This window comes from Lissotriton helveticus (assembly GCF_964261635.1).
Source record: "Lissotriton helveticus chromosome 1_1 unlocalized genomic scaffold, aLisHel1.1 SUPER_1_unloc_85, whole genome shotgun sequence".
In the NCBI taxonomy this organism is placed as follows: Eukaryota; Metazoa; Chordata; class Amphibia; order Caudata; family Salamandridae; genus Lissotriton; species Lissotriton helveticus.
In genome coordinates this window covers 661753-732696 of record NW_027611731.1, presented here as the reverse complement: position 1 = coordinate 732696, position 70944 = coordinate 661753, and positions in this window count along the sequence as shown.

The following is a 70944-nucleotide window of genomic DNA, read 5'->3' as shown; positions in this document are numbered from 1 at the left end:
ACCCCTTGCTTAGATATAGTATACCTATGTCTAAACCTATATCTGGACACATGTAAACCTGTGAGCCACCCCTATAGTCAGGCCTCACCAATCCTGGAGGCTGGGTGCATGGTTTTATGTGAGATGGAGCTCTAGCATGAGCTGAGCCTGTCTGCAGCCGTCGGGAACAAATCCCTAAGCTGTTTCAGGATAATGCCATACCATATACTATTAAGTGCCTTATAATCCTCGCGGTTATTTAGCAACTTTGGTTTGGCTTTATCAAAACATGTCGTGTAAGGTGTCATACGCTTTGGAATACCATCCCCTCGCCAGTTCTGGCGACGGGGATGGCATTCCACCCCTCTAGAGGGGTAAGACATGTTACTTCACTTTAATGCGGTTGATTTCTCCAAAGGCCTTAAGATCCACAAAATGGATGCCTCTGCCACAGACAAATGTCTGGACCCCTGGAGCTGACCGAAACTCAGTCAAGGGGGTCCTGGACAAAGGGTTTCCTGTCACAGGAGGGTGTCACCGCCCTCCAGACAGGAGATAGTGTATTGTAGCAGGGAGGTTTGAAAGAAACCAGACACTGCCTGGGGCGCACAAGGCTGCCCCTTGCATAATCCGGCCAAACCGGTTCTGGGGCACTCCAGCCCTCGTGCCAGGGCAGCCTGGATCAAAGGAAGGGGGTGTATCCACCCACTTCCTGGGTCCCACCCATAGGAGGGGACCTAGCAGGTAATCACGCCCACCAGATTCGAATAAGAGTGGGAGCAGTGCCAATGCACATCAGATTTCCTGGAAGAAACATTTGAAACGATATTCTGGACCCTTCGCCCTCCATCTCAACGTGGAAGCCCGAAGAATCTCCCTTGTGGTCAAGGAGTGACCACCCTGCAGCAGCAGGCACCATCCAGCCCTCGACGTCTACTTAGTTGCAGTTCCCGCCGGAACTCGAGCGACTGAGATCGACGAGATCAAGCCTGCCCAGCTTCTAACAGCCCGATCCACAGTCCCTGCAAAGCTGAGACCCGTGGAGGCGACCGGAAGCGTGGGGCACGCCATCTTGAAGTGACCACGAGACGCTGACCGTGCAGCCCACGAGTGACCCTCGAAGCTGTGCACCGGGGTTTGAGAAGCCCCCACCCTGAGCTACTCCTGAGCCGAAGTTCAGCCCTCCACACTCGACGAGTGCTGCGTGGGGCCCTTTGGCACGATTTGGCTCAACGCGTTGGCCCGGTCACTTGCCAGCTGGCTTGTGGTCCCTGTGCCGACGAACTACCTAAGAAGACTCGTGAATCTGGTTGCTCCAGATCCACACCAGCTCCCCTGAAAAGGAGCCCCGACTCTGACCTTCCTGGTCCGAGTGAGAAGCAATCTTCCGATCCTGCGTGGATTGCTCTTACCAAGGCTTGTTTGCTCCAAACTTGAAGCCGACTGCACCGACGGTGAGAGCCTGCGTGGGACAGATCGTGACCTGCTCCTGGACGTCGCAGATGCCCCAGAGCCCACGTGACAGCGGAGAGAAGCTCCTCGACGACCACCTGATTGCGCCCAACATTGCCTGGTTCCGTCCTGGTTCCGCCCTGGTCACTGCTGAGTGACCCAGACTCTGTCCCCTCTGCTTTCAGGTACTCTACAACTTGAGTCCACCCTTGGACTCCACCGGACACTTCATCTTTAACCGGCCTGCAGCCCTTTCAGCTTCAAGCACCAAGAGCCTGCGTGTCAAAACCCGACGCCACTTCGACCCTGTGCACCCACTTCCTGTGGGTGAGGTAACTTTGCTCCGCCGGTGTTCCCACACTGGTGCACACCTCTAGGGTCTGTGTGTTAAGTTTTGTTCCTCTAGGTTCAGCGGAAGTGTCCTTAAACTTTAACTCTTTGACTTTTACGCACCATTGGTTAACATTGGTGCATGCGTGCGCTTTCCGCACATCTCCCGAATCCCGAGGGCCATTCCTGACTTCAGCATTGCTTGTCCTGACTGCTCCCAGCGATTCCCTAGGCCCTAAGCCTAACCACTGCTCGAGTGGCCTCTCTTATACCACTTGTTTAGTATATGGTTTGAGTGGCCACCCGCCCTCATCCATAATTGTGCAACTTGTATGTTTAAACAGTGCTTTTGATTTAACGCTTGTGCCCCTTATTCATACAGAATACTGGGGATTGTTTTTAGTAATAAACACATATATTTTTATAATATATACTTGTGTGGTGTCCTTTCATTTGGTATTACAGGATTGTATGTGGTAAAACAGCTCGCTTAACACGACCTCTTAAGTTAAGCCTTTAGGCTGCTTAGTCCATGCTACCCCTAGGATAGCTTGTCTAATAAGGTTGACTTACAACCAGACACCATAAGGGATTGTTTGGTCAGGTAGTAGGTGGTTCCAGAATTGGAAACATCCCCTACCAGGCCAACTTCTCACACTCACCCAGCAGTCTCCTACATGTGCTGCTGAGGAGAGTGTAAATAAGGTTGGGTTTATTAGAGAGCACCTCGTGCTTACCCAGCAGTCTCCTACATGTGCTGCTGAGGAGAGTGTAAAAGACTTTGGGTTTATTAGAGGGTGCCTCACGTTCACCCATCAGTCTCCTACATGTGCTGCTGCGGAGAGTGTAAAAGACTTTGGGTTTATTAGAGAGTGCCTCACGTTCACCCATCAGTCTCCTACATGTGCTGCTGAGGAGAGTGTAAATGAGGTTGGGTTTATTAGAGAGCGCCTCACGCTCACCCAGCAGTCTCCTACATGTGCTGCTGAGGAGAGTGTAAATGAGGTTGGGTTTATTAGAGAGCGCCTCACGATCACCCATCAGTCTCCTACATGTGCTGCTGAGGAGAGTGTTAATGAGGTTGGGTTTATTAGAGAGCGCCTCACGCTCACCCAGCAGTCTCGTACATGTGCTGCTGAGGAGAGTGTAAATGAGATTTTGTTCATTAGAGCGCCTCACGCTCACCCATCAGTCTCCTACATGTGCTGCTGAGGAGAGTGTAAATGAGGTTGGGTTTATTAGAGAGCGCCTCATGCTCACCCAGCAGTCTCCTACATGTGCTGCTGGAGCGTGTAAATGAGGTTGAGTTTATTAGAGAGCACCTCACGCTCACCCAGCAGTCTCCTACATGTGCTGCTGCGGAGAGTGTAAAAGACTTTGGGTTTATTAGAGAGTGCCTCACGTTCACCCATCAGTCTCCTACATGTGCTGCTGAGGAGAGTGTAAATGAGGTTGGGTTTATTAGAGAGCACCTCACGCTTACCCAGCAGTCTCCTACATGTGCTGCTGAGGAGAGTGTAAATGAGGTTGGGTTTATTAGAGAGCGCCTCACGCTTACCCAGCAGTCTCATACATGTGCTGCTGAGGAGAGTGTAAATGAGGTTGGTTTATTAGAGAGCACCTCACGCTTACCCAGCAGTCTCCTACATGTGCTGCTGAGGAGAGTGTTAATGAGGTTGGGTTTATTAGAGAGCGCCTCACGCTCACCCAGCAGTCTCGTACATGTGCTGCTGAGGAGAGTGTAAATGAGGTTGGGTTCATTAGAGCACCTCACGCTTACCCAGCAGTCTCCTACATGTGCTGCTGAGGTGAGTGTAAAAGACTTTGGGTTTATTAGAGGGTGCCTCACGTTCACCCATCAGTCTCCTACATGTGCTGCTGCGGAGAGTGTAAAAGACTTTGGGTTTATTAGAGAGTGCCTCACGTTCACCCATCAGTCTCCTACATGTGCTGCTGCGGAGAGTGTAAAAGAGTTCGGGTTTATTAGAGAGCACCTCGTGCTTACCCAGGAGTCTCCTACATGTGCTGCTGAGGAGAGTGTAAATGAGGTTGGGTTTCTTAGAGAGCGCCTCACGCTCACCCAGCAGTCTCCTACATGTGCTGCTGAGGAGAGTGTAAATGAGGTTGGGTTTATTAGAGAGCGCCTCACGATCACCCATCAGTCTCCTACATGTGCTGCTGAGGAGAGTGTTAATGAGGTTGGGTTTATTAGAGAGCGCCTCACGCTCACCCAGCAGTCTCCTACATGTGCTGCTGAGGAGAGTGTAAATGAGATTGGGTTCATTAGAGCGCCTCACGCTCACCCATCAGTCTCCTACATGTGCTGCTGAGGAGAGTGTAAATGAGGTTGGGTTTATTAGAGAGCGCCTCACGCTCACCCAGCAGTCTCCTACATGTGCTGCTGGAGCGTGTAAATGAGGTTGAGTTTATTAGAGAGTGCCTCACGCTTACCCAGCAGTCTTCTACATGTGCTGCTGAGGAGAGTCTAAAAGACTTTGGGTTTATTAGAGAGTGCCTCACGCTTACCCAGCAGTCTCCTACATGTGCTGCTGAGGAGAGTGTAAATGAGGTTGGGTTTATTAGAGAGCGCCTCACACTCACCCAGCAGTCTCCTACATGTGCTGCTGAAGAGAGTGTAAATGAGGTTGGGTTTATTAGAGATCACCTCATGCTTACCCAGGAGTCTCCTACATGTGCTGCTGAGGAAAGTGTAAATGAGGTTGGGTTTATTAGAGAGCGCCTCACGTTCACCCAGCAGTCTCCTACATGTGCTGCTGAGGAGAGTGTAAATGAGGTTGGGTTTATTAGAGAGCGCCTCACACTTACCCAGGAGTCTCCTACATGTGCTGCTGAGAAGAGTGTAAATGAGGTTGGGTTTATTAGAGAGCACCTCACGCTTACCCAGCAGTCTTCTACATGTGCTGCTGAGGAGAGTGTAAATGAGGTTGGGTTTATTAGAGAGCGCCTCACGCTTACCCAGGAGTCTCCTACATGTGCTGCTGAGGAGAGTGTAAATGAGGTTGGGTTTATTAGAGAGCACCTCATGCTTACCCAGCAGTCTCCTACATGTGCTGCTGAGGAGAGTGTAAATGAGGTTGCTTTATTAGAGAGCGCCCCACGCTTACCCAGCAGCCTCCTACATGTGCTGCTGAGGAGAGTGTAAATGAGGTTGGGTTTATTAGAGAGCGCCTCACCCTTACCCAGCAGTCTCCTACATGTGCTGCTGAGGAGAGTGTAAATGAGGTTGGGTTTATTAGAGAGTGTCTCACGCTTACCCAGCAGCCTCCTACATGTGCTGCTGAGGAGAGTGTAACTGAGGTTGGGTTTATTAGAGAGTGCCTCACGCTCACCCATCAGTCTTCTACATGTGCTGCTGAGGAGAGTGTAAAAGACTTTGGGTTTATTAGAGGGTGCCTCACGTTCACCCATCAGTCTCCTACATGTGCTGCTGAGAAGAGTGTAAATGAGGTTGGGTTTATTAGAGAACGCCTCACGCTCACCCAGCAGTCTCCTACATGTGCTGCTGAGGAGAGTGTAAATAAGGTTGGGTTAATTAGAGAGCACCTCACGCTCACCCAGCAGTCTCCTACATGTGCTGCTGAGGAGAGTGTAAAAGACTTTGGGTTTATTAGAGGGTGCCTCACGTTCACCCATCAGTCTCCTACATGTGCTGCTGCGGAGAGTGTAAAAGACTTTGGGTTTATTAGAGAGTGCCTCACGTTCACCCATCAGTCTCCTACATGTGCTGCTGAGGAGAGTGTAAATGAGGTTGGGTTTATTAGAGAGCGCCTCACGATCACCCATCAGTCTCCTACATGTGCTGCTGAGGAGAGTGTTAATGAGGTTGGGTTTATTAGAGAGCGCCTCACGCTCACCCAGCAGTCTCGTACATGTGCTGCTGAGGAGAGTGTAAATGAGATTGGGTTCATTAGAGCGCCTCACGCTCACCCATCAGTCTCCTACATGTGCTGCTGAGGAGAGTGTAAATGAGGTTGGGTTTATTAGAGAGCGCCTCACGCTCACCCAGCAGTCTCCTACATGTGCTGCTGGAGCGTGTAAATGAGGTTGAGTTTATTAGAGAGCACCTCACGCTCACCCAGCAGTCTCCTACATGTGCTGCTGCGGAGAGTGTAAAAGACTTTGGGTTTATTAGAGAGTGCCTCACGTTCACCCATCAGTCTCCTACATGTGCTGCTGAGGAGAGTGTAAATGAGGTTTGGTTTATTAGAGAGCACCTCACGCTTACCCAGCAGTCTCCTACATGTGCTGCTGAGGAGAGTGTAAATCAGGTTGGGTTTATTAGAGAGCGCCTCACGCTTACCCAGCAGTCTCCTACATGTGCTGCTGAGGAGAGTGTAAATGAGGTTGGTTTATTAGAGAGCACCTCACGCTTACCCAGCAGTCTCCTACATGTGCTGCTGAGGAGAGTGTAAATGAGGTTGGGTTTATTAGAGAGCGCCTCACGCTCACCCAGCAGTCTCCTACATGTGCTGCTGAGGAGAGTGTAAAAGAGTTCGGGTTTATTAGAGAGCACCTCACGCTTACCCAGCAGTCTTCTACATGTGCTGCTGAGGAGTGTGTAAAAGAGTTCTGGTTTATTAGAGAGCACCTCACGCTTACCCAGCAGTCTTCTACATGTGCTGCTGAGGAGAGTGTAAAAGAGTTCGGGTTTATTAGAGAGCACCTCACGCTTACCCAGCAGTCTCCTACATGTGCTGCTGAGGAGAGTGTATATGAGGTTGGGTTTATTAGAGAGCACCTCACGCTTACCCAGCAGTCTCCTACATGTGCTGCTGAGGAGAGTGTAAATGAGGTTGGGTTTATTAGAGAGCACCTCACGCTTACCCAGCAGTCTCCTACATGTGCTGCTGAGGAGAGTGTAAAAGACTTTGGGTTTATTAGAGGGTGCCTCACGTTCACCCATCAGTCTCCTACATGTGCTGCTGTGGAGAGTGTAAAAGACTTTGGGTTTATTAGAGAGTTCCTCACGTTCACCCATCAGTCTCCTACATGTGCTGCTGAGGAGAGTGTAAAAGAGTTCGGGTTTATTAGAGAGCACCTCACGCTTACCCAGGAGTCTCCTACATGTGCTGCTGAGGAGAGTGTAAATGAGGTTGGGTTTATTAGAGAGCGCCTCACGCTCACCCAGCAGTCTCCTACATGTGCTGCTGAGGAGAGTGTAAATGAGATTGGGTTCATTAGAGCGCCTCACGCTCACCCATCAGTCTCCTACATGTGCTGCTGAGGAGAGTGTAAATGAGGTTGGGTTTATTAGAGAGCGCCTCACGCTCACCCAGCAGTCTCCTACATGTGCTGCTGGAGCGTGTAAATGAGGTTGAGTTTATTAGAGAGCGCCTCACGCTTACCCAGCAGTCTTCTACAAGTGCTGCTGAGGAGAGTCTAAAAGACTTTGGGTTTATTAGAGAGTGCCTCACGCTTACCCAGCAGTCTCCTACATGTGCTGCTGAGGAGAGTGTAAATGAGGTTGGGTTTATTAGAGAGCGCCTCACACTCACCCAGCAGTCTCCTACATGTGCTGCTGAGGAGAGTGTAAATGAGGTTGGGTTTATTAGAGAGCGCCTCACGCTCACCCATCAGTCTCCTACATTGACTGCTGAGGAGAGTGTAAAAGACTTTGGGTTTATTAGAGAGCGCCTCACGTTCACCCATCAGTCTCCTACATGTGCTGCTGAGGAGAGTGTAAATGAGGTTGGGTTTATTAGAGAGCGCCTCACGTTCACCCATCAGTCTCCTACATGTGTTGCTGAGGAGAGTTTAAATGAGGTTGGGATTATTAGAGAGTGCCTCACACTCACCCAGCAGTCTACTACATGTGCTGCTGGAGCGTGTAAATGAGGTTGAGTTTATTAGAGAGTGCCTCACGCTTACCCAGCAGTCTTCTACATGTGCTGCTGAGGAGAGTCTAAAAGACTTTGGGTTTATTAGAGAGTGCCTCACGCTTACCCAGCAGTCTCCTACATGTGCTGCTGAGGAGAGTGTAAATGAGGTTGGGTTTATTAGAGAGCGCCTCACACTCACCCAGCAGTCTCCTACATGTGCTGCTGAGGAGAGTGTAAATGAGGTTGGGTTTATTAGAGATCACCTCATGCTTACCCAGGAGTCTCCTACATGTGCTGCTGAGGAGAGTGTAAATGAGGTTGGGTTTATTAGAGAGTGCTCACGTTCACCCAGCAGTCTCCTACATGTGCTGCTGAGGAGAGTGTAAATGAGGTTGGGTTTATTAGAGAGCGCCTCACACTTACCCAGGAGTCTCCTACATGTGCTGCTGAGAAGAGTGTAAATGAGGTTGGGTTTATTAGAGAGCACCTCACGCTTACCCAGCAGTCTTCTACATGTGCTGCTGAGGAGAGTGTAAATGAGGTTGGGTTTATTAGAGAGCGCCTCACGCTTACCCAGGAGTCTCCTACATGTGCTGCTGAGGAGAGTGTAAATGAGGTTGGGTTTATTAGAGAGCACCTCACGCTTACACAGCAGTCTCCTACATGTGCTGCTGAGGAGAGTGTAAATGAGGTTGGGCTTATTAGAGAGCACCTCACGCTTACCCAGCAGTGTTTTACATGTGCTGCTGAGGAGAGTGTAAAAGAGTTTGGGTTTATTAGAGAGCACCTCCCGCTTACCCAGCAGTCTCCTACATGTGCTGCTGAGGAGAGTGTAAATGAGGTTGGGTTTATTAGAGAGCACCTCACGCTTACGCAGCAGTCTCCTACATGTGCTGCTGAGGAGAGTGTAAATGAGGTTGCTTTATTAGAGAGCGCCACACGCTTACCCAGCAGCCTCCTACATGTGCTGCTGAGGAGAGTGTAAATGAGGTTGGGTTTATTAGAGAGCGCCTCACCCTTACCCAGCAGTCTCCTACATGTGCTGCTGAGGAGAGTGTAAATGAGGTTGGGTTTATTAGAGAGTGTCTCACGCTTACCCAGCAGTCTCCTACATGTGCTGCTGAGGAGAGTGTAACTGAGGTTGGGTTTATTAGAGAGTGCCTCACGCTCACCCATCAGTCTTCTACATGTGCTGCTGAGGAGAGTGTAAAAGACTTTGGGTTTATTAGAGGGTGCCTCACGTTCACCCATCAGTCTCCTACATGTGCTGCTGCGGAGAGTGTAAAAGACTTTGGGTTTATTAGAGAGTGCCTCACGTTCACCCATCAGTCTCCTACATGTGCTGCTGAGGAGAGTGTAAATGAGGTTGGGTTTATTAGAGAGCGCCTCACGCTCACCCAGCAGTCTCCTACATGTGCTGCTGAGGAGAGTGTAAATGAGGTTGGGTTTATTAGAGAGCACCTCACGATAACCCATCAGTCTCCTACATGTGCTGCTGAGGAGAGTGTTAATGAGGTTGGGTTTATTAGAGAGCGCCTCACGCTCACCCAGCAGTCTCGTACATGTGCTGCTGAGGAGAGTGTAAATGAGATTGGGTTCATTAGAGCGCCTCACGCTCACCCATCAGTCTCCTACATGTGCTGCTGAGGAGAGTGTAAATGAGGTTGGGTTTATTAGAGAGCGCCTCACGCTCACCCAGCAGTCTCCTACATGTGCTGCTGGAGCGTGTAAATGAGGTTGAGTTTATTAGAGAGCACCTCACGCTCACCCAGCAGTCTCCTACATGTGCTGCTGCGGAGAGTGGAAAACACTTTGGGTTTATTAGAGAGTGCCTCACGTTCACCCATCAGTCTCCTACATGTGCTGCTGAGGAGAGTGTAAATGAGGTTGGGTTTATTAGAGAGCACCTCACGCTTACCCAGCAGTCTCCTACATGTGCTGCTGAGGAGAGTGTAAATGAGGTTGGGTTTATTAGAGAGCGCCTCACGCTTACCCAGCAGTCTCCTACATGTGCTGCTGAGGAGAGTGTAAATGAGGTTGGTTTATTAGAGAGCACCTCACGCTTACCTAGCAGTCTCCTACATGTGCTGCTGAGGAGAGTGTAAATGAGGTTGGGTTTATTAGAGAGCGCCTCACGCTCACCCAGCAGTCTCCTACATGTGCTGCTGAGGAGAGTGTAAAAGAGTTCGGGTTTATTAGAGAGCACCTCACGCTTACCCAGCAGTCTGCTACATGTGCTGCTGAGGAGTGTGTAAAAGAGTTCGGGTTTATTAGAGAGCACCTCACGCTTACCCAGCAGTCTTCTACATGTGCTGCTGAGGAGAGTGTAAAAGAGTTCGGGTTTATTAGAGAGCACCTCACGCTTACCCAGCAGTCTCCTACATGTGCTGCTGAGGAGAGTGTATATGAGGTTGGGTTTATTAGAGAGCACCTCACGCTTACCCAGCAGTCTCCTACATGTGCTGCTGAGGAGAGTGTAAATGAGGTTGGGTTTATTAGAGAGCACCTCACGCTTACCCAGCAGTCTCCTACATGTGCTGCTGAGGAGAGTGTAAAAGACTTTGGGTTTATTAGAGGGTGCTTCACGTTCACCCATCAGTCTCCTACATGTGCTGCTGCGGAGAGTGTAAAAGACTTTGGGTTTATTAGAGAGTGCCTCACGTTCACCCATCAGTCTCCTACATGTGCTGCTGCGGAGAGTGTAAAAGAGTTCGGGTTTATTAGAGAGCACCTCACGCTTACCCAGGAGTCTCCTACATGTGCTGCTGAGGAGAGTGTAAATGAGATTGGGTTCATTAGAGCGCCTCACGCTCACCCATCAGTCTCCTACATGTGCTGCTGAGGAGAGTGTAAATGAGGTTGGGTTTATTAGAGAGCGCCTCACGCTCACCCAGCAGTCTCCTACATGTGCTGCTGGAGCGTGTAAATGAGGTTGAGTTTATTAGAGAGCACCTCACGCTCACCCAGCAGTCTCCTACATGTGCTGCTGTGGAGAGTGTAAAAGACTTTGGGTTTATTAGAGAGTGCCTCACGTTCACCCATCAGTCTCCTACATGTGCTGCTGAAGAGAGTGTAAATGAGGTTGGGTTTATTAGAGAGCACCTCACGCTTACCCAGCAGTCTCCTACATGTGCTGCTGAGGAGAGTGTAAATGAGGTTGGTTTATTAGAGAGCACCTCACGCTTACCCAGCAGTCTCCTACATGTGCTGCTGAGGAGAGTGTAAATGAGGTTGGGTTTATTAGAGAGCGCCTCACGCTCACCCAGCAGTCTCCTACATGTGCTGCTGAGGAGAGTGTAAAAGAGTTCGGGTTTATTAGAGAGCACCTCACGCTTACCCAGCAGTCTTCTACATGTGCTGCTGAGGAGTGTGTAAAAGAGTTCGGGTTTATTAGAGAGCACCTCACGCTTACCCAGCAGTCTTCTACATGTGCTGCTGAGGAGAGTGTAAAAGAGTTCGGGTTTATTAGAGAGCACCTCACGCTTACCCAGCAGTCTCCTACATGTGCTGCTGAGGAGAGTGTATATGAGGTTGGGTTTATTAGAGAGCACCTCACGCTTACCCAGCAGTCTCCTACATGTGCTGCTGAGGAGAGTGTAAATGAGGTTGGGTTTATTAGAGAGCACCTCACGCTTACCCAGCAGTCTCCTACATGTGCTGCTGAGGAGAGTGTAAATGAGGTTGGGTTTATTAGAGAGCACCTCACGCTTACCCAGCAGTCTCCTACATGTGCTGCTGAGGAGAGTGTAAAAGACTTTGGGTTTATTAGAGGGTGCCTCACGTTCACCCATCAGTCTCCTACATGTGCTGCTGCGGAGAGTGTAAAAGACTTTGGGTTTATTAGAGAGTGCCTCACGTTCACCCATCAGTCTCCTACATGTGCTGCTGCGGAGAGTGTAAAAGAGTTCGGGTTTATTAGAGATCACCTCGTGCTTACCCAGGAGTCTCCTACATGTGCTGCTGAGGAGAGTGTAAATGAGGTTGGGTTTATTAGAGAGCGCCTCACGCTCACCCAGCAGTCTCCTACATGTGCTGCTGAGGAGAGTGTAAATGAGGTTGGGTTTATTAGAGAGCGCCTCACGATCACCCATCAGTCTCCTACATGTGCTGCTGAGGAGAGTGTTAATGAGGTTGGGTTTATTAGAGAGCGCCTCACGCTCACCCAGCAGTCTCCTACATGTGCTGCTGAGGAGAGTGTAAATGAGATTGGGTTCATTAGAGCGCCTCACGCTCACCCATCAGTCTCCTACATGTGCTGCTGAGGAGAGTGTAAATGAGGTTGGGTTTATTAAAGAGCGCCTCACGCTCACCCAGCAGTCTCCTACATGTGCTGCTGGAGCGTGTAAATGAGGTTGAGTTTATTAGAGTGCCTCACGCTTACCCAGCAGTCTTCTACATGTGCTGCTGAGGAGAGTCTAAAAGACTTTGGGTTTATTAGAGAGTGCCTCACGCTTACCCAGCAGTCTCCTACATGTGCTGCTGAGGAGAGTGTAAATGAGGTTGGGTTTATTAGAGAGCGCCTCACACTCACCCAGCAGTCTCCTACATGTGCTGCTGAGGAGAGTGTAAATGAGGTTGGGTTTATTAGAGATCACCTCATGCTTACCCAGGAGTCTCCTACATGTGCTGCTGAGAAGAGTGTAAATGAGGTTGGGTTTATTAGAGAGCACCTCACGCTTACCCAGCAGTCTTCTACATGTGCTGCTGAGGAGAGTGTAAATGAGGTTGGGTTTATAAGAGAGCGCCTCACGCTTACCCAGGAGTCTCCTACATGTGCTGCTGAGGAGAGTGTAAATGAGGTTGGGTTTATTAGAGAGCACCTCACGCTTACACAGCAGTCTCCTACATGTGCTGCTGAGGAGAGTGTAAATGAGGTTGGGCTTATTAGAGAGCACCTCACGCTTACCCAGCAGTGTTCTACATGTGCTGCTGAGGAGAGTGTAAAAGAGTTTGGGTTTATTAGAGAGCACCTCCCGCTTACCCAGCAGTCTCCTACATGTGCTGCTGAGGAGAGTGTAAATGAGGTTGGGTTTATTAGAGAGCACCTCACGCTTACCCAGCAGTCTCCTACATGTGCTGCTGAGGAGAGTGTAAATGAGGTTGCTTTATTAGAGAGCGCCCCACGCTTACCCAGCAGCCTCCTACATGTGCTGCTGAGGAGAGTGTCAATGAGGTTGGGTTTATTAGAGAGCGCCTCACCCTTACCCAGCAGTCTCCTACATGTGCTGCTGAGGAAAGTGTAAATGAGGTTGGGTTTATTAGAGAGTGTCTCACGCTTACCCAGCAGTCTCCTACATGTGCTGCTGAGGAGAGTGTAACTGAGGTTGGGTTTATTAGAGAGTGCCTCACGCTCACCCATCAGTCTTCTACATGTGCTGCTGAGGAGAGTGTAAAAGACTTTGGGTTTATTAGAGGGTGCCTCACGTTCACCCATCAGTCTCCTACATGTGCTGCTGCGGAGAGTGTAAAAGACTTTGGGTTTATTAGAGAGTGCCTCACGTTCACCCATCAGTCTCCTACATGTGCTGCTGAGGAGAGTGTAAATGAGGTTGGGTTTATTAGAGAGCGCCTCACGCTCACCCAGCAGTCTCCTACATGTGCTGCTGAGGAGAGTGTAAATGAGGTTGGGTTTATTAGAGAGCACCTCACGATCACCCATCAGTCTCCTACATGTGCTGCTGAGGAGAGTGTTAATGAGGTTGGGTTTATTAGAGAGCGCCTCACGCTCACCCAGCAGTCTCGTACATGTGCTGCTGAGGAGAGTGTAAATGAGATTGGGTTCATTAGAGCGCCTCACGCTCACCCATCAGTCTCCTACATGTGCTGCTGAGGAGAGTGTAAATGAGGTTGGGTTTATTAGAGAGCGCCTCACGCTCACCCAGCAGTCTCCTACATGTGCTGCTGGAGCGTGTAAATGATGTTGAGTTTATTAGAGAGCACCTCACGCTCACCCAGCAGTCTCCTACATGTGCTGCTGCGGAGAGTGTAAAAGACTTTGGGTTTATTAGAGAGTGCCTCACGTTCACCCATCAGTCTCCTACATGTGCTGCTGAGGAGAGTGTAAATGAGGTTGGGTTTATTAGAGAGCGCCTCACGCTTACCCAGCAGTCTCCTACATGTGCTGCTGAGGAGAGTGTAAATGAGGTTGGTTTATTAGAGAGCACCTCACGCTTACCTAGCAGTCTCCTACATGTGCTGCTGAGGAGAGTGTAAATGAGGTTGGGTTTATTAGAGATCGCCTCACGCTCACCCAGCAGTCTCCTACATGTGCTGCTGAGGAGAGTGTAAAAGAGTTCGGGTTTATTAGAGAGCACCTCACGCTTACCCAGCAGTCTTCTACATGTGCTGCTGAGGAGTGTGTAAAAGAGTTCGGGTTTATTAGAGAGCACCTCACGCTTACCCAGCAGTCTTCTACATGTGCTGCTGAGGAGAGTGTAAAAGAGTTCGGGTTTATTAGAGAGCACCTCACGCTTACCCAGCGGTCTCCTACATGTGCTGCTGAGGAGAGTGTATATGAGGTTGGGTTTATTAGAGAGCACCTCACGCTTACCCAGCAGTCTCCTACATGTGCTGCTGAGGAGAGTGTAAATGAGGTTGGGTTTATTAGAGAGCACCTCACGCTTACCCAGCAGTCTCCTACATGTGCTGCTGAGGAGAGTGTAAAAGACTTTGGGTTTATTAGAGGGTGCTTCACGTTCACCCATCAGTCTCCTACATGTGCTGCTGCGGAGAGTGTAAAAGACTTTGGGTTTATTAGAGAGTGCCTCACGTTCACCCATCAGTCTCCTACATGTGCTGCTGCGGAGAGTGTAAAAGAGTTCGGGTTTATTAGAGAGCACCTCACGCTTACCCAGGAGTCTCCTACATGTGCTGCTGAGGAGAGTGTAAATGAGATTGGGTTCATTAGAGCGCCTCACGCTCACCCATCAGTCTCCTACATGTGCTGCTGAGGAGAGTGTAAATGAGGTTGGGTTTATTAGAGAGCGCCTCACGCTCACCCAGCAGTCTCCTACATGTGCTGCTGGAGCGTGTAAATGAGGTTGAGTTTATTAGAGAGCACCTCACGCTCACCCAGCAGTCTCCTACATGTGCTGCTGTGGAGAGTGTAAAAGACTTTGGGTTTATTAGAGAGTGCCTCACGTTCACCCATCAGTCTCCTACATGTGCTGCTGAGGAGAGTGTAAATGAGGTTGGGTTTATTAGAGAGCACCTCACGCTTACCCAGCAGTCTCCTACATGTGCTGCTGAGGAGAGTGTAAATGAGGTTGGTTTATTAGAGAGCACCTCACGCTTACCCAGGAGTCTCCTACATGTGCTGCTGAGGAGAGTGTAAATGAGGTTGGGTTTATTAGAGAGCGCCTCACGCTCACCCAGCAGTCTCCTACATGTGCTGCTGAGTTGAGTGTAAAAGAGTTCGGGTTTATTAGAGAGCACCTCACGCTTACCCAGCAGTCTTCTACATGTGCTGCTGAGGAGTGTGTAAAAGAGTTCAGGTTTATTAGAGAGCACCTCACGCTTACCCAGCAGTCTTCTACATGTGCTGCTGAGGAGAGTGTAAAAGAGTTCGGGTTTATTAGAGAGCACCTCACGCTTACCCAGCAGTCTCCTACATGTGCTGCTGAGGAGAGTGTATATGAGGTTGGGTTTATTAGAGAGCACCTCACGCTTACCCAGCAGTCTCCTACATGTGCTGCTGAGGAGAGTGTAAATGAGGTTGGGTTTATTAGAGAGCACCTCACGCTTACCCAGCAGTCTCCTACATGTGCTGCTGAGGAGAGTGTAAATGAGGTTGGGTTTATTAGAGAGCACCTCACGCTTACCCAGCAGTCTCCTACATGTGCTGCTGAGGAGAGTGTAAAAGACTTTGGGTTTATTAGAGGGTGCCTCACGTTCACCCATCAGTCTCCTACATGTGCTGCTGCGGAGAGTGTAAAAGAGTTTGGGTTTATTAGAGAGCACCTCCCGCTTACCCAGCAGTCTCCTACATGTGCTGCTGAGGAGAGTGTAAATGAGGTTGGTTTATTAGAGAGCACCTCACGCTTACCTAGCAGTCTCCTACATGTGCTGCTGAGGAGAGTGTAAATGAGGTTGGGTTTATTAGAGATCGCCTCACGCTCACCCAGCAGTCTCCTACATGTGCTGCTGAGGAGAGTGTAAAAGAGTTCGGGTTTATTAGAGAGCACCTCACGCTTACCCAGCAGTCTTCTACATGTGCTGCTGAGGAGTGTGTAAAAGAGTTCGGGTTTATTAGAGAGCACCTCACGCTTACCCAGCAGTCTTCTACATGTGCTGCTGAGGAGAGTGTAAAAGAGTTCGGGTTTATTAGAGAGCACCTCACGCTTACCCAGCGGTCTCCTACATGTGCTGCTGAGGAGAGTGTATATGAGGTTGGGTTTATTAGAGAGCACCTCACGCTTACCCAGCAGTCTCCTACATGTGCTGCTGAGGAGAGTGTAAATGAGGTTGGGTTTATTAGAGAGCACCTCACGCTTACCCAGCAGTCTCCTACATGTGCTGCTGAGGAGAGTGTAAAAGACTTTGGGTTTATTAGAGGGTGCTTCACGTTCACCCATCAGTCTCCTACATGTGCTGCTGCGGAGAGTGTAAAAGACTTTGGGTTTATTAGAGAGTGCCTCACGTTCACCCATCAGTCTCCTACATGTGCTGCTGCGGAGAGTGTAAAAGAGTTCGGGTTTATTAGAGAGCACCTCACGCTTACCCAGGAGTCTCCTACATGTGCTGCTGAGGAGAGTGTAAATGAGATTGGGTTCATTAGAGCGCCTCACGCTCACCCATCAGTCTCCTACATGTGCTGCTGAGGAGAGTGTAAATGAGGTTGGGTTTATTAGAGAGCGCCTCACGCTCACCCAGCAGTCTCCTACATGTGCTGCTGGAGCGTGTAAATGAGGTTGAGTTTATTAGAGAGCACCTCACGCTCACCCAGCAGTCTCCTACATGTGCTGCTGTGGAGAGTGTAAAAGACTTTGGGTTTATTAGAGAGTGCCTCACGTTCACCCATCAGTCTCCTACATGTGCTGCTGAGGAGAGTGTAAATGAGGTTGGGTTTATTAGAGAGCACCTCACGCTTACCCAGCAGTCTCCTACATGTGCTGCTGAGGAGAGTGTAAATGAGGTTGGTTTATTAGAGAGCACCTCACGCTTACCCAGGAGTCTCCTACATGTGCTGCTGAGGAGAGTGTAAATGAGGTTGGGTTTATTAGAGAGCGCCTCACGCTCACCCAGCAGTCTCCTACATGTGCTGCTGAGTTGAGTGTAAAAGAGTTCGGGTTTATTAGAGAGCACCTCACGCTTACCCAGCAGTCTTCTACATGTGCTGCTGAGGAGTGTGTAAAAGAGTTCAGGTTTATTAGAGAGCACCTCACGCTTACCCAGCAGTCTTCTACATGTGCTGCTGAGGAGAGTGTAAAAGAGTTCGGGTTTATTAGAGAGCACCTCACGCTTACCCAGCAGTCTCCTACATGTGCTGCTGAGGAGAGTGTATATGAGGTTGGGTTTATTAGAGAGCACCTCACGCTTACCCAGCAGTCTCCTACATGTGCTGCTGAGGAGAGTGTAAATGAGGTTGGGTTTATTAGAGAGCACCTCACGCTTACCCAGCAGTCTCCTACATGTGCTGCTGAGGAGAGTGTAAATGAGGTTGGGTTTATTAGAGAGCACCTCACGCTTACCCAGCAGTCTCCTACATGTGCTGCTGAGGAGAGTGTAAAAGACTTTGGGTTTATTAGAGGGTGCCTCACGTTCACCCATCAGTCTCCTACATGTGCTGCTGCGGAGAGTGTAAAAGAGTTTGGGTTTATTAGAGAGCACCTCCCGCTTACCCAGCAGTCTCCTACATGTGCTGCTGAGGAGAGTGTAAATGAGGTTGGGTTTATTAGAGAGCACCTCACGCTTACCCAGCAGTCTCCTACATGTGCTGCTGAGGAGAGTGTAAATGAGGTTGCTTTATTAGAGAGCGCCTCACCCTTACCCAGCAGTCTCCTACATGTGCTGCTGAGGAGAGTGTAAACGAGGTTGGGTTTATTAGAGAGTGTCTCACGCTTACCCAGCAGTCTCCTACATGTGCTGCTGAGGAGAGTGTAACTGAGGTTGGGTTTATTAGAGAGTGCCTCACGCTCACCCATCAGTCTTCTACATGTGCTGCTGAGGAGAGTGTAAAAGACTTTGGGTTTATTAGAGGGTGCCTCACGTTCACCCATCAGTCTCCTACATGTGCTGCTGCGGAGAGTGTAAAAGACTTTGGGTTTATTAGAGAGTGCCTCACGTTCACCCATCAGTCTCCTACATGTGCTGCTGAGGAGAGTGTAAATGAGGTTGGGTTTATTAGAGAGCGCCTCACGCTCACCCAGCAGTCTCCTACATGTGCTGCTGAGGAGAGTGTAAATGAGGTTGGGTTTATTAGAGAGCACCTCACGATCACCCATCAGTCTCCTACATGTGCTGCTGAGGAGAGTGTTAATGAGGTTGGGTTTATTAGAGAGCGCCTCACGCTCACCCAGCAGTCTCGTACATGTGCTGCTGAGGAGAGTGTAAATGAGATTGGGTTCATTAGAGCGCCTCACGCTCACCCATCAGTCTCCTACATGTGCTGCTGAGGAGAGTGTAAATGAGGTTGGGTTTATTAGAGAGCGCCTCACGCTCACCCAGCAGTCTCCTACATGTGCTGCTGGAGCGTGTAAATGAGGTTGAGTTTATTAGAGAGCACCTCACGCTCACCCAGCAGTCTCCTACATGTGCTGCTGCGGAGAGTGTAAAAGACTTTGGGTTTATTAGAGAGTGCCTCACGTTCACCCATCAGTCTCCTACATGTGCTGCTGAGGAGAGTGTAAATGAGGTTGGGTTTATTAGAGAGCGCCTCACGCTTACCCAGCAGTCTCCTACATGTGCTGCTGAGGAGAGTGTAAATGAGGTTGGTTTATTAGAGAGCACCTCACGCTTACCTAGCAGTCTCCTACATGTGCTGCTGAGGAGAGTGTAAATGAGGTTGGGTTTATTAGAGAGCGCCTCACGCTCACCCAGCAGTCTCCTACATGTGCTGCTGAGGAGAGTGTAAAAGAGTTTGGGTTTATTAGAGAGCACCTCACGCTTACCCAGCAGTCTTCTACATGTGCTGCTGAGGAGTGTGTAAAAGAGTTTGGGTTTATTAGAGAGCACCTCACGCTTACCCAGCAGTCTTCTACATGTGCTGCTGAGGAGAGTGTAAAAGAGTTCGGGTTTATTAGAGAGCACCTCACGCTTACCCAGCAGTCTCCTACATGTGCTGCTGAGGAGAGTGTATATGAGGTTGGGTTTATTAGAGAGCACCTCACGCTTACCCAGCAGTCTCCTACATGTGCTGCTGAGGAGAGTGTAAATGAGGTTGGGTTTATTAGAGAGCACCTCACGCTTACCCAGCAGTCTCCTACATGTGCTGCTGAGGAGAGTGTAAAAGACTTTGGGTTTATTAGAGGGTGCTTCACGTTCACCCATCAGTCTCCTACATGTGCTGCTGCGGAGAGTGTAAAAGACTTTGGGTTTATTAGAGAGTGCCTCACGTTCACCCATCAGTCTCCTACATGTGCTGCTGCGGAGAGTGTAAAAGAGTTCGGGTTTATTAGAGAGCACCTCACGCTTACCCAGGAGTCTCCTACATGTGCTGCTGAGGAGAGTGTAAATGAGATTGGGTTCATTAGAGCGCCTCACGCTCACCCATCAGTCTCCTACATGTGCTGCTGAGGAGAGTGTAAATGAGGTTGGGTTTATTAGAGAGCGCCTCACGCTCACCCAGCAGTCTCCTACATGTGCTGCTGGAGCGTGTAAATGAGGTTGAGTTTATTAGAGAGCACCTCACGCTCACCCAGCAGTCTCCTACATGTGCTGCTGTGGAGAGTGTAAAAGACTTTGGGTTTATTAGAGAGTGCCTCACGTTCACCCATCAGTCTCCTACATGTGCTGCTGAGGAGAGTGTAAATGAGGTTGGGTTTATTAGAGAGCACCTCACGCTTACCCAGCAGTCTCCTACATGTGCTGCTGAGGAGAGTGTAAATGAGGTTGGTTTATTAGAGAGCACCTCACGCTTACCCAGCAGTCTCCTACATGTGCTGCTGAGGAGAGTGTAAATGAGGTTGGGTTTATTAGAGAGCGCCTCACGCTCACCCAGCAGTCTCCTACATGTGCTGCTGAGGAGAGTGTAAAAGAGTTCGGGTTTATTAGAGAGCACCTCACGCTTACCCAGCAGTCTTCTACATGTGCTGCTGAGGAGTGTGTAAAAGAGTTCGGGTTTATTAGAGAGCACCTCACGCTTACCCAGCAGTCTTCTACATGTGCTGCTGAGGAGAGTGTAAAAGAGTTCGGGTTTATTAGAGAGCACCTCACGCTTACCCAGCAGTCTCCTACATGTGCTGCTGAGGAGAGTGTATATGAGGTTGGGTTTATTAGAGAGCACCTCACGCTTACCCAGCAGTCTCCTACATGTGCTGCTGAGGAGAGTGTAAATGAGGTTGGGTTTATTAGAGAGCACCTCACGCTTACCCAGCAGTCTCCTACATGTGCTGCTGAGGAGAGTGTAAATGAGGTTGGGTTTATTAGAGAGCACCTCACGCTTACCCAGCAGTCTCCTACATGTGCTGCTGAGGAGAGTGTAAAAGACTTTGGGTTTATTAGAGGGTGCCTCACGTTCACCCATCAGTCTCCTACATGTGCTTCTGCGGAGAGTGTAAAAGACTTTGGGTTTATTAGAGAGTGCCTCACGTTCACCCATCAGTCTCCTACATGTGCTGCTGCGGAGAGTGTAAAAGAGTTCGGGTTTATTAGAGAGCACCTCGTGCTTACCCAGGAGTCTCCTACATGTGCTGCTGAGGAGAGTGTAAATGAGGTTGGGTTTATTAGAGAGCGCCTCACGCTCACCCAGCAGTCTCCTACATGTGCTGCTGAGGAGAGTGTAAATGAGGTTGGGTTTATTAGAGAGCGCCTCACGATCACCCATCAGTCTCCTACATGTGCTGCTGAGGAGAGTGTTAATGAGGTTGGGTTTATTAGAGAGCGCCTCACGCTCACCCAGCAGTCTCCTACATGTGCTGCTGAGGAGAGTGTAAATGAGATTGGGTTCATTAGAGCGCCTCACGCTCACCCATCAGTCTCCTACATGTGCTGCTGAGGAGAGTGTAAATGAGGTTGGGTTTATTAAAGAGCGCCTCACGCTCACCCAGCAGTCTCCTACATGTGCTGCTGGAGCGTGTAAATGAGGTTGAGTTTATTAGAGTGCCTCACGCTTACCCAGCAGTCTTCTACATGTGCTGCTGAGGAGAGTCTAAAAGACTTTGGGTTTATTAGAGAGTGCCTCACGCTTACCCAGCAGTCTCCTACATGTGCTGCTGAGGAGAGTGTAAATGAGGTTGGGTTTATTAGAGAGCGCCTCACACTCACCCAGCAGTCTCCTACATGTGCTGCTGAGGAGAGTGTAAATGAGGTTGGGTTTATTAGAGATCACCTCATGCTTACCCAGGAGTCTCCTACATGTGCTGCTGAGGAGAGTGTAAATGAGGTTGGGTTTATTAGAGAGCGCCTCACGTTCACCCAGCAGTCTCCTACATGTGCTGCTGAGGAGAGTGTAAATGAGGTTGGGTTTATTAGAGAGCGCCTCACACTTACCCAGGAGTCTCCTACATGTGCTGCTGAGAAGAGTGTAAATGAGGTTGGGTTTATTAGAGAGCACCTCACGCTTACCCAGCAGTCTTCTACATGTGCTGCTGAGGAGAGTGTAAATGAGGTTGGGTTTATTAGAGAGCGCCTCACGCTTACCCAGGAGTCTCCTACATGTGCTGCTGAGGAGAGTGTAAATGAGGTTGGGTTTATTAGAGAGCACCTCACGCTTACACAGCAGTCTCCTACATGTGCTGCTGAGGAGAGTGTAAATGAGGTTGGGCTTATTAGAGAGCACCTCACGCTTACCCAGCAGTGTTCTACATGTGCTGCTGAGGAGAGTGTAAAAGAGTTTGGGTTTATTAGAGAGCACCTCCCGCTTACCCAGCAGTCTCCTACATGTGCTGCTGAGGAGAGTGTAAATGAGGTTGGGTTTATTAGAGAGCACCTCACGCTTACCCAGCAGTCTCCTACATGTGCTGCTGAGGAGAGTGTAAATGAGGTTGCTTTATTAGAGAGCGCCCCACGCTTACCCAGCAGCCTCCTACATGTGCTGCTGAGGAGAGTGTAAATGAGGTTGGGTTTATTAGAGAGCGCCTCACCCTTACCCAGCAGTCTCCTACATGTGCTGCTGAGGAGAGTGTAAATGAGGTTGGGTTTATTAGAGAGTGTCTCACGCTTACCCAGCAGTCTCCTACATGTGCTGCTGAGGAGAGTGTAACTGAGGTTGGGTTTATTAGAGAGTGCCTCACGCTCACCCATCAGTCTTCTACATGTGCTGCTGAGGAGAGTGTAAAAGACTTTGGGTTTATTAGAGGGTGCCTCACGTTCACCCATCAGTCTCCTACATGTGCTGCTGAGAAGAGTGTAAATGAGGTTAGCTTTATTAGAAAACGCCTCACGCTCACCCAGCAGTCTCCTACATGTGCTGCTGAGGAGAGTGTAAATAAGGTTGGGTTTATTAGAGAGCACCTCACGCTCACCCAGCAGTCTCCTACATGTGCTGCTGAGGAGAGTGTAAAAGACTTTGGGTTTATTAGAGGGTGCCTCACGTTCACCCATCAGTCTCCTACATGTGCTGCTGCGGAGAGTGTAAAAGACTTTGGGTTTATTAGAGAGTGCCTCACGTTCACCCATCAGTCTCCTACATGTGCTGCTGAGGAGAGTGTAAATGAGGTTGGGTTTATTAGAGAGCGCCTCACGCTCACCCAGCAGTCTCCTACATGTGCTGCTGAGGAGAGTGTAAATGAGGTTGGGTTTATTAGAGAGCGCCTCACGATCACCCATCAGTCTCCTACATGTGCTGCTGAGGAGAGTGTTAATGAGGTTGGGTTTATTAGAGAGCGCCTCACGCTCACCCAGCAGTCTCGTACATGTGCTGCTGAGGAGAGTGTAAATGAGATTTTGTTCATTAGAGCGCCTCACGCTCACCCATCAGTCTCCTACATGTGCTGCTGAGGAGAGTGTAAATGAGGTTGGGTTTATTAGAGAGCGCCTCACGCTCACCCAGCAGTCTCCTACATGTGCTGCTGGAGCGTGTAAATGAGGTTGAGTTTATTAGAGAGCACCTCACGCTCACCCAGCAGTCTCCTACATGTGCTGCTGTGGAGAGTGTAAAAGACTTTGGGTTTATTAGAGAGTGCCTCACGTTCACCCATCAGTCTCCTACATGTGCTGCTGAGGAGAGTGTAAATGAGGTTGGGTTTATTAGAGAGCACCTCACGCTTACCCAGCAGTCTCCTACATGTGCTGCTGAGGAGAGTGTAAATGAGGTTGGTTTATTAGAGAGCACCTCACGCTTACCCAGCAGTCTCCTACATGTGCTGCTGAGGAGAGTGTAAATGAGGTTGGGTTTATTAGAGAGCGCCTCACGCTCACCCAGCAGTCTCCTACATGTGCTGCTGAGGAGAGTGTAAAAGAGTTCGGGTTTATTAGAGAGCACCTCACGCTTACCCAGCAGTCTTCTACATGTGCTGCTGAGGAGTGTGTAAAAGAGTTCGGGTTTATTAGAGAGCACCTCACGCTTACCCAGCAGTCTTCTACATGTGCTGCTGAGGAGAGTGTAAAAGAGTTCGGGTTTATTAGAGAGCACCTCACGCTTACCCAGCAGTCTCCTACATGTGCTGCTGAGGAGAGTGTATATGAGGTTGGGTTTATTAGAGAGCACCTCACGCTTACCCAGCAGTCTCCTACATGTGCTGCTGAGGAGAGTGTAAATGAGGTTGGGTTTATTAGAGAGCACCTCACGCTTACCCAGCAGTCTCCTACATGTGCTGCTGAGGAGAGTGTAAATGAGGTTGGGTTTATTAGAGAGCACCTCACGCTTACCCAGCAGTCTCCTACATGTGCTGCTGAGGAGAGTGTAAAAGACTTTGGGTTTATTAGAGGGTGCCTCACGTTCACCCATCAGTCTCCTACATGTGCTTCTGCGGAGAGTGTAAAAGACTTTGGGTTTATTAGAGAGTGCCTCACGTTCACCCATCAGTCTCCTACATGTGCTGCTGCGGAGAGTGTAAAAGAGTTCGGGTTTATTAGAGAGCACCTCGTGCTTACCCAGGAGTCTCCTACATGTGCTGCTGAGGAGAGTGTAAATGAGGTTGGGTTTATTAGAGAGCGCCTCACGCTCACCCAGCAGTCTCCTACATGTGCTGCTGAGGAGAGTGTAAATGAGGTTGGGTTTATTAGAGAGCGCCTCACGATCACCCATCAGTCTCCTACATGTGCTGCTGAGGAGAGTGTTAATGAGGTTGGGTTTATTAGAGAGCGCCTCACGCTCACCCAGCAGTCTCCTACATGTGCTGCTGAGGAGAGTGTAAATGAGATTGGGTTCATTAGAGCGCCTCACGCTCACCCATCAGTCTCCTACATGTGCTGCTGAGGAGAGTGTAAATGAGGTTGGGTTTATTAAAGAGCGCCTCACGCTCACCCAGCAGTCTCCTACATGTGCTGCTGGAGCGTGTAAATGAGGTTGAGTTTATTAGAGTGCCTCACGCTTACCCAGCAGTCTTCTACATGTGCTGCTGAGGAGAGTCTAAAAGACTTTGGGTTTATTAGAGAGTGCCTCACGCTTACCCAGCAGTCTCCTACATGTGCTGCTGAGGAGAGTGTAAATGAGGTTGGGTTTATTAGAGAGCGCCTCACACTCACCCAGCAGTCTCCTACATGTGCTGCTGAGGAGAGTGTAAATGAGGTTGGGTTTATTAGAGATCACCTCATGCTTACCCAGGAGTCTCCTACATGTGCTGCTGAGGAGAGTGTAAATGAGGTTGGGTTTATTAGAGAGCGCCTCACGTTCACCCAGCAGTCTCCTACATGTGCTGCTGAGGAGAGTGTAAATGAGGTTGGGTTTATTAGAGAGCGCCTCACACTTACCCAGGAGTCTCCTACATGTGCTGCTGAGAAGAGTGTAAATGAGGTTGGGTTTATTAGAGAGCACCTCACGCTTACCCAGCAGTCTTCTACATGTGCTGCTGAGGAGAGTGTAAATGAGGTTGGGTTTATTAGAGAGCGCCTCACGCTTACCCAGGAGTCTCCTACATGTGCTGCTGAGGAGAGTGTAAATGAGGTTGGGTTTATTAGAGAGCACCTCACGCTTACACAGCAGTCTCCTACATGTGCTGCTGAGGAGAGTGTAAATGAGGTTGGGCTTATTAGAGAGCACCTCACGCTTACCCAGCAGTGTTCTACATGTGCTGCTGAGGAGAGTGTAAAAGAGTTTGGGTTTATTAGAGAGCACCTCCCGCTTACCCAGCAGTCTCCTACATGTGCTGCTGAGGAGAGTGTAAATGAGGTTGGGTTTATTAGAGAGCACCTCACGCTTACCCAGCAGTCTCCTACATGTGCTGCTGAGGAGAGTGTAAATGAGGTTGCTTTATTAGAGAGCGCCCCACGCTTACCCAGCAGCCTCCTACATGTGCTGCTGAGGAGAGTGTAAATGAGGTTGGGTTTATTAGAGAGCGCCTCACCCTTACCCAGCAGTCTCCTACATGTGCTGCTGAGGAGAGTGTAAATGAGGTTGGGTTTATTAGAGAGTGTCTCACGCTTACCCAGCAGTCTCCTACATGTGCTGCTGAGGAGAGTGTAACTGAGGTTGGGTTTATTAGAGAGTGCCTCACGCTCACCCATCAGTCTTCTACATGTGCTGCTGAGGAGAGTGTAAAAGACTTTGGGTTTATTAGAGGGTGCCTCACGTTCACCCATCAGTCTCCTACATGTGCTGCTGAGAAGAGTGTAAATGAGGTTAGCTTTATTAGAAAACGCCTCACGCTCACCCAGCAGTCTCCTACATGTGCTGCTGAGGAGAGTGTAAATAAGGTTGGGTTTATTAGAGAGCACCTCACGCTCACCCAGCAGTCTCCTACATGTGCTGCTGAGGAGAGTGTAAAAGACTTTGGGTTTATTAGAGGGTGCCTCACGTTCACCCATCAGTCTCCTACATGTGCTGCTGCGGAGAGTGTAAAAGACTTTGGGTTTATTAGAGAGTGCCTCACGTTCACCCATCAGTCTCCTACATGTGCTGCTGAGGAGAGTGTAAATGAGGTTGGGTTTATTAGAGAGCGCCTCACGCTCACCCAGCAGTCTCCTACATGTGCTGCTGAGGAGAGTGTAAATGAGGTTGGGTTTATTAGAGAGCGCCTCACGATCACCCATCAGTCTCCTACATGTGCTGCTGAGGAGAGTGTTAATGAGGTTGGGTTTATTAGAGAGCGCCTCACGCTCACCCAGCAGTCTCGTACATGTGCTGCTGAGGAGAGTGTAAATGAGATTTTGTTCATTAGAGCGCCTCACGCTCACCCATCAGTCTCCTACATGTGCTGCTGAGGAGAGTGTAAATGAGGTTGGGTTTATTAGAGAGCGCCTCACGCTCACCCAGCAGTCTCCTACATGTGCTGCTGGAGCGTGTAAATGAGGTTGAGTTTATTAGAGAGCACCTCACGCTCACCCAGCAGTCTCCTACATGTGCTGCTGCGGAGAGTGTAAAAGACTTTGGGTTTATTAGAGAGTGCCTCACGTTCACCCATCAGTCTCCTACATGTGCTGCTGAGGAGAGTGTAAATGAGGTTGGGTTTATTAGAGAGCACCTCACGCTTACCCAGCAGTCTCCTACATGTGCTGCTGAGGAGAGTGTAAATGAGGTTGGGTTTATTAGAGAGCGCCTCACGCTTACCCAGCAGTCTCCTACATGTGCTGCTGAGGAGAGTGTAAATGAGGTTGGTTTATTAGGGAGCACCTCACGCTTACCCAGCAGTCTCCTACATGTGCTGCTGAGGAGAGTGTTAATGAGGTTGGGTTTATTAGAGAGCGCCTCACGCTCACCCAGCAGTCTCGTACATGTGCTGCTGAGGAGAGTGTAAATGAGATTGGGTTCATTAGAGCACCTCACGCTTACCCAGCAGTCTCCTACATGTGCTGCTGAGGAGAGTGTAAAAGACTTTGGGTTTATTAGAGGGTGCCTCACGTTCACCCATCAGTCTCCTACATGTGCTGCTGCGGAGAGTGTAAAAGACTTTGGGTTTATTAGAGAGTGCCTCACGTTCACCCATCAGTCTCCTACATGTGCTGCTGCGGAGAGTGTAAAAGAGTTCGGGTTTATTAGAGAGCACCTCGTGCTTACCCAGGAGTCTCCTACATGTGCTGCTGAGGAGAGTGTAAATGAGGTTGGGTTTCTTAGAGAGCGCCTCACGCTCACCCAGCAGTCTCCTACATGTGCTGCTGAGGAGAGTGTAAATGAGGTTGGGTTTATTAGAGAGCGCCTCACGATCACCCATCAGTCTCCTACATGTGCTGCTGAGGAGAGTGTTAATGAGGTTGGGTTTATTAGAGAGCGCCTCATGCTCACCCAGCAGTCTCCTACATGTGCTGCTGAGGAGAGTGTAAATGAGATTGGGTTCATTAGAGCGCCTCACGCTCACCCATCAGTCTCCTACATGTGCTGCTGAGGAGAGTGTAAATGAGGTTGGGTTTATTAGAGAGCGCCTCACGCTCACCCAGCAGTCTCCTACATGTGCTGCTGGAGCGTGTAAATGAGGTTGAGTTTATTAGAGAGTGCCTCACGCTTACCCAGCAGTCTTCTACATGTGCTGCTGAGGAGAGTCTAAAAGACTTTGGGTTTATTAGAGAGTGCCTCACGCTTACCCAGCAGTCTCCTACATGTGCTGCTGAGGAGAGTGTAAATGAGGTTGGGTTTATTAGAGAGCGCCTCACACTCACCCATCAGTCTCCTACATGTGCTGCTGCGGAGAGTGTAAAAGACTTTGGGTTTATTAGAGAGTGCCTCACGTTCACCCATCAGTCTCCTACATGTGCTGCTGTGGAGAGTGTAAAAGAGTTCGGGTTTATTAGAGAGCACCTCGTGCTTACCCAGGAGTCTCCTACATGTGCTGCTGAGGAGAGTGTAAATGAGGTTGGGTTTCTTAGAGAGCGCCTCACGCTCACCCAGCAGTCTCCTACATGTGCTGCTGAGGAGAGTGTAAATGAGGTTGGGTTTATTAGAGAGCGCCTCACGATCACCCATCAGTCTCCTACATGTGCTGCTGAGGAGAGTGTTAATGAGGTTGGGTTTATTAGAGAGCGCCTCACGCTCACCCAGCAGTCTCCTACATGTGCTGCTGAGGAGAGTGTAAATGAGATTGGGTTCATTAGAGCGCCTCACGCTCACCCATCAGTCTCCTACATGTGCTGCTGAGGAGAGTGTAAATGAGGTTGGGTTTATTAGAGAGCGCCTCACGCTCACCCAGCAGTCTCCTACATGTGCTGCTGGAGCGTGTAAATGAGGTTGAGTTTATTAGAGAGTGCCTCACGCTTACCCAGCAGTCTTCTACATGTGCTGCTGAGGAGAGTCTAAAAGACTTTGGGTTTATTAGAGAGTGCCTCACGCTTACCCAGCAGTCTCCTACATGTGCTGCTGAGGAGAGTGTAAATGAGGTTGGGTTTATTAGAGAGCGCCTCACACTCACCCAGCAGTCTCCTACATGTGCTGCTGAAGAGAGTGTAAATGAGGTTGGGTTTATTAGAGATCACCTCATGCTTACCCAGAAGTCTCCTACATGTGCTGCTGAGGAAAGTGTAAATGAGGTTGGGTTTATTAGAGAGCGCCTCACGTTCACCCAGCAGTCTCCTACATGTGCTGCTGAGGAGAGTGTAAATGAGGTTGGGTTTATTAGAGAGCGCCTCACACTTACCCAGGAGTCTCCTACATGTGCTGCTGAGAAGAGTGTAAATGAGGTTGGGTTTATTAGAGAGCACCTCACGCTTACCCAGCAGTCTTCTACATGTGCTGCTGAGGAGAGTGTAAATGAGGTTGGGTTTATTAGAGAGCGCCTCACGCTTACCCAGGAGTCTCCTACATGTGCTGCTGAGGAGAGTGTAAATGAGGTTGGGTTTATTAGAGAGCACCTCACGCTTACCCAGCAGTCTCCTACATGTGCTGCTGAGGAGAGTGTAAATGAGGTTGCTTTATTAGAGAGCGCCCCACGCTTACCCAGCAGCCTCCTACATGTGCTGCTGAGGAGAGTGTAAATGAGGTTGGGTTTATTAGAGAGCGCCTCACCCTTACCCAGCAGTCTCCTACATGTGCTGCTGAGGAGAGTGTAAATGAGGTTGGGTTTATTAGAGAGTGTCTCACGCTTACCCAGCAGCCTCCTACATGTGCTGCTGAGGAGAGTGTAACTGAGGTTGGGTTTATTAGAGAGTGCCTCACGCTCACCCATCAGTCTTCTACATGTGCTGCTGAGGAGAGTGTAAAAGACTTTGGGTTTATTAGAGGGTGCCTCACGTTCACCCATCAGTCTCCTACATGTGCTGCTGAGAAGAGTGTAAATGAGGTTGGGTTTATTAGAGAACGCCTCACGCTCACCCAGCAGTCTCCTACATGTGCTGCTGAGGAGAGTGTAAATAAGGTTGGGTTTATTAGAGAGCACCTCACGCTCACCCAGCAGTCTCCTACATGTGCTGCTGAGGAGAGTGTAAAAGACTTTGGGTTTATTAGAGGGTGCCTCACGTTCACCCATCAGTCTCCTACATGTGCTGCTGCGGAGAGTGTAAAAGACTTTGGGTTTATTAGAGAGTGCCTCACGTTCACCCATCAGTCTCCTACATGTGCTGCTGAGGAGAGTGTAAATGAGGTTGGGTTTATTAGAGAGCACCTCACGCTCACCCAGCAGTCTCCTACATGTGCTGCTGAGGAGAGTGTAAATGAGGTTGGGTTTATTAGAGAGCGCCTCACGATCACCCATCAGTCTCCTACATGTGCTGCTGAGGAGAGTGTTAATGAGGTTGGGTTTATTAGAGAGCGCCTCACGCTCACCCAGCAGTCTCGTACATGTGCTGCTGAGGAGAGTGTAAATGAGATTGGGTTCATTAGAGCGCCTCACGCTCACCCATCAGTCTCCTACATGTGCTGCTGAGGAGAGTGTAAATGAGGTTGGGTTTATTAGAGAGCGCCTCACGCTCACCCAGCAGTCTCCTACATGTGCTGCTGGAGCGTGTAAATGAGGTTGAGTTTATTAGAGAGCACCTCACGCTCACCCAGCAGTCTCCTACATGTGCTGCTGCGGAGAGTGTAAAAGACTTTGGGTTTATTAGAGAGTGCCTCACGTTCACCCATCAGTCTCCTACATGTGCTGCTGAGGAGAGTGTAAATGAGGTTTGGTTTATTAGAGAGCACCTCACGCTTACCCAGCAGTCTCCTACATGTGCTGCTGAGGAGAGTGTAAATCAGGTTGGGTTTATTAGAGAGCGCCTCACGCTTACCCAGCAGTCTCCTACATGTGCTGCTGAGGAGAGTGTAAATGAGGTTGGTTTATTAGAGAGCACCTCACGCTTACCCAGCAGTCTCCTACATGTGCTGCTGAGGAGAGTGTAAATGAGGTTGGGTTTATTAGAGAGCGCCTCACGCTCACCCAGCAGTCTCCTACATGTGCTGCTGAGGAGAGTGTAAAAGAGTTCGGGTTTATTAGAGAGCACCTCACGCTTACCCAGCAGTCTTCTACATGTGCTGCTGAGGAGTGTGTAAAAGAGTTCTGGTTTATTAGAGAGCACCTCACGCTTACCCAGCAGTCTTCTACATGTGCTGCTGAGGAGTGTGTAAAAGAGTTCGGGTTTATTAGAGAGCACCTCACGCTTACCCAGCAGTCTTCTACATGTGCTGCTGAGGAGAGTGTAAAAGAGTTCGGGTTTATTAGAGAGCACCTCACGCTTACCCAGCAGTCTCCTACATGTGCTGCTGAGGAGAGTGTATATGAGGTTGGGTTTATTAGAGAGCACCTCACGCTTACCCAGCAGTCTCCTACATGTGCTGCTGAGGAGAGTGTAAATGAGGTTGGGTTTATTAGAGAGCACCTCACGCTTACCCAGCAGTCTCCTACATGTGCTGCTGAGGAGAGTGTAAAAGACTTTGGGTTTATTAGAGGGTGCTTCACGTTCACCCATCAGTCTCCTACATGTGCTGCTGCGGAGAGTGTAAAAGACTTTGGGTTTATTAGAGAGTGCCTCACGTTCACCCATCAGTCTCCTACATGTGCTGCTGCGGAGAGTGTAAAAGAGTTCGGGTTTATTAGAGAGCACCTCACGCTTACCCAGGAGTCTCCTACATGTGCTGCTGAGGAGAGTGTAAATGAGATTGGGTTCATTAGAGCGCCTCACGCTCACCCATCAGTCTCCTACATGTGCTGCTGAGGAGAGTGTAAATGAGGTTGGGTTTATTAGAGAGCGCCTCACGCTCACCCAGCAGTCTCCTACATGTGCTGCTGGAGCGTGTAAATGAGGTTGAGTTTATTAGAGAGCACCTCACGCTCACCCAGCAGTCTCCTACATGTGCTGCTGTGGAGAGTGTAAAAGACTTTGGGTTTAGTAGAGAGTGCCTCACGTTCACCCATCAGTCTCCTACATGTGCTGCTGAGGAGAGTGTAAATGAGGTTGGGTTTATTAGAGAGCACCTCACGCTTACCCAGCAGTCTCCTACATGTGCTGCTGAGGAGAGTGTAAATGAGGTTGGTTTATTAGAGAGCACCTCACGCTTACCCAGCAGTCTCCTACATGTGCTGCTGAGGAGAGTGTAAATGAGGTTGGGTTTATTAGAGAGCGCCTCACGCTCACCCAGCAGTCTCCTACATGTGCTGCTGAGGAGAGTGTAAAAGAGTTCGGGTTTATTAGAGAGCACCTCACGCTTACCCAGCAGTCTTCTACATGTGCTGCTGAGGAGTGTGTAAAAGAGTTCGGGTTTATTAGAGAGCACCTCACGCTTACCCAGCAGTCTTCTACATGTGCTGCTGAGGAGAGTGTAAAAGAGTTCGGGTTTATTAGAGAGCACCTCACGCTTACCCAGCAGTCTCCTACATGTGCTGCTGAGGAGAGTGTATATGAGGTTGGGTTTATTAGAGAGCACCTCACGCTTACCCAGCAGTCTCCTACATGTGCTGCTGAGGAGAGTGTAAATGAGGTTGGGTTTATTAGAGAGCACCTCACGCTTACCCAGCAGTCTCCTACATGTGCTGCTGAGGAGAGTGTAAATGAGGTTGGGTTTATTAGAGAGCACCTCACGCTTACCCAGCAGTCTCCTACATGTGCTGCTGAGGAGAGTGTAAAAGACTTTGGGTTTATTAGAGGGTGCCTCACGTTCACCCATCAGTCTCCTACATGTGCTGCTGCGGAGAGTGTAAAAGACTTTGGGTTTATTAGAGAGTGCCTCACGTTCACCCATCAGTCTCCTACATGTGCTGCTGCGGAGAGTGTAAAAGAGTTCGGGTTTATTAGAGAGCACCTCGTGCTTACCCAGGAGTCTCCTACATGTGCTGCTGAGGAGAGTGTAAATGAGGTTGGGTTTATTAGAGAGCGCCTCACGCTCACCCAGCAGTCTCCTACATGTGCTGCTGAGGAGAGTGTAAATGAGGTTGGGTTTATTAGAGAGCGCCTCACGATCACCCATCAGTCTCCTACATGTGCTGCTGAGGAGAGTGTTAATGAGGTTGGGTTTATTAGAGAGCGCCTCACGCTCACCCAGCAGTCTCCTACATGTGCTGCTGAGGAGAGTGTAAATGAGATTGGGTTCATTAGAGCGCCTCACGCTCACCCATCAGTCTCCTACATGTGCTGCTGAGGAGAGTGTAAATGAGGTTGGGTTTATTAAAGAGCGCCTCACGCTCACCCAGCAGTCTCCTACATGTGCTGCTGGAGCGTGTAAATGAGGTTGAGTTTATTAGAGTGCCTCACGCTTACCCAGCAGTCTTCTACATGTGCTGCTGAGGAGAGTCTAAAAGACTTTGGGTTTATTAGAGAGTGCCTCACGCTTACCCAGCAGTCTCCTACATGTGCTGCTGAGGAGAGTGTAAATGAGGTTGGGTTTATTAGAGAGCGCCTCACACTCACCCAGCAGTCTCCTACATGTGCTGCTGAGGAGAGTGTAAATGAGGTTGGGTTTATTAGAGATCACCTCATGCTTACCCAGGAGTCTCCTACATGTGCTGCTGAGGAGAGTGTAAATGAGGTTGGGTTTATTAGAGAGCGCCTCACGTTCACCCAGCAGTCTCCTACATGTGCTGCTGAGGAGAGTGTAAATGAGGTTGGGTTTATTAGAGAGCGCCTCACACTTACCCAGGAGTCTCCTACATGTGCTGCTGAGAAGAGTGTAAATGAGGTTGGGTTTATTAGAGAGCACCTCACGCTTACCCAGCAGTCTTCTACATGTGCTGCTGAGGAGAGTGTAAATGAGGTTGGGTTTATTAGAGAGCGCCTCACGCTTACCCAGGAGTCTCCTACATGTGCTGCTGAGGAGAGTGTAAATGAGGTTGGGTTTATTAGAGAGCACCTCACGCTTACACAGCAGTCTCCTACATGTGCTGCTGAGGAGAGTGTAAATGAGGTTGGGCTTATTAGAGAGCACCTCACGCTTACCCAGCAGTGTTCTACATGTGCTGCTGAGGAGAGTGTAAAAGAGTTTGGGTTTATTAGAGAGCACCTCCCGCTTACCCAGCAGTCTCCTACATGTGCTGCTGAGGAGAGTGTAAATGAGGTTGGGTTTATTAGAGAGCACCTCACGCTTACCCAGCAGTCTCCTACATGTGCTGCTGAGGAGAGTGTAAATGAGGTTTCTTTATTAGAGAGCGCCCCACGCTTACCCAGCAGCCTCCTACATGTGCTGCTGAGGAGAGTGTAAATGAGGTTGGGTTTATTAGAGAGCGCCTCACCCTTACCCAGCAGTCTCCTACATGTGCTGCTGAGGAGAGTGTAAATGAGGTTGGGTTTATTAGAGAGTGTCTCACGCTTACCCAGCAGTCTCCTACATGTGCTGCTGAGGAGAGTGTAACTGAGGTTGGGTTTATTAGAGAGTGCCTCACGCTCACCCATCAGTCTTCTACATGTGCTGCTGAGGAGAGTGTAAAAGACTTTGGGTTTATTAGAGGGTGCCTCACGTTCACCCATCAGTCTCCTACATGTGCTGCTGAGAAGAGTGTAAATGAGGTTGGCTTTATTAGAGAACGCCTCACGCTCACCCAGCAGTCTCCTACATGTGCTGCTGAGGAGAGTGTAAATAAGGTTGGGTTTATTAGAGAGCACCTCACGCTCACCCAGCAGTCTCCTACATGTGCTGCTGAGGAGAGTGTAAAATACTTTGGGTTTATTAGAGGGTGCCTCACGTTCACCCATCAGTCTCCTACATGTGCTGCTGCGGAGAGTGTAAAAGACTTTGGGTTTATTAGAGAGTGCCTCACGTTCACCCATCAGTCTCCTACATGTGCTGCTGAGGAGAGTGTAAATGAGGTTGGGTTTATTAGAGAGCGCCTCACGCTCACCCAGCAGTCTCCTACATGTGCTGCTGAGGAGAGTGTAAATGAGGTTGGGTTTATTAGAGAGCGCCTCACGATCACCCATCAGTCTCCTACATGTGCTGCTGAGGAGAGTGTTAATGAGGTTGGGTTTATTAGAGAGCGCCTCACGCTCACCCAGCAGTCTCGTACATGTGCTGCTGAGGAGAGTGTAAATGAGATTTTGTTCATTAGAGCGCCTCACGCTCACCCATCAGTCTCCTACATGTGCTGCTGAGGAGAGTGTAAATGAGGTTGGGTTTATTAGAGAGCGCCTCACGCTCACCCAGCAGTCTCCTACATGTGCTGCTGGAGCGTGTAAATGAGGTTGAGTTTATTAGAGAGCACCTCACGCTCACCCAGCAGTCTCCTACATGTGCTGCTGCGGAGAGTGTAAAAGACTTTGGGTTTATTAGAGAGTGCCTCACGTTCACCCATCAGTCTCCTACATGTGCTGCTGAGGAGAGTGTAAATGAGGTTGGGTTTATTAGAGAGCACCTCACGCTTACCCAGCAGTCTCCTACATGTGCTGCTGAGGAGAGTGTAAATGAGGTTGGGTTTATTAGAGAGCGCCTCACGCTTACCCAGCAGTCTCCTACATGTGCTGCTGAGGAGAGTGTAAATGAGGTTGGTTTATTAGGGAGCACCTCACGCTTACCCAGCAGTCTCCTACATGTGCTGCTGAGGAGAGTGTTAATGAGGTTGGGTTTATTAGAGAGCGCCTCACGCTCACCCAGCAGTCTCGAACATGTGCTGCTGAGGAGAGTGTAAATGAGATTGGGTTCATTAGAGCACCTCACGCTTACCCAGCAGTCTCCTACATGTGCTGCTGAGGAGAGTGTAAAAGACTTTGGGTTTATTAGAGGGTGCCTCACGTTCACCCATCAGTCTCCTACATGTGCTGCTGCGGAGAGTGTAAAAGACTTTGGGTTTATTAGAGAGTGCCTCACGTTCACCCATCAGTCTCCTACATGTGCTGCTGCGGAGAGTGTAAAAGAGTTCGGGTTTATTAGAGAGCACCTCGTGCTTACCCAGGAGTCTCCTACATGTGCTGCTGAGGAGAGTGTAAATGAGGTTGGGTTTCTTAGAGAGCGCCTCACGCTCACCCAGCAGTCTCCTACATGTGCTGCTGAGGAGAGTGTAAATGAGGTTGGGTTTATTAGAGAGCGCCTCACGATCACCCATCAGTCTCCTACATGTGCTGCTGAGGAGAGTGTTAATGAGGTTGGGTTTATTAGAGAGCGCCTCACGCTCACCCAGCAGTCTCCTACATGTGCTGCTGAGGAGAGTGTAAATGAGATTGGGTTCATTAGAGCGCCTCACGCTCACCCATCAGTCTCCTACATGTGCTGCTGAGGAGAGTGTAAATGAGGTTGGGTTTATTAGAGAGCGCCTCACGCTCACCCAGCAGTCTCCTACATGTGCTGCTGGAGCGTGTAAATGAGGTTGAGTTTATTAGAGAGTGCCTCACGCTTACCCAGCAGTCTTCTACATGTGCTGCTGAGGAGAGTCTAAAAGACTTTGGGTTTATTAGAGAGTGCCTCACGCTTACCCAGCAGTCTCCTACATGTGCTGCTGAGGAGAGTGTAAATGAGGTTGGGTTTATTAGAGAGCGCCTCACACTCACCCAGCAGTCTCCTACATGTGCTGCTGAAGAGAGTGTAAATGAGGTTGGGTTTATTAGAGATCACCTCATGCTTACCCAGAAGTCTCCTACATGTGCTGCTGAGGAAAGTGTAAATGAGGTTGGGTTTATTAGAGAGCGCCTCACGTTCACCCAGCAGTCTCCTACATGTGCTGCTGAGGAGAGTGTAAATGAGGTTGGGTTTATTAGAGAGCGCCTCACACTTACCCAGGAGTCTCCTACATGTGCTGCTGAGAAGAGTGTAAATGAGGTTGGGTTTATTAGAGAGCACCTCACGCTTACCCAGCAGTCTTCTACATGTGCTGCTGAGGAGAGTGTAAATGAGGTTGGGTTTATTAGAGAGCGCCTCACGCTTACCCAGGAGTCTCCTATATGTGCTGCTGAGGAGAGTGTAAATGAGGTTGGGTTTATTAGAGAGCACCTCACGCTTACCCAGCAGTCTCCTACATGTGCTGCTGAGGAGAGTGTAAATGAGGTTGCTTTATTAGAGAGCGCCCCACGCTTACCCAGCAGCCTCCTACATGTGCTGCTGAGGAGAGTGTAAATGAGGTTGGGTTTATTAGAGAGCGCCTCACCCTTACCCAGCAGTCTCCTACATGTGCTGCTGAGGAGAGTGTAAATGAGGTTGGGTTTATTAGAGAGTGTCTCACGCTTACCCAGCAGCCTCCTACATGTGCTGCTGAGGAGAGTGTAACTGAGGTTGGGTTTATTAGAGAGTGCCTCACGCTCACCCATCAGTCTTCTACATGTGCTGCTGAGGAGAGTGTAAAAGACTTTGGGTTTATTAGAGGGTGCCTCACGTTCACCCATCAGTCTCCTACATGTGCTGCTGAGAAGAGTGTAAATGAGGTTGGGTTTATTAGAGAACGCCTCACGCTCACCCAGCAGTCTCCTACATGTGCTGCTGAGGAGAGTGTAAATAAGGTTGGGTTTATTAGAGAGCACCTCACGCTCACCCAGCAGTCTCCTACATGTGCTGCTGAGGAGAGTGTAAAAGACTTTGGGTTTATTAGAGGGTGCCTCACGTTCACCCATCAGTCTCCTACATGTGCTGCTGCGGAGAGTGTAAAAGACTTTGGGTTTATTAGAGAGTGCCTCACGTTCACCCATCAGTCTCCTACATGTGCTGCTGAGGAGAGTGTAAATGAGGTTGGGTTTATTAGAGAGCACCTCACGCTCACCCAGCAGTCTCCTACATGTGCTGCTGAGGAGAGTGTAAATGAGGTTGGGTTTATTAGAGAGCGCCTCACGATCACCCATCAGTCTCCTACATGTGCTGCTGAGGAGAGTGTTAATGAGGTTGGGTTTATTAGAGAGCGCCTCACGCTCACCCAGCAGTCTCGTACATGTGCTGCTGAGGAGAGTGTAAATGAGATTGGGTTCATTAGAGCGCCTCACGCTCACCCATCAGTCTCCTACATGTGCTGCTGAGGAGAGTGTAAATGAGGTTGGGTTTATTAGAGAGCGCCTCACGCTCACCCAGCAGTCTCCTACATGTGCTGCTGGAGCGTGTAAATGAGGTTGAGTTTATTAGAGAGCACCTCACGCTCACCCAGCAGTCTCCTACATGTGCTGCTGCGGAGAGTGTAAAAGACTTTGGGTTTATTAGAGAGTGCCTCACGTTCACCCATCAGTCTCCTACATGTGCTGCTGAGGAGAGTGTAAATGAGGTTTGGTTTATTAGAGAGCACCTCACGCTTACCCAGCAGTCTCCTACATGTGCTGCTGAGGAGAGTGTAAATCAGGTTGGGTTTATTAGAGAGCGCCTCACGCTTACCCAGCAGTCTCCTACATGTGCTGCTGAGGAGAGTGTAAATGAGGTTGGTTTATTAGAGAGCACCTCACGCTTACCCAGCAGTCTCCTACATGTGCTGCTGAGGAGAGTGTAAATGAGGTTGGGTTTATTAGAGAGCGCCTCACGCTCACCCAGCAGTCTCCTACATGTGCTGCTGAGGAGAGTGTAAAAGAGTTCGGGTTTATTAGAGAGCACCTCACGCTTACCCAGCAGTCTTCTACATGTGCTGCTGAGCAGTGTGTAAAAGAGTTCTGGTTTATTAGAGAGCACCTCACGCTTACCCAGCAGTCTTCTACATGTGCTGCTGAGGAGAGTGTAAAAGAGTTCGGGTTTATTAGAGAGCACCTCACGCTTACCCAGCAGTCTCCTACATGTGCTGCTGAGGAGAGTGTATATGAGGTTGGGTTTATTAGAGAGCACCTCACGCTTACCCAGCAGTCTCCTACATGTGCTGCTGAGGAGAGTGTAAATGAGGTTGGGTTTATTAGAGAGCACCTCACGCTTACCCAGCAGTCTCCTACATGTGCTGCTGAGGAGAGTGTAAAAGACTTTGGGTTTATTAGAGGGTGCCTCACGTTCACCCATCAGTCTCCTACATGTGCTGCTGTGGAGAGTGTAAAAGACTTTGGGTTTATTAGAGAGTGCCTCACGTTCACCCATCAGTCTCCTACATGTGCTGCTGCGGAGAGTGTAAAAGAGTTCGGGTTTATTAGAGAGCACCTCGTGCTTACCCAGGAGTCTCCTACATGTGCTGCTGAGGAGAGTGTAAATGAGGTTGAGTTTATTAGAGAACGCCTCACGCTCACCCAGCAGTCTCCTACATGTGCTGCTGAGGAGAGTGTAAATAAGGTTGGGTTTATTAGAGAGCACCTCACGCTCACCCAGCAGTCTCCTACATGTGCTGCTGAGGAGAGTGTAAAAGACTTTGGGTTTATTAGAGGGTGCCTCACGTTCACCCATCAGTCTCCTACATGTGCTGCTGAGGAGAGTGTAAATGAGGTTGGGTTTATTAGAGAGTGTCTCACGCTTACCCAGCAGTCTCCTACATGTGCTGCTGCGGAGAGTGTAAAAGAGTTCGGGTTTATTAGAGAGCACCTCACGCTTACCCAGGAGTCTCCTACATGTGCTGCTGAGGAGAGTGTAAATGAGGTTGGGTTTATTAGAGAGCGCCTCACGCTCACCCAGCAGTCTCCTACATGTGCTGCTGAGGAGAGTGTAAATGAGATTGGGTTCATTAGAGCGCCTCACGCTCACCCATCAGTCTCCTACATGTGCTGCTGAGGAGAGTGTAAATGAGGTTGGGTTTATTAGAGAGCGCCTCACGCTCACCCAGCAGTCTCCTACATGTGCTGCTGGAGCGTGTAAATGAGGTTGAGTTTATTAGAGAGCGCCTCACGCTTACCCAGCAGTCTTCTACATGTGCTGCTGAGGAGAGTCTAAAAGACTTTGGGTTTATTAGAGAGTGCCTCACGCTTACCCAGCAGTCTCCTACATGTGCTGCTGAGGAGAGTGTAAATGAGGTTGGGTTTATTAGAGAGCGCCTCACACTCACCCAGCAGTCTCCTACATGTGCTGCTGAGGAGAGTGTAAATGAGGTTGGGTTTATTAGAGAGCGCCTCACGCTCACCCATCAGTCTCCTACATTGACTGCTGAGGAGAGTGTAAAAGACTTTGGGTTTATTAGAGAGCGCCTCACGTTCACCCATCAGTCTCCTACATGTGCTGCTGAGGAGAGTGTAAATGAGGTTGGGTTTATTAGAGAGCGCCTCACGTTCACCCATCAGTCTCCTACATGTGTTGCTGAGGAGAGTTTAAATGAGGTTGGGATTATTAGAGAGTGCCTCACACTCACCCAGCAGTCTACTACATGTGCTGCTGGAGCGTGTAAATGAGGTTGAGTTTATTAGAGAGTGCCTCACGCTTACCCAGCAGTCTTCTACATGTGCTGCTGAGGAGAGTCTAAAAGACTTTGGGTTTATTAGAGAGTGCCTCACGCTTACCCAGCAGTCTCCTACATGTGCTGCTGAGGAGAGTGTAAATGAGGTTGGGTTTATTAGAGAGCGCCTCACACTCACCCAGCAGTCTCCTACATGTGCTGCTGAGGAGAGTGTAAATGAGGTTGGGTTTATTAGAGATCACCTCATGCTTACCCAGGAGTCTCCTACATGTGCTGCTGAGGAGAGTGTAAATGAGGTTGGGTTTATTAGAGAGTGCTCACGTTCATCCAGCAGTCTCCTACATGTGCTGCTGAGGAGAATGTAAATGAGGTTGGGTTTATTAGAGAGCGCCTCACACTTACCCAGGAGTCTCCTACATGTGCTGCTGAGAAGAGTGTAAATGAGGTTGGGTTTATTAGAGAGCACCTCACGCTTACCCAGCAGTCTTCTACATGTGCTGCTGAGGAGAGTGTAAATGAGGTTGGGTTTATTAGAGAGCGCCTCACGCTTACCCAGGAGTCTCCTACATGTGCTGCTGAGGAGAGTGTAAATGAGGTTGGGTTTATTAGAGAGCACCTCACGCTTACACAGCAGTCTCCTACATGTGCTGCTGAGGAGAGTGTAAATGAGGTTGGGCTTATTAGAGAGCACCTCACGCTTACCCAGCAGTGTTCTACATGTGCTGCTGAGGAGAGTGTAAAAGAGTTTGGGTTTATTAGAGAGCACCTCCCGCTTACCCAGCAGTCTCCTACATGTGCTGCTGAGGAGAGTGTAAATGAGGTTGGGTTTATTAGAGAGCACCTCACGCTTACCCAGCAGTCTCCTACATGTGCTGCTGAGGAGAGTGTAAATGAGGTTGCTTTATTAGAGAGCGCCCCACGCTTACCCAGCAGCCTCCTACATGTGCTGCTGAGGAGAGTGTAAATGAGGTTGGGTTTATTAGAGAGCGCCTCACCCTTACCCAGCAGTCTCCTACATGTGCTGCTGAGGAGAGTGTAAATGAGGTTGGGTTTATTAGAGAGTGTCTCACGCTTACCCAGCAGTCTCCTACATGTGCTGCTGAGGAGAGTGTAACTGAGGTTGGGTTTATTAGAGAGTGCCTCACGCTCACCCATCAGTCTTCTACATGTGCTGCTGAGGAGAGTGTAAAAGACTTTGGGTTTATTAGAGGGTGCCTCACGTTCACCCATCAGTCTCCTACATGTGCTGCTGCGGAGAGTGTAAAAGACTTTGGGTTTATTAGAGAGTGCCTCACGTTCACCCATCAGTCTCCTACATGTGCTGCTGAGGAGAGTGTAAATGAGGTTGGGTTTATTAGAGAGCGCCTCACGCTCACCCAGCAGTCTCCTACATGTGCTGCTGAGGAGAGTGTAAATGAGGTTGGGTTTATTAGAGAGCACCTCACGATCACCCATCAGTCTCCTACATGTGCTGCTGAGGAGAGTGTTAATGAGGTTGGGTTTATTAGAGAGCGCCTCACGCTCACCCAGCAGTCTCGTACATGTGCTGCTGAGGAGAGTGTAAATGAGGTTGGGTTTATTAGAGAGCGCCTCACACTTACCCAGGAGTCTCCTACATGTGCTGCTGAGAAGAGTGTAAATGAGGTTGGGTTTATTAGAGAGCACCTCACGCTTACCCAGCAGTCTTCTACATGTGCTGCTGAGGAGAGTGTAAATGAGGTTGGGTTTATTAGAGAGCGCCTCACGCTTACCCAGGAGTCTCCTACATGTGCTGCTGAGGAGAGTGTAAATGAGGTTGGGTTTATTAGAGAGCACCTCACGCTTACACAGCAGTCTCCTACATGTGCTGCTGAGGAGAGTGTAAATGAGGTTGGGCTTATTAGAGAGCACCTCACGCTTACCCAGCAGTGTTCTACATGTGCTGCTGAGGAGAGTGTAAAAGAGTTTGGGTTTATTAGAGAGCACCTCCCGCTTACCCAGCAGTCTCCTACATGTGCTGCTGAGGAGAGTGTAAATGAGGTTGGGTTTATTAGAGAGCACCTCACGCTTACCCAGCAGTCTCCTACATGTGCTGCTGAGGAGAGTGTAAATGAGGTTGCTTTATTAGAGAGCGCCCCACGCTTACCCAGCAGCCTCCTACATGTGCTGCTGAGGAGAGTGTAAATGAGGTTGGGTTTATTAGAGAGCGCCTCACCCTTACCCAGCAGTCTCCTACATGTGCTGCTGAGGAGAGTGTAAATGAGGTTGGGTTTATTAGAGAGTGTCTCACGCTTACCCAGCAGTCTCCTACATGTGCTGCTGAGGAGAGTGTAACTGAGGTTGGGTTTATTAGAGAGTGCCTCACGCTCACCCATCAGTCTTCTACATGTGCTGCTGAGGAGAGTGTAAAAGACTTTGGGTTTATTAGAGGGTGCCTCACGTTCACCCATCAGTCTCCTACATGTGCTGCTGCGGAGAGTGTAAAAGACTTTGGGTTTATTAGAGAGTGCCTCACGTTCACCCATCAGTCTCCTACATGTGCTGCTGAGGAGAGTGTAAATGAGGTTGGGTTTATTAGAGAGCGCCTCACGCTCACCCAGCAGTCTCCTACATGTGCTGCTGAGGAGAGTGTAAATGAGGTTGGGTTTATTAGAGAGCACCTCACGATCACCCATCAGTCTCCTACATGTGCTGCTGAGGAGAGTGTTAATGAGGTTGGGTTTATTAGAGAGCGCCTCACGCTCACCCAGCAGTCTCGTACATGTGCTGCTGAGGAGAGTGTAAATGAGATTGGGTTCATTAGAGCGCCTCACGCTCACCCATCAGTCTCCTACATGTGCTGCTGAGGAGAGTGTAAATGAGGTTGGGTTTATTAGAGAGCGCCTCACGCTCACCCAGCAGTCTCCTACATGTGCTGCTGGAGCGTGTAAATGAGGTTGAGTTTATTAGAGAGCACCTCACGCTAACCCAGCAGTCTCCTACATGTGCTGCTGCGGAGAGTGTAAAACACTTTGGGTTTATTAGAGAGTGCCTCACGTTCACCCATCAGTCTCCTACATGTGCTGCTGAGGAGAGTGTAAATGAGGTTGGGTTTATTAGAGAGCACCTCACGCTTACCCAGCAGTCTCCTACATGTGCTGCTGAGGAGAGTGTAAATGAGGTTGGGTTTATTAGAGAGCGCCTCACGCTTACCCAGCAGTCTCCTACATGTGCTGCTGAGGAGAGTGTAAATGAGGTTGGTTTATTAGAGAGCACCTCACGCTTACCTAGCAGTCTCCTACATGTGCTGCTGAGGAGAGTGTAAATGAGGTTGGGTTTATTAGAGAGCGCCTCACGCTCACCCAGCAGTCTCCTACATGTGCTGCTGAGGAGAGTGTAAAAGAGTTCGGGTTTATTAGAGAGCACCTCACGCTTACCCAGCAGTCTTCTACATGTGCTGCTGAGGAGTGTGTAAAAGAGTTCGGGTTTATTAGAGAGCACCTCACGCTTACCCAGCAGTCTTCTACATGTGCTGCTGAGGAGAGTGTAAAAGAGTTCGGGTTTATTAGAGAGCACCTCACGCTTACCCAGCAGTCTCCTACATGTGCTGCTGAGGAGAGTGTATATGAGGTTGGGTTTATTAGAGAGCACCTCACGCTTACCCAGCAGTCTCCTACATGTGCTGCTGAGGAGAGTGTAAATGAGGTTGGGTTTATTAGAGAGCACCTCACGCTTACCCAGCAGTCTCCTACATGTGCTGCTGAGGAGAGTGTAAAAGACTTTGGGTTTATTAGAGGGTGCTTCACGTTCACCCATCAGTCTCCAACATGTGCTGCTGCGGAGAGTGTAAAAGACTTTGGGTTTATTAGAGAGTGCCTCACGTTCACCCATCAGTCTCCTACATGTGCTGCTGCGGAGAGTGTAAAAGAGTTCGGGTTTATTAGAGAGCACCTCACGCTTACCCAGGAGTCTCCTACATGTGCTGCTGAGGAGAGTGTAAATGAGATTGGGTTCATTAGAGCGCCTCACGCTCACCCATCAGTCTCCTACATGTGCTGCTGAGGAGAGTGTAAATGAGGTTGGGTTTATTAGAGAGCGCCTCACGCTCACCCAGCAGTCTCCTACATGTGCTGCTGGAGCGTGTAAATGAGGATGAGTTTATTAGAGAGCACCTCACGCTCACCCAGCAGTCTCCTACATGTGCTGCTGTGGAGAGTGTAAAAGACTTTGGGTTTATTAGAGAGTGCCTCACGTTCACCCATCAGTCTCCTACATGTGCTGCTGAGGAGAGTGTAAATGAGGTTGGGTTTATTAGAGAGCACCTCACGCTTACCCAGCAGTCTCCTACATGTGCTGCTGAGGAGAGTGTAAATGAGGTTGGTTTATTAGAGAGCACCTCACGCTTACCCAGCAGTCTCCTACATGTGCTGCTGAGGAGAGTGTAAATGAGGTTGGGTTTATTAGAGAGCGCCTCACGCTCACCCAGCAGTCTCCTACATGTGCTGCTGAGGAGAGTGTAAAAGAGTTCGGGTTTATTAGAGAGCACCTCACGCTTACCCAGCAGTCTTCTACATGTGCTGCTGAGGAGTGTGTAAAAGAGTTCGGGTTTATTAGAGAGCACCTCACGCTTACCCAGCAGTCTTCTACATGTGCTATTGAGGAGAGTGTAAAAGAGTTTGGGTTTATTAGAGAGCACCTCACGCTTACCCAGCAGTCTCCTACATGTGCTGCTGAGGAGAGTGTATATGAGGTTGGGTTTATTAGAGAGCACCTCACGCTTACCCAGCAGTCTCCTACATGTGCTGCTGAGGAGAGTGTAAATGAGGGTGGGTTTATTAGAGAGCACCTCACGCTTACCCAGCAGTCTCCTACATGTGCTGCTGAGGAGAGTGTAAATGAGGTTGGGTTTATTAGAGAGCACCTCACGCTTACCCAGCAGTCTCCTACATGTGCTGCTGAGGAGAGTGTAAAAGACTTTGGGTTTATTAGAGGGTGCCTCACGTTCACCCATCAGTCTCCTACATGTGCTGCTGCGGAGAGTGTAAAAGACTTTGGGTTTATTAGAGAGTGCCTCACGTTCACCCATCAGTCTCCTACATGTGCTGCTGCGGAGAGTGTAAAAGAGTTCGGGTTTATTAGAGAGCACCTCGTGCTTACCCAGGAGTCTCCTACATGTGCTGCTGAGGAGAGTGTAAATGAGGTTGGGTTTATTAGAGAGCGCCTCACGCTCACCCAGCAGTCTCCTACATGTGCTGCTGAGGAGAGTGTAAATGAGGTCGGGTTTATTAGAGAGCGCCTCACGATCACCCATCAGTCTCCTACATGTGCTGCTGAGGAGAGTGTTAATGAGGTTGGGTTTATTAGAGAGCGCCTCACGCTCACCCAGCAGTCTCCTACATGTGCTGCTGAGGAGAGTGTAAATGAGATTGGGTTCATTAGAGCGCCTCACGCTCACCCATCAGTCTCCTACATGTGCTGCTGAGGAGAGTGTAAATGAGGTTGGGTTTATTAAAGAGCGCCTCACGCTCACCCAGCAGTCTCCTACATGTGCTGCTGGAGCGTGTAAATGAGGTTGAGTTTATTAGAGTGCCTCACGCTTACCCAGCAGTCTTCTACATGTGCTGCTGAGGAGAGTCTAAAAGACTTTGGGTTTATTAGAGAGTGCCTCACGCTTACCCAGCAGTCTCCTACATGTGCTGCTGAGGAGAGTGTAAATGAGGTTGGGTTTATTAGAGATCACCTCATGCTTACCCAGGAGTCTCCTACATGTGCTGCTGAGGAGAGTGTAAATGAGGTTGGGTTTATTAGAGAGTGCTCACGTTCACCCAGCAGTCTCCTACATGTGCTGCTGAGGAGAGTGTAAATGAGGTTGGGTTTATTAGAGAGCGCCTCACACTTACCCAGGAGTCTCCTACATGTGCTGCTGAGAAGAGTGTAAATGAGGTTGGGTTTATTAGAGAGCACCTCACGCTTACCCAGCAGTCTTCTACATGTGCTGCTGAGGAGAGTGTAAATGAGGTTGGGTTTATTAGAGAGCGCCTCACGCTTACCCAGGAGTCTCCTACATGTGCTGCTGAGGAGAGTGTAAATGAGGTTGGGTTTATTAGAGAGCACCTCACGCTTACACAGCAGTCTCCTACATGTGCTGCTGAGGAGAGTGTAAATGAGGTTGGGCTTATTAGAGAGCACCTCACGCTTACCCAGCAGTGTTCTACATGTGCTGCTGAGGAGAGTGTAAAAGAGTTTGGGTTTATTAGAGAGCACCTCCCGCTTACCCAGCAGTCTCCTACATGTGCTGCTGAGGAGAGTGTAAATGAGGTTGGGTTTATTAGAGAGCACCTCACGCTTACCCAGCAGTCTCCTACATGTGCTGCTGAGGAGAGTGTAAATGAGGTTGCTTTATTAGAGAGCGCCCCACGCTTACCCAGCAGCCTCCTACATGTGCTGCTGAGGAGAGTGTAAATGAGGTTGGGTTTATTAGAGAGCGCCTCACCCTTACCCAGCAGTCTCCTACATGTGCTGCTGAGGAGAGTGTAAATGAGGTTGGGTTTATTAGAGAGTGTCTCACGCTTACCCAGCAGTCTCCTACATGTGCTGCTGAGGAGAGTGTAACTGAGGTTGGGTTTATTAGAGAGTGCCTCACGCTCACCCATCAGTCTTCTACATGTGCTGCTGAGGAGAGTGTAAAAGACTTTGGGTTTATTAGAGGGTGCCTCACGTTCACCCATCAGTCTCCTACATGTGCTGCTGCGGAGAGTGTAAAAGACTTTGGGTTTATTAGAGAGTGCCTCACGTTCACCCATCAGTCTCCTACATGTGCTGCTGAGGAGAGTGTAAATGAGGTTGGGTTTATTAGAGAGCGCCTCACGCTCACCCAGCAGTCTCCTACATGTGCTGCTGAGGAGAGTGTAAATGAGGTTGGGTTTATTAGAGAGCACCTCACGATCACCCATCAGTCTCCTACATGTGCTGCTGAGGAGAGTGTTAATGAGGTTGGGTTTATTAGAGAGCGCCTCACGCTCACCCAGCAGTCTCGTACATGTGCTGCTGAGGAGAGTGTAAATGAGGTTGGGTTTATTAGAGAGCGCCTCACACTTACCCAGGAGTCTCCTACATGTGCTGCTGAGAAGAGTGTAAATGAGGTTGGGTTTATTAGAGAGCACCTCACGCTTACCCAGCAGTCTTCTACATGTGCTGCTGAGGAGAGTGTAAATGAGGTTGGGTTTATTAGAGAGCGCCTCACACTTACCCAGGAGTCTCCTACATGTGCTGCTGAGGAGAGTGTAAATGAGGTTGGGTTTATTAGAGAGCTTCTCACGCTTACACAGCAGTCTCCTACATGTGCTGCTGATGAGAGTGTAAATGAGGTTGGGCTTATTAGAGAGCACCTCACGCTTACCCAGCAGTGTTCTACATGTGCTGCTGAGGAGAGTGTAAAAGAGTTTGGGTTTATTAGAGAGCACCTCCCGCTTACCCAGCAGTCTCCTACATGTGCTGCTGAGGAGAGTGTAAATGAGGTTGGGTTTATTAGAGAGCACCTCACGCTTACCCAGCAGTCTCCTACATGTGCTGCTGAGGAGAGTGTAAAGGAGGTTGCTTTATTAGAGAGCGCCCCACGCTTACCCAGCAGCCTCCTACATGTGCTGCTGAGGAGAGTGTAAATGAGGTTGGGTTTATTAGAGAGCGCCTCACCCTTACCCAGCAGTCTCCTACATGTGCTGCTGAGGAGAGTGTAAATGAGGTTGGGTTTATTAGAGAGTGTCTCACGCTTACCCAGCAGTCTCCTACATGTGCTGCTGAGGAGAGTGTAACTGAGGTTGGGTTTATTAGAGAGTGCCTCACGCTCACCCATCAGTCTTCTACATGTGCTGCTGAGGAGAGTGTAAAAGACTTTGGGTTTATTAGAGGGTGCCTCACGTTCACCCATCAGTCTCCTACATGTGCTGCTGCGGAGAGTGTAAAAGACTTTGGGTTTATTAGAGAGTGCCTCACGTTCACCCATCAGTCTCCTACATGTGCTGCTGAGGAGAGTGTAAATGAGGTTGGGTTTATTAGAGAGCGCCTCACGCTCACCCAGCAGTCTCCTACATGTGCTGCTGAGGAGAGTGTAAATGAGGTTGGGTTTATTAGAGAGCACCTCACGATCACCCATCAGTCTCCTACATGTGCTGCTGAGGAGAGTGTTAATGAGGTTGGGTTTATTAGAGAGCGCCTCACGCTCACCCAGCAGTCTCGTACATGTGCTGCTGAGGAGAGTGTAAATGAGATTGGGTTCATTAGAGCGCCTCACGCTCACCCATCAGTCTCCTACATGTGCTGCTGAGGAGAGTGTAAATGAGGTTGGGTTTATTAGAGAGCGCCTCACGCTCACCCAGCAGTCTCCTACATGTGCTGCTGGAGCGTGTAAATGAGGTTGAGTTTATTAGAGAGCACCTCACGCTAACCCAGCAGTCTCCTACATGTGCTGCTGCGGAGAGTGTAAAACACTTTGGGTTTATTAGAGAGTGCCTCACGTTCACCCATCAGTCTCCTACATGTGCTGCTGAGGAGAGTGTAAATGAGGTTGGGTTTATTAGAGAGCACCTCACGCTTACCCAGCAGTCTCCTACATGTGCTGCTGAGGAGAGTGTAAATGAGGTTGGGTTTATTAGAGAGCGCCTCACGCTTACCCAGCAGTCTCCTACATGTGCTGCTGAGGAGAGTGTAAATGAGGTTGGTTTATTAGAGAGCACCTCACGCTTACCTAGCAGTCTCCTACATGTGCTGCTGAGGAGAGTGTAAATGAGGTTGGGTTTATTAGAGAGCGCCTCACGCTCACCCAGCAGTCTCCTACATGTGCTGCTGAGGAGAGTGTAAAAGAGTTCGGGTTTATTAGAGAGCACCTCACGCTTACCCAGCAGTCTTCTACATGTGCTGCTGAGGAGTGTGTAAAAGAGTTCGGGTTTATTAGAGAGCACCTCACGCTTACCCAGCAGTCTTCTACATGTGCTGCTGAGGAGAGTGTAAAAGAGTTCGGGTTTATTAGAGAGCACCTCACGCTTACCCAGCAGTCTCCTACATGTGCTGCTGAGGAGAGTGTATATGAGGTTGGGTTTATTAGAGAGCACCTCACGCTTACCCAGCAGTCTCCTACATGTGCTGCTGAGGAGAGTGTAAATGAGGTTGGGTTTATTAGAGAGCACCTCACGCTTACCCAGCAGTCTCCTACATGTGCTGCTGAGGAGTGTGTAAAAGAGTTCGGGTTTATTAGAGAGCACCTCACGATCACCCATCAGTCTCCTACATGTGCTGCTGAGGAGAGTGTTAATGAGGTTGGGTTTATTAGAGAGCGCCTCACGCTCACCCAGCAGTCTCCTACATGTGCTGCTGAGGAGAGTGTAAATGAGATTGGGTTCATTAGAGCGCCTCACGCTCACCCATCAGTCTCCTACATGTGCTGCTGAGGAGAGTGTAAATGAGGTTGGGTTTATTAAAGAGCGCCTCACGCTCACCCAGCAGTCTCCTACATGTGCTGCTGGAGCGTGTAAATGAGGTTGAGTTTATTAGAGTGCCTCACGCTTACCCAGCAGTCTTCTACATGTGCTGCTGAGGAGAGTCTAAAAGACTTTGGGTTTATTAGAGAGTGCCTCACGCTTACCCAGCAGTCTCCTACATGTGCTGCTGAGGAGAGTGTAAATGAGGTTGGGTTTATTAGAGATCACCTCATGCTTACCCAGGAGTCTCCTACATGTGCTGCTGAGGAGAGTGTAAATGAGGTTGGGTTTATTAGAGAGCGCCTCACGCTCACCCAGCAGTCTCCTACATGTGCTGCTGAGGAGAGTGTAAAAGAGTTCGGGTTTATTAGAGAGCACCTCACGCTTACCCAGCAGTCTTCTACATGTGCTGCTGAGGAGTGTGTAAAAGAGTTCGGGTTTATTAGAGAGCACCTCACGCTTACCCAGCAGTCTTCTACATGTGCTGCTGAGGAGAGTGTAAAAGAGTTCGGGTTTATTAGAGAGCACCTCACGCTTACCCAGCAGTCTCCTACATGTGCTGCTGAGGAGAGTGTATATGAGGTTGGGTTTATTAGAGAGCACCTCACGCTTACCCAGCAGTCTCCTACATGTGCTGCTGAGGAGAGTGTAAATGAGGTTGGGTTTATTAGAGAGCACCTCACGCTTACCCAGCAGTCTCCTACATGTGCTGCTGAGGAGAGTGTAAAAGACTTTGGGTTTATTAGAGGGTGCTTCACGTTCACCCATCAGTCTCCAACATGTGCTGGTGCGGAGAGTGTAAAAGACTTTGGGTTTATTAGAGAGTGCCTCACGTTCACCCATCAGTCTCCTACATGTGCTGCTGCAGAGAGTGTAAAAGAGTTCGGGTTTATTAGAGAGCACCTCACGCTTACCCAGGAGTCTCCTACATGTGCTGCTGAGGAGAGTGTAAATGAGATTGGGTTCATTAGAGCGCCTCACGCTCACCCATCAGTCTCCTACATGTGCTGCTGAGGAGAGTGTAAATGAGGTTGGGTTTATTAGAGAGCACCTCACGCTCACCCAGCAGTCTCCTACATGTGCTGCTGGAGCGTGTAAATGAGGTTGAGTTTATTAGAGAGCACCTCACGCTCACCCAGCAGTCTCCTACATGTGCTGCTGTGGAGAGTGTAAAAGACTTTGGGTTTATTAGAGAGTGCCTCACGTTCACCCATCAGTCTCCTACATGTGCTGCTGAGGAGAGTGTAAATGAGGTTGGGTTTATTAGAGAGCACCTCACGCTTACCCAGCAGTCTCCTACATGTGCTGCTGAGGAGAGTGTAAATGAGGTTGGTTTATTAGAGAGCACCTCACGCTTACCCAGCAGTCTCCTACATGTGCTGCTGAGGAGAGTGTAAATGAGGTTGGGTTTATTAGAGAGCGCCTCACGCTCACCCAGCAGTCTCCTACATGTGCTGCTGAGGAGAGTGTAAAAGAGTTCGGGTTTATTAGAGAGCACCTCACGCTTACCCAGCAGTCTTCTACATGTGCTGCTGAGGAGTGTGTAAAAGAGTTCGGGTTTATTAGAGAGCACCTCACGCTTACCCAGCAGTCTTCTACATGTGCTGCTGAGGAGAGTGTAAAAGAGTTTGGGTTTATTAGAGAGCACCTCACGCTTACCCAGCAGTCTCCTACATGTGCTGCTGAGGAGAGTGTATATGAGGTTGGGTTTATTAGAGAGCACCTCACGCTTACCCAGCAGTCTCCTACATGTGCTGCTGAGGAGAGTGTAAATGAGGGTGGGTTTATTAGAGAGCACCTCACGCTTACCCAGCAGTCTCCTACATGTGCTGCTGAGGAGAGTGTAAATGAGGTTGGGTTTATTAGAGAGCACCTCACGCTTACCCAGCAGTCTCCTACATGTGCTGCTGAGGAGAGTGTAAAAGACTTTGGGTTTATTAGAGGGTGCCTCACGTTCACCCATCAGTCTCCTACATGTGCTGCTGCGGAGAGTGTAAAAGACTTTGGGTTTATTAGAGAGTGCCTCACGTTCACCCATCAGTCTCCTACATGTGCTGCTGCGGAGAGTGTAAAAGAGTTCGGGTTTATTAGAGAGCACCTCGTGCTTACCCAGGAGTCTCCTACATGTGCTGCTGAGGAGAGTGTAAATGAGGTTGGGTTTATTAGAGAGCGCCTCACGCTCACCCAGCAGTATCCTACATGTGCTGCTGAGGAGAGTGTAAATGAGGTCGGGTTTATTAGAGAGCGCCTCACGATCACCCATCAGTCTCCTACATGTGCTGCTGAGGAGAGTGTTAATGAGGTTGGGTTTATTAGAGAGCGCCTCACGCTCACCCAGCAGTCTCCTACATGTGCTGCTGAGGAGAGTGTAAATGAGATTGGGTTCATTAGAGCGCCTCACGCTCACCCATCAGTCTCCTACATGTGCTGCTGAGGAGAGTGTAAATGAGGTTGGGTTTATTAAAGAGCGCCTCACGCTCACCCAGCAGTCTCCTACATGTGCTGCTGAGGAGAGTGTAAATGAGGTTGGGTTTATTAGAGATCACCTCATGCTTACCCAGGAGTCTCCTACATGTGCTGCTGAGGAGAGTGTAAATGAGGTTGGGTTTATTAGAGAGCGCCTCACGTTCACCCAGCAGTCTCCTACATGTGCTGCTGAGGAGAGTGTAAATGAGGTTGGGTTTATTAGATAGCGCCTCACACTTACCCAGGAGTCTCCTACATGTGCTGCTGAGAAGAGTGTAAATGAGGTTGGGTTTATTAGAGAGCACCTCACGCTTACCCAGCAGTCTTCTACATGTGCTGCTGAGGAGAGTGTAAATGAGGTTGGGTTTATTAGAGAGCGCCTCACGCTTACCCAGGAGTCTCCTACATGTGCTGCTGAGGAGAGTGTAAATGAGGTTGGGTTTATTAGAGAGCACCTCACGCTTACACAGCAGTCTCCTACATGTGCTGCTGAGGAGAGTGTAAATGAGGTTGGGCTTATTAGAGAGCACCTCACGCTTACCCAGCAGTGTTCTACATGTGCTGCTGAGGAGAGTGTAAAAGAGTTTGGGTTTATTAGAGAGCACCTCCCGCTTACCCAGCAGTCTCCTACATGTGCTGCTGAGGAGAGTGTAAATGAGGTTGGGTTTATTAGAGAGCACCTCACGCTTACCCAGCAGTCTCCTACATGTGCTGCTGAGGAGAGTGTAAATGAGGTTGCTTTATTAGAGAGCGCCCCACGCTTACCCAGCAGCCTCCTACATGTGCTGCTGAGGAGAGTGTAAATGAGGTTGGGTTTATTAGAGAGCGCCTCACCCTTACCCAGCAGTCTCCTACATGTGCTGCTGAGGAGAGTGTAAATGAGGTTGGGTTTATTAGAGAGTGTCTCACGCTTACCCAGCAGTCTCCTACATGTGCTGCTGAGGAGAGTGTAACTGAGGTTGGGTTTATTAGAGAGTGCCTCACGCTCACCCATCAGTCTTCTACATGTGCTGCTGAGGAGAGTGTAAAAGACTTTGGGTTTATTAGAGGGTGCCTCACGTTCACCCATCAGTCTCCTACATGTGCTGCTGAGAAGAGTGTAAATGAGGTTGGGTTTATTAGAGAACGCCTCACGCTCACCCAGCAGTCTCCTACATGTGCTGCTGAGGAGAGTGTAAATAAGGTTGGGTTTATTAGAGAGCACCTCACGCTCACCCAGCAGTCTCCTACATGTGCTGCTGAGGAGAGTGTAAAAGACTTTGGGTTTATTAGAGGGTGCCTCACGTTCACCCATCAGTCTCCTACATGTGCTGCTGCGGAGAGTGTAAAAGACTTTGGGTTTATTAGAGAGTGCCTCACGTTCACCCATCAGTCTCCTACATGTGCTGCTGAGGAGAGTGTAAATGAGGTTGGGTTTATTAGAGAGCGCCTCATGCTCACCCAGCAGTCTCCTACATGTGCTGCTGAGGAGAGTGTAAATGAGGTTGGGTTTATTAGAGAGCGCCTCACGATCACCCATCAGTCTCCTACATGTGCTGCTGAGGAGAGTGTTAATAAGGTTGGGTTTATTAGAGAGCGCCTCACTCTCACCCAGCAGTCTCGTACATGTGCTGCTGAGGAGAGTGTAAATGAGATTTTGTTCATTAGAGCGCCTCACGCTCACCCATCAGTCTCCTACATGTGCTGCTGAGGAGAGTGTAAATGAGGTTGGGTTTATTAGAGAGCGCCTCACGCTCACCCAGCAGTCTCCTACATGTGCTGCTGGAGCATGTAAATGAGGTTGAGTTTATTAGAGAGCACCTCACGCTCACCCAGCAGTCTTCTACATGTGCTGCTGAGGAGAGTGTAAAAGAGTTTGGGTTTATTAGAGAGCACCTCACGCTTACCCAGCAGTCTCCTACATGTGCTGCTGAGGAGAGTGTATATGAGGTTGGGTTTATTAGAGAGCACCTCACGCTTACCCAGCAGTCTCCTACATGTGCTGCTGAGGAGAGTGTAAATGAGGTTGGGTTTATTAGAGATCACCTCATGCTTACCCAGGAGTCTCCTACATGTGCTGCTGAGGAGAGTGTAAATGAGGTTGGGTTTATTAGAGAGCGCCTCACGTTCACCCAGCAGTCTCCTACATGTGCTGCTGAGGAGAGTGTAAATGAGGTTGGGTTTATTAGATAGCGCCTCACACTTACCCAGGAGTCTCCTACATGTGCTGCTGAGAAGAGTGTAAATGAGGTTGGGTTTATTAGAGAGCACCTCACGCTTACCCAGCAGTCTTCTACATGTGCTGCTGAGGAGAGTGTAAATGAGGTTGGGTTTATTAGAGAGCGCCTCACGCTTACCCAGGAGTCTCCTACATGTGCTGCTGAGGAGAGTGTAAATGAGGTTGGGTTTATTAGAGAGCACCTCACGCTTACACAGCAGTCTCCTACATGTGCTGCTGAGGAGAGTGTAAATGAGGTTGGGCTTATTAGAGAGCACCTCACGCTTACCCAGCAGTGTTCTACATGTGCTGCTGAGGAGAGTGTAAAAGAGTTTGGGTTTATTAGAGAGCACCTCCCGCTTACCCAGCAGTCTCCTACATGTGCTGCTGAGGAGAGTGTAAATGAGGTTGGGTTTATTAGAGAGCACCTCACGCTTACCCAGCAGTCTCCTACATGTGCTGCTGAGGAGAGTGTAAATGAGGTTGCTTTATTAGAGAGCGCCCCACGCTTACCCAGCAGCCTCCTACATGTGCTGCTGAGGAGAGTGTAAATGAGGTTGGGTTTATTAGAGAGCGCCTCACCCTTACCCAGCAGTCTCCTACATGTGCTGCTGAGGAGAGTGTAAATGAGGTTGGGTTTATTAGAGAGTGTCTCACGCTTACCCAGCAGTCTCCTACATGTGCTGCTGAGGAGAGTGTAAATGAGGTTGGGTTTATTAGAGAGCGCCTCACGCTCACCCAGCAGTCTCCTACATGTGCTGCTGAGGAGAGTGTAAATGAGGTTGGGTTTATTAGAGAGCACCTCACGATCACCCATCAGTCTCCTACATGTGCTGCTGAGGAGAGTGTTAATGAGGTTGGGTTTATTAGAGAGCGCCTCACGCTCACCCAGCAGTCTCGTACATGTGCTGCTGAGGAGAGTGTAAATGAGATTGGGTTCATTAGAGCGCCTCACGCTCACCCATCAGTCTCCTACATGTGCTGCTGAGGAGAGTGTAAATGAGGTTGGGTTTATTAGAGAGCGCCTCACGCTCACCCAGCAGTCTCCTACATGTGCTGCTGGAGCGTGTAAATGAGGTTGAGTTTATTAGAGAGCACCTCACGCTAACCCAGCAGTCTCCTACATGTGCTGCTGCGGAGAGTGTAAAACACTTTGGGTTTATTAGAGAGTGCCTCACGTTCACCCATCAGTCTCCTACATGTGCTGCTGAGGAGAGTGTAAATGAGGTTGGGTTTATTAGAGAGCACCTCACGCTTACCCAGCAGTCTCCTACATGTGCTGCTGAGGAGAGTGTAAATGAGGTTGGGTTTATTAGAGAGCGCCTCACGCTTACCCAGCAGTCTCCTACATGTGCTGCTGAGGAGAGTGTAAATGAGGTTGGTTTATTAGAGAGCACCTCACGCTTACCTAGCAGTCTCCTACATGTGCTGCTGAGGAGAGTGTAAATGAGGTTGGGTTTATTAGAGAGCGCCTCACGCTCACCCAGCAGTCTCCTACATGTGCTGCTGAGGAGAGTGTAAAAGAGTTCGGGTTTATTAGAGAGCACCTCACGCTTACCCAGCAGTCTTCTACATGTGCTGCTGAGGAGTGTGTAAAAGAGTTCGGGTTTATTAGAGAGCACCTCACGCTTACCCAGCAGTCTTCTACATGTGCTGCTGAGGAGAGTGTAAAAGAGTTCGGGTTTATTAGAGAGCACCTCACGCTTACCCAGCAGTCTCCTACATGTGCTGCTGAGGAGAGTGTATATGAGGTTGGGTTTATTAGAGAGCACCTCACGCTTACCCAGCAGTCTCCTACATGTGCTGCTGAGGAGAGTGTAAATGAGGTTGGGTTTATTAGAGAGCACCTCACGCTTACCCAGCAGTCTCCTACATGTGCTGCTGAGGAGAGTGTAAAAGACTTTGGGTTTATTAGAGGGTGCTTCACGTTCACCCATCAGTCTCCAACATGTGCTGGTGCGGAGAGTGTAAAAGACTTTGGGTTTATTAGAGAGTGCCTCACGTTCACCCATCAGTCTCCTACATGTGCTGCTGCAGAGAGTGTAAAAGAGTTCGGGTTTATTAGAGAGCACCTCACGCTTACCCAGGAGTCTCCTACATGTGCTGCTGAGGAGAGTGTAAATGAGATTGGGTTCATTAGAGCGCCTCACGCTCACCCATCAGTCTCCTACATGTGCTGCTGAGGAGAGTGTAAATGAGGTTGGGTTTATTAGAGAGCACCTCACGCTCACCCAGCAGTCTCCTACATGTGCTGCTGGAGCGTGTAAATGAGGTTGAGTTTATTAGAGAGCACCTCACGCTCACCCAGCAGTCTCCTACATGTGCTGCTGTGGAGAGTGTAAAAGACTTTGGGTTTATTAGAGAGTGCCTCACGTTCACCCATCAGTCTCCTACATGTGCTGCTGAGGAGAGTGTAAATGAGGTTGGGTTTATTAGAGAGCACCTCACGCTTACCCAGCAGTCTCCTACATGTGCTGCTGAGGAGAGTGTAAATGAGGTTGGTTTATTAGAGAGCACCTCACGCTTACCCAGCAGTCTCCTACATGTGCTGCTGAGGAGAGTGTAAATGAGGTTGGGTTTATTAGAGAGCGCCTCACGCTCACCCAGCAGTCTCCTACATGTGCTGCTGAGGAGAGTGTAAAAGAGTTCGGGTTTATTAGAGAGCACCTCACGCTTACCCAGCAGTCTTCTACATGTGCTGCTGAGGAGTGTGTAAAAGAGTTCGGGTTTATTAGAGAGCACCTCACGCTTACCCAGCAGTCTTCTACATGTGCTGCTGAGGAGAGTGTAAAAGAGTTTGGGTTTATTAGAGAGCACCTCACGCTTACCCAGCAGTCTCCTACATGTGCTGCTGAGGAGAGTGTATATGAGGTTGGGTTTATTAGAGAGCACCTCACGCTTACCCAGCAGTCTCCTACATGTGCTGCTGAGGAGAGTGTAAATGAGGGTGGGTTTATTAGAGAGCACCTCACGCTTACCCAGCAGTCTCCTACATGTGCTGCTGAGGAGAGTGTAAATGAGGTTGGGTTTATTAGAGAGCACCTCACGCTTACCCAGCAGTCTCCTACATGTGCTGCTGAGGAGAGTGTAAAAGACTTTGGGTTTATTAGAGGGTGCCTCACGTTCACCCATCAGTCTCCTACATGTGCTGCTGCGGAGAGTGTAAAAGACTTTGGGTTTATTAGAGAGTGCCTCACGTTCACCCATCAGTCTCCTACATGTGCTGCTGCGGAGAGTGTAAAAGAGTTCGGGTTTATTAGAGAGCACCTCGTGCTTACCCAGGAGTCTCCTACATGTGCTGCTGAGGAGAGTGTAAATGAGGTTGGGTTTATTAGAGAGCGCCTCACGCTCACCCAGCAGTCTCCTACATGTGCTGCTGAGGAGAGTGTAAATGAGGTCGGGTTTATTAGAGAGCGCCTCACGATCACCCATCAGTCTCCTACATGTGCTGCTGAGGAGAGTGTTAATGAGGTTGGGTTTATTAGAGAGCGCCTCACGCTCACCCAGCAGTCTCCTACATGTGCTGCTGAGGAGAGTGTAAATGAGATTGGGTTCATTAGAGCGCCTCACGCTCACCCATCAGTCTCCTACATGTGCTGCTGAGGAGAGTGTAAATGAGGTTGGGTTTATTAAAGAGCGCCTCACGCTCACCCAGCAGTCTCCTACATGTGCTGCTGGAGCGTGTAAATGAGGTTGAGTTTATTAGAGTGCCTCACGCTTACCCAGCAGTCTTCTACATGTGCTGCTGAGGAGAGTCTAAAAGACTTTGGGTTTATTAGAGAGTGCCTCACGCTTACCCAGCAGTCTCCTACATGTGCTGCTGAGGAGAGTGTAAATGAGGTTGGGTTTATTAGAGATCACCTCATGCTTACCCAGGAGTCTCCTACATGTGCTGCTGAGGAGAGTGTAAATGAGGTTGGGTTTATTAGAGAGCGCCTCACGTTCACCCAGCAGTCTCCTACATGTGCTGCTGAGGAGAGTGTAAATGAGGTTGGGTTTATTAGATAGCGCCTCACACTTACCCAGGAGTCTCCTACATGTGCTGCTGAGAAGAGTGTAAATGAGGTTGGGTTTATTAGAGAGCACCTCACGCTTACCCAGCAGTCTTCTACATGTGCTGCTGAGGAGAGTGTAAATGAGGTTGGGTTTATTAGAGAGCGCCTCACGCTTACCCAGGAGTCTCCTACATGTGCTGCTGAGGAGAGTGTAAATGAGGTTGGGTTTATTAGAGAGCACCTCACGCTTACACAGCAGTCTCCTACATGTGCTGCTGAGGAGAGTGTAAATGAGGTTGGGCTTATTAGAGAGCACCTCACGCTTACCCAGCAGTGTTCTACATGTGCTGCTGAGGAGAGTGTAAAAGAGTTTGGGTTTATTAGAGAGCACCTCCCGCTTACCCAGCAGTCTCCTACATGTGCTGCTGAGGAGAGTGTAAATGAGGTTGGGTTTATTAGAGAGCACCTCACGCTTACCCAGCAGTCTCCTACATGTGCTGCTGAGGAGAGTGTAAATGAGGTTGCTTTATTAGAGAGCGCCCCACGCTTACCCAGCAGCCTCCTACATGTGCTGCTGAGGAGAGTGTAAATGAGGTTGGGTTTATTAGAGAGCGCCTCACCCTTACCCAGCAGTCTCCTACATGTGCTGCTGAGGAGAGTGTAAATGAGGTTGGGTTTATTAGAGAGTGTCTCACGCTTACCCAGCAGTCTCCTACATGTGCTGCTGAGGAGAGTGTAACTGAGGTTGGGTTTATTAGAGAGTGCCTCACGCTCACCCATCAGTCTTCTACATGTGCTGCTGAGGAGAGTGTAAAAGACTTTGGGTTTATTAGAGGGTGCCTCACGTTCACCCATCAGTCTCCTACATGTGCTGCTGAGAAGAGTGTAAATGAGGTTGGGTTTATTAGAGAACGCCTCACGCTCACCCAGCAGTCTCCTACATGTGCTGCTGAGGAGAGTGTAAATAAGGTTGGGTTTATTAGAGAGCACCTCACGCTCACCCAGCAGTCTCCTACATGTGCTGCTGAGGAGAGTGTAAAAGACTTTGGGTTTATTAGAGGGTGCCTCACGTTCACCCATCAGTCTCCTACATGTGCTGCTGCGGAGAGTGTAAAAGACTTTGGGTTTATTAGAGAGTGCCTCACGTTCACCCATCAGTCTCCTACATGTGCTGCTGAGGAGAGTGTAAATGAGGTTGGGTTTATTAGAGAGCGCCTCATGCTCACCCAGCAGTCTCCTACATGTGCTGCTGAGGAGAGTGTAAATGAGGTTGGGTTTATTAGAGAGCGCCTCACGATCACCCATCAGTCTCCTACATGTGCTGCTGAGGAGAGTGTTAATAAGGTTGGGTTTATTAGAGAGCGCCTCACGCTCACCCAGCAGTCTCGTACATGTGCTGCTGAGGAGAGTGTAAATGAGATTTTGTTCATTAGAGCGCCTCACCCATCAGTCTCCTACATGTGCTGCTGAGGAGAGTGTAAATGAGGTTGGGTTTATTAGAGAGCGCCTCACGCTCACCCAGCAGTCTCCTACATGTGCTGCTGGAGCATGTAAATGAGGTTGAGTTTATTAGAGAGCACCTCACGCTCACCCAGCAGTCTTCTACATGTGCTGCTGAGGAGAGTGTAAAAGAGTTTGGGTTTATTAGAGAGCACCTCACGCTTACCCAGCAGTCTCCTACATGTGCTGCTGAGGAGAGTGTATATGAGGTTGGGTTTATTAGAGAGCACCTCACGCTTACCCAGCAGTCTCCTACATGTGCTGCTGAGGAGAGTGTAAATGAGGTTGGGTTTATTAGAGATCACCTCATGCTTACCCAGGAGTCTCCTACATGTGCTGCTGAGGAGAGTGTAAATGAGGTTGGGTTTATTAGAGAGCGCCTCACGTTCACCCAGCAGTCTCCTACATGTGCTGCTGAGGAGAGTGTAAATGAGGTTGGGTTTATTAGATAGCGCCTCACACTTACCCAGGAGTCTCCTATATGTGCTGCTGAGAAGAGTGTAAATGAGGTTGGGTTTATTAGAGAGCACCTCACGCTTACCCAGCAGTCTTCTACATGTGCTGCTGAGGAGAGTGTAAATGAGGTTGGGTTTATTAGAGAGCGCCTCACGCTTACCCAGGAGTCTCCTACATGTGCTGCTGAGGAGAGTGTAAATGAGGTTGGGTTTATTAGAGAGCACCTCACGCTTACACAGCAGTCTCCTACATGTGCTGCTGAGGAGAGTGTAAATGAGGTTGGGCTTATTAGAGAGCACCTCACGCTTACCCAGCAGTGTTCTACATGTGCTGCTGAGGAGAGTGTAAAAGAGTTTGGGTTTATTAGAGAGCACCTCCCGCTTACCCAGCAGTCTCCTACATGTGCTGCTGAGGAGAGTGTAAATGAGGTTGGGTTTATTAGAGAGCACCTCACGCTTACCCAGCAGTCTCCTACATGTGCTGCTGAGGAGAGTGTAAATGAGGTTGCTTTATTAGAGAGCGCCCCACGCTTACCCAGCAGCCTCCTACATGTGCTGCTGAGGAGAGTGTAAATGAGGTTGGGTTTATTAGAGAGCGCCTCACCCTTACCCAGCAGTCTCCTACATGTGCTGCTGAGGAGAGTGTAAATGAGGTTGGGTTTATTAGAGAGTGTCTCACGCTTACCCAGCAGTCTCCTACATGTGCTGCTGAGGAGAGTGTAACTGAGGTTGGGTTTATTAGAGAGTGCCTCACGCTCACCCATCAGTCTTCTACATGTGCTGCTGAGGAGAGTGTAAAAGACTTTGGGTTTATTAGAGGGTGCCTCACGTTCACCCATCAGTCTCCTACATGTGCTGCTGAGAAGAGTGTAAATGAGGTTGGGTTTATTAGAGAACGCCTCACGCTCACCCAGCAGTCTCCTACATGTGCTGCTGAGGAGAGTGTAAATAAGGTTGGGTTTATTAGAGAGCACCTCACGCTCACCCAGCAGTCTCCTACATGTGCTGCTGAGGAGAGTGTAAAAGACTTTGGGTTTATTAGAGGGTGCCTCACGTTCACCCATCAGTCTCCTACATGTGCTGCTGCGGAGAGTGTAAAAGACTTTGGGTTTATTAGAGAGTGCCTCACGTTCACCCATCTGTCTCCTACATGTGCTGCTGAGGAGAGTGTAAATGAGGTTGGGTTTATTAGAGAGCGCCTCACGCTCACCCAGCAGTCTCCTACATGTGCTGCTGAGGAGAGTGTAAATGAGGTTGGGTTTATTAGAGAGCGCCTCACGATCACCCATCAGTCTCCTACATGTGCTGCTGAGGAGAGTGTTAATAAGGTTGGGTTTATTAGAGAGCGCCTCACGCTCACCCAGCAGTCTCGTACATGTGCTGCTGAGGAGAGTGTAAATGAGATTTTGTTCATTAGAGCGCCTCACGCTCACCCATCAGTCTCCTACATGTGCTGCTGAGGAGAGTGTAAATGAGGTTGGGTTTATTAGAGAGCGCCTCACGCTCACCCAGCAGTCTCCTACATGTGCTGCTGGAGCATGTAAATGAGGTTGAGTTTATTAGAGAGCACCTCACGCTCACCCAGCAGTCTCCTACATGTGCTGCTGCGGAGAGTGTAAAAGACTTTGGGTTTATTAGAGAGTGCCTCACGTTCACCCATCAGTCTCCTACATGTGCTGCTGAGGAGAGTGTAAATGAGGTTGGGTTTATTAGAGAGCACCTCACGCTTACCCAGCAGTCTCCTACATGTGCTGCTGAGGAGAGTGTAAATGAGGTTGGGTTTATTAGAGAGCGCCTCACGCTTACCCAGCAGTCTCCTACATGTGCTGCTGAGGAGAGTGTAAATGAGGTTGGTTTATTAGAGAGCACCTCACGCTTACCCAGCAGTCTCCTACATGTGCTGCTGAGGAGAGTGTTAATGAGGTTGGGTTTATTAGAGAGCGCCTCACGCTCACCCAGCAGTCTTGTACATGTGCTGCTGAGGAGAGTGTAAATGAGATTGGGTTCATTAGAGCACCTCACGCTTACCCAGCAGTCTCCTACATGTGCTGCTGAGGAGAGTGTAAAAGACTTTGGGTTTATTAGAGGGTGCCTCACGTTCACCCATCAGTCTCCTACATGTGCTGCTGCGGAGAGTGTAAAAGACTTTGGGTTTATTAGAGAGTGCCTCACGTTCACCCATCAGTCTCCTACATGTGCTGCTGCGGAGAGTGTAAAAGAGTTCGGGTTTATTAGAGAGCACCTCGTGCTTACCCAGGAGTCTCCTACATGTGCTGCTGAGGAGAGTGTAAATGAGGTTGGGTTTCTTAGAGAGCGCCTCACGCTCACCCAGCAGTCTCCTACATGTGCTGCTGAGGAGAGTGTAAATGAGGTTGGGTTTATTAGAGAGCGCCTCACGATCACCCATCAGTCTCCTACATGTGCTGCTGAGGAGAGTGTTAATGAGGTTGGGTTTATTAGAGAGCGCCTCACGCTCACCCAGCAGTCTCCTACATGTGCTGCTGAGGAGAGTGTAAATGAGATTGGGTTCATTAGAGCGCCTCACGCTCACCCATCAGTCTCCTACATGTGCTGCTGAGGAGAGTGTAAATGAGGTTGGGTTTATTAGAGAGCGCCTCACGCTCACCCAGCAGTCTCCTACATGTGCTGCTGGAGCGTGTAAATGAGGTTGAGTTTATTAGAGAGTGCCTCACGCTTACCCAGCAGTCTTCTACATGTGCTGCTGAGGAGAGTCTAAAAGACTTTGGGGCTGATTTATGAAGGCCTTGCGCCGCCGGTGCGTCAATTTTTCCCATGTTAAAAATGACGCACCGGCGGCGCAAGGCCTTCATAAATCTGCCCCTTTGGGTTTATTAGAGAGTGCCTCACGCTTACCCAGCAGTCTCCTACATGTGCTGCTGAGGAGAGTGTAAATGAGGTTGGGTTTATTAGAGAGCGCCTCACACTCACCCAGCAGTCTCCTACATGTGCTGCTGAAGAGAGTGTAAATGAGGTTGGGTTTATTAGAGATCACCTCATGCTTACCCAGGAGTCTCCTACATGTGCTGCTGAGGAAAGTGTAAATGAGGTTGGGTTTATTAGAGAGCGCCTCACGTTCACCCAGCAGTCTCCTACATGTGCTGCTGAGGAGAGTGTAAATGAGGTTGGGTTTATTAGAGAGCGCCTCACACTTACCCAGGAGTCTCCTACATGTGCTGCTGAGAAGAGTGTAAATGAGGTTGGGTTTATTAGAGAGCACCTCACGCTTACCCAGCAGTCTTCTACATGTGCTGCTGAGGAGAGTGTAAATGAGGTTGGGTTTATTAGAGAGCGCCTCACGCTTACCCAGGAGTCTCCCACATGTGCTGCTGAGGAGAGTGTAAATGAGGTTGGGTTTATTAGAGAGCACCTCACGCTTACACAGCAGTCTCCTACATGTGCTGCTGAGGAGAGTGTAAATGAGGTTGGGCTTATTAGAGAGCACCTCACGCTTACCCAGCAGTGTTCTACATGTGCTGCTGAGGAGAGTGTAAAAGAGTTTGGGTTTATTAGAGAGCACCTCCCGCTTACCCAGCAGTCTCCTACATGTGCTGCTGAGGAGAGTGTAAATGAGGTTGGGTTTATTAGAGAGCACCTCACGCTTACCCAGCAGTCTCCTACATGTGCTGCTGAGGAGAGTGTAAATGAGGTTGCTTTATTAGAGAGCGCCCCACGCTTACCCAGCAGCCTCCTACATGTGCTGCTGAGGAGAGTGTAAATGAGGTTGGGTTTATTAGAGAGCGCCTCACCCTTACCCAGCAGTCTCCTACATGTGCTGCTGAGGAGAGTGTAAATGAGGTTGGGTTTATTAGAGAGTGTCTCACGCTTACCCAGCAGCCTCCTACATGTGCTGCTGAGGAGAGTGTAACTGAGGTTGGGTTTATTAGAGAACGCCTCACGCTCACCCAGCAGTCTCCTACATGTGCTGCTGAGGAGAGTGTAAATAAGGTTGGGTTTATTAGAGAGCACCTCACGCTCACCCAGCAGTCTCCTACATGTGCTGCTGAGGAGAGTGTAAAAGACTTTGGGTTTATTAGAGGGTGCCTCACGTTCACCCATCAGTCTCCTACATGTGCTGCTGCAGAGAGTGTAAAAGACTTTGGGTTTATTAGACAGTGCCTCACGTTCACCCATCAGTCTCCTACATGTGCTGCTGAGGAGAGTGTAAATGAGGTTGGGTTTATTAGAGAGCGCCTCACGCTCACCCAGCAGTCTCCTACATGTGCTGCTGAGGAGAGTGTAAATGAGGTTGGGTTTATTAGAGAGCGCCTCACGATCACCCATCAGTCTCCTACATGTGCTGCTGAGGAGAGTGTTAATAAGGTTGGGTTTATTAGAGAGCGCCTCACGCTCACCCAGCAGTCTCGTACATGTGCTGCTGAGGAGAGTGTAAATGAGATTTTGTTCATTAGAGCGCCTCACGCTCACCCATCAGTCTCCTACATGTGCTGCTGAGGAGAGTGTAAATGAGGTTGGGTTTATTAGAGAGCGCCTCACGCTCACCCAGCAGTCTCCTACATGTGCTGCTGGAGCGTGTAAATGAGGTTGAGTTTATTAGAGAGCACCTCACGCTCACCGAGCAGTCTCCTACATGTGCTGCTGCGGAGAGTGTAAAAGACTTTGGGTTTATTAGAGAGTGCCTCACGTTCACCCATCAGTCTCCTACATGTGCTGCTGAGGAGAGTGTAAATGAGGTTGGGTTTATTAGAGAGCACCTCACGCTTACCCAGCAGTCTCCTACATGTGCTGCTGAGGAGAGTGTAAATGAGGTTGGGTTTATTAGAGAGCGCCTCACGCTTACCCAGCAGTCTCCTACATGTGCTTCTGAGGAGAGTGTAAATGAGGTTGGTTTATTAGAGAGCACCTCACGCTTACCCAGCAGTCTCCTACATGTGCTGCTGAGGAGAGTGTTAATGAGGTTGGGTTTATTAGAGAGCGCCTCACGCTCACCCAGCAGTCTCGTACATGTGCTGCTGAGGAGAGTGTAAATGAGATTGGGTTCATTAGAGCACCTCACGCTTACCCAGCAGTCTCCTACATGTGCTGCTGAGGAGAGTGTAAAAGACTTTGGGTTTATTAGAGGGTGCCTCACGTTCACCCATCAGTCTCCTACATGTGCTGCTGCGGAGAGTGTAAAAGACTTTGGGTTTATTAGAGAGTGCCTCACGTTCACCCATCAGTCTCCTACATGTGCTGCTGCGGAGAGTGTAAAAGAGTTCGGGTTTATTAGAGAGCACCTCGTGCTTACCCAGGAGTCTCCTACATGTGCTGCTGAGGAGAGTGTAAATGAGGTTGGGTTTCTTAGAGAGCGCCTCACGCTCACCCAGCAGTCTCCTACATGTGCTGCTGAGGAGAGTGTAAATGAGGTTGGGTTTATTAGAGAGCGCCTCACGATCACCCATCAGTCTCCTACATGTGCTGCTGAGGAGAGTGTTAATGAGGTTGGGTTTATTAGAGAGCGCCTCACGCTCACCCAGCAGTCTCCTACATGTGCTGCTGAGGAGAGTGTAAATGAGATTGGGTTCATTAGAGCGCCTCACGCTCACCCATCAGTCTCCTACTTGTGCTGCTGAGGAGAGTGTAAATGAGGTTGGGTTTATTAGAGAGCGCCTCACGCTCACCCAGCAGTCTCCTACATGTGCTGCTGGAGCGTGTAAATGAGGTTGAGTTTATTAGAGAGTGCCTCACGCTTACCCAGCAGTCTTCTACATGTGCTGCTGAGGAGAGTCTAAAAGACTTTGGGTTTATTAGAGAGTGCCTCACGCTTACCCAGCAGTCTCCTACATGTGCTGCTGAGGAGAGTGTAAATGAGGTTGGGTTTATTAGAGAGCGCCTCACACTCACCCAGCAGTCTCCTACATGTGCTGCTGAAGAGAGTGTAAATGAGGTTGGGTTTATTAGAGAGCGCCTCACCCTTACCCAGCAGTCTCCTACATGTGCTGCTGGAGCGTGTAAATGAGGTTGAGTTTATTAGAGAGTGCCTCACGCTTACCCAGCAGTCTTCTACATGTGCTGCTGAGGAGAGTCTAAAAGACTTTGGGTTTATTAGAGAGTGCCTCACGCTTACCCAGCAGTCTCCTACATGTGCTGCTGAGGAGAGTGTAAATGAGGTTGGGTTTATTAGAGAGCGCCTCACACTCACCCAGCAGTCTCCTACATGTGCTGCTGAAGAGAGTGTAAATGAGGTTGGGTTTATTAGAGAGCGCCTGACCCTTACCCAGCAGTCTCCTACATGTGCTGCTGAGGAGAGTGTAAATGAGGTTGGGTTTATTAGAGAGTGTCTCACGCTTACCCAGCAGCCTCCTACATGTGCTGCTGAGGAGAGTGTAACTGAGGTTGGGTTTATTAGAGAACGCCTCACGCTCACCCAGCAGTCTCCTACATGTGCTGCTGAGGAGAGTGTAAATAAGGTTGGGTTTATTAGAGAGCACCTCACGCTCACCCAGCAGTCTCCTACATGTGCTGCTGAGGAGAGTGTAAAAGACTTTGGGTTTATTAGAGGGTGCCTCACGTTCACCCATCAGTCTCCTACATGTGCTGCTGCGGAGAGTGTAAAAGACTTTGGGTTTATTAGAAAGTGCCTCACGTTCACCCATCAGTCTCCTACATGTGCTGCTGAGGAGAGTGTAAATGAGGTTGGGTTTATTAGAGAGCACCTCACGCTTACACAGCAGTCTCCTACATGTGCTGCTGAGGAGAGTGTAAATGAGGTTGGGCTTATTAGAGAGCACCTCACGCTTACCCAGCAGTGTTCTACATGTGCTGCTGAGGAGAGTGTAAAAGAGTTTGGGTTTATTAGAGAGCACCTCCCGCTTACCCAGCAGTCTCCTACATGTGCTGCTGAGGAGAGTGTAAATGAGGTTGGGTTTATTAGAGAGCACCTCACGCTTACCCAGCAGTCTCCTACATGTGCTGCTGAGGAGAGTGTAAATGAGGTTGCTTTATTAGAGAGCGCCCCACGCTTACCCAGCAGCCTCCTACATGTGCTGCTGAGGAGAGTGTAAATGAGGTTGGGTTTATTAGAGAGCGCCTCACCCTTACCCAGCAGTCTCCTACATGTGCTGCTGAGGAGAGTGTAAATGAGGTTGGGTTTATTAGAGAGTGTCTCACGCTTACCCAGCAGTCTCCTACATGTGCTGCTGAGGAGAGTGTAACTGAGGTTGGGTTTATTAGAGAGTGCCTCACGCTCACCCATCAGTCTTCTACATGTGCTGCTGAGGAGAGTGTAAAAGACTTTGGGTTTATTAGAGGGTGCCTCACGTTCACCCATCAGTCTCCTACATGTGCTGCTGAGAAGAGTGTAAATGAGGTTGGGTTTATTAGAGAACGCCTCACGCTCACCCAGCAGTCTCCTACATGTGCTGCTGAGGAGAGTGTAAATAAGGTTGGGTTTATTAGAGAGCACCTCACGCTCACCCAGCAGTCTCCTACATGTGCTGCTGAGGAGAGTGTAAAAGACTTTGGGTTTATTAGAGGGTGCCTCACGTTCACCCATCAGTCTCCTACATGTGCTGCTGCGGAGAGTGTAAAAGACTTTGGGTTTATTAGAGAGTGCCTCACGTTCACCCATCAGTCTCCTACATGTGCTGCTGAGGAGAGTGTAAATGAGGTTGGGTTTATTAGAGAGCGCCTCATGCTCACCCAGCAGTCTCCTACATGTGCTGCTGAGGAGAGTGTAAATGAGGTTGGGTTTATTAGAGAGCGCCTCACGATCACCCATCAGTCTCCTACATGTGCTGCTGAGGAGAGTGTTAATAAGGTTGGGTTTATTAGAGAGCGCCTCACTCTCACCCAGCAGTCTCGTACATGTGCTGCTGAGGAGAGTGTAAATGAGATTTTGTTCATTAGAGCGCCTCACGCTCACCCATCAGTCTCCTACATGTGCTGCTGAGGAGAGTGTAAATGAGGTTGGGTTTATTAGAGAGCGCCTCACGCTCACCCAGCAGTCTCCTACATGTGCTGCTGGAGCATGTAAATGAGGTTGAGTTTATTAGAGAGCACCTCACGCTCACCCAGCAGTCTTCTACATGTGCTGCTGAGGAGAGTGTAAAAGAGTTTGGGTTTATTAGAGAGCACCTCACGCTTACCCAGCAGTCTCCTACATGTGCTGCTGAGGAGAGTGTATATGAGGTTGGGTTTATTAGAGAGCACCTCACGCTTACCCAGCAGTCTCCTACATGTGCTGCTGAGGAGAGTGTAAATGAGGTTGGGTTTATTAGAGATCACCTCATGCTTACCCAGGAGTCTCCTACATGTGCTGCTGAGGAGAGTGTAAATGAGGTTGGGTTTATTAGAGAGCGCCTCACGTTCACCCAGCAGTCTCCTACATGTGCTGCTGAGGAGAGTGTAAATGAGGTTGGGTTTATTAGATAGCGCCTCACACTTACCCAGGAGTCTCCTACATGTGCTGCTGAGAAGAGTGTAAATGAGGTTGGGTTTATTAGAGAGCACCTCACGCTTACCCAGCAGTCTTCTACATGTGCTGCTGAGGAGAGTGTAAATGAGGTTGGGTTTATTAGAGAGCGCCTCACGCTTACCCAGGAGTCTCCTACATGTGCTGCTGAGGAGAGTGTAAATGAGGTTGGGTTTATTAGAGAGCACCTCACGCTTACACAGCAGTCTCCTACATGTGCTGCTGAGGAGAGTGTAAATGAGGTTGGGCTTATTAGAGAGCACCTCACGCTTACCCAGCAGTGTTCTACATGTGCTGCTGAGGAGAGTGTAAAAGAGTTTGGGTTTATTAGAGAGCACCTCCCGCTTACCCAGCAGTCTCCTACATGTGCTGCTGAGGAGAGTGTAAATGAGGTTGGGTTTATTAGAGAGCACCTCACGCTTACCCAGCAGTCTCCTACATGTGCTGCTGAGGAGAGTGTAAATGAGGTTGCTTTATTAGAGAGCGCCCCACGCTTACCCAGCAGCCTCCTACATGTGCTGCTGAGGAGAGTGTAAATGAGGTTGGGTTTATTAGAGAGCGCCTCACCCTTACCCAGCAGTCTCCTACATGTGCTGCTGAGGAGAGTGTAAATGAGGTTGGGTTTATTAGAGAGTGTCTCACGCTTACCCAGCAGTCTCCTACATGTGCTGCTGAGGAGAGTGTAAATGAGGTTGGGTTTATTAGAGAGCGCCTCACGCTCACCCAGCAGTCTCCTACATGTGCTGCTGAGGAGAGTGTAAATGAGGTTGGGTTTATTAGAGAGCACCTCACGATCACCCATCAGTCTCCTACATGTGCTGCTGAGGAGAGTGTTAATGAGGTTGGGTTTATTAGAGAGCGCCTCACGCTCACCCAGCAGTCTCGTACATGTGCTGCTGAGGAGAGTGTAAATGAGATTGGGTTCATTAGAGCGCCTCACGCTCACCCATCAGTCTCCTACATGTGCTGCTGAGGAGAGTGTAAATGAGGTTGGGTTTATTAGAGAGCGCCTCACGCTCACCCAGCAGTCTCCTACATGTGCTGCTGGAGCGTGTAAATGAGGTTGAGTTTATTAGAGAGCACCTCACGCTAACCCAGCAGTCTCCTACATGTGCTGCTGCGGAGAGTGTAAAACACTTTGGGTTTATTAGAGAGTGCCTCACGTTCACCCATCAGTCTCCTACATGTGCTGCTGAGGAGAGTGTAAATGAGGTTGGGTTTATTAGAGAGCACCTCACGCTTACCCAGCAGTCTCCTACATGTGCTGCTGAGGAGAGTGTAAATGAGGTTGGGTTTATTAGAGAGCGCCTCACGCTTACCCAGCAGTCTCCTACATGTGCTGCTGAGGAGAGTGTAAATGAGGTTGGTTTATTAGAGAGCACCTCACGCTTACCTAGCAGTCTCCTACATGTGCTGCTGAGGAGAGTGTAAATGAGGTTGGGTTTATTAGAGAGCGCCTCACGCTCACCCAGCAGTCTCCTACATGTGCTGCTGAGGAGAGTGTAAAAGAGTTCGGGTTTATTAGAGAGCACCTCACGCTTACCCAGCAGTCTTCTACATGTGCTGCTGAGGAGTGTGTAAAAGAGTTCGGGTTTATTAGAGAGCACCTCACGCTTACCCAGCAGTCTTCTACATGTGCTGCTGAGGAGAGTGTAAAAGAGTTCGGGTTTATTAGAGAGCACCTCACGCTTACCCAGCAGTCTCCTACATGTGCTGCTGAGGAGAGTGTATATGAGGTTGGGTTTATTAGAGAGCACCTCACGCTTACCCAGCAGTCTCCTACATGTGCTGCTGAGGAGAGTGTAAATGAGGTTGGGTTTATTAGAGAGCACCTCACGCTTACCCAGCAGTCTCCTACATGTGCTGCTGAGGAGAGTGTAAAAGACTTTGGGTTTATTAGAGGGTGCTTCACGTTCACCCATCAGTCTCCAACATGTGCTGGTGCGGAGAGTGTAAAAGACTTTGGGTTTATTAGAGAGTGCCTCACGTTCACCCATCAGTCTCCTACATGTGCTGCTGCAGAGAGTGTAAAAGAGTTCGGGTTTATTAGAGAGCACCTCACGCTTACCCAGGAGTCTCCTACATGTGCTGCTGAGGAGAGTGTAAATGAGATTGGGTTCATTAGAGCGCCTCACGCTCACCCATCAGTCTCCTACATGTGCTGCTGAGGAGAGTGTAAATGAGGTTGGGTTTATTAGAGAGCACCTCACGCTCACCCAGCAGTCTCCTACATGTGCTGCTGGAGCGTGTAAATGAGGTTGAGTTTATTAGAGAGCACCTCACGCTCACCCAGCAGTCTCCTACATGTGCTGCTGTGGAGAGTGTAAAAGACTTTGGGTTTATTAGAGAGTGCCTCACGTTCACCCATCAGTCTCCTACATGTGCTGCTGAGGCGAGTGTAAATGAGGTTGGGTTTATTAGAGAGCACCTCACGCTTACCCAGCAGTCTCCTACATGTGCTGCTGAGGAGAGTGTAAATGAGGTTGGTTTATTAGAGAGCACCTCACGCTTACCCAGCAGTCTCCTACATGTGCTGCTGAGGAGAGTGTAAATGAGGTTGGGTTTATTAGAGAGCGCCTCACGCTCACCCAGCAGTCTCCTACATGTGCTGCTGAGGAGAGTGTAAAAGAGTTCGGGTTTATTAGAGAGCACCTCACGCTTACCCAGCAGTCTTCTACATGTGCTGCTGAGGAGTGTGTAAAAGAGTTCGGGTTTATTAGAGAGCACCTCACGCTTACCCAGCAGTCTTCTACATGTGCTGCTGAGGAGAGTGTAAAAGAGTTTGGGTTTATTAGAGAGCACCTCACGCTTACCCAGCAGTCTCCTACATGTGCTGCTGAGGAGAGTGTATATGAGGTTGGGTTTATTAGAGAGCACCTCACGCTTACCCAGCAGTCTCCTACATGTGCTGCTGAGGAGAGTGTAAATGAGGGTGGGTTTATTAGAGAGCACCTCACGCTTACCCAGCAGTCTCCTACATGTGCTGCTGAGGAGAGTGTAAATGAGGTTGGGTTTATTAGAGAGCACCTCACGCTTACCCAGCAGTCTCCTACATGTGCTGCTGAGGAGAGTGTAAAAGACTTTGGGTTTATT